Here is a 72,089-nt window from a genome sequence, read left to right on the forward strand (position 1 = left end):
TTTCTTTTCGTTTTCTTTCTTTTCTTCCCAACAAACTGCCTTCGCCGGCCGGCCAAAAATGGCCGATCAATATACCGATATGAAGCCCTCGCCACGAATAACAACATATCTTAAAATGAAACCCATCGAACGGTCAGATCTTAATAGATCTGAGAATTAATTTTCGGCTAAAAATATGGGCGAAATCTGGCCATTGTCGTTCGCCGGCCGCCAGCCATTTTTCCATCTATCAGAGGCTACCCCGAGGTGCGCAGCACCAAGGAGAGCAACATACCCAAAAATGAGAAAGATCGTACGGCTAGATCTTCGTAGATCTAGAGTTAAACTCTCGGCCAAAAAGGACAAACACACTGCCAACGTCGCCGGCCACCGTGGCCGGCGATCCAAGACCGTCACCCAACTCCCTCAAGCAAACCGACCATCATATCCAAAAATCAAAGAAATCCAACGGTCGGATCTTTGTAGATCTAACCTCAAACATTCGGCCAAAAGCCCCATCGCGCCTCAACAAACATTTCACGAAAATAGCAAGAAAAAATGACAAGATCAAGCCAAGATACTTACCTCTTTGTAGATTGGGGGCGCTTTAACGGTAAAAATGAAGTCGGATCGAAGATCAAACGGCTCGATCGCTTAGAATCAACGAAAATCCGAGATAGAATGAGAGAAAATAAGAGAGAGAGTAAGAGAGAGAGATTAGTTTCTGTTTGGGGGGGGGGTTGCCCGAGCGCCTCCCCCTTTTCTTTTATATTTTCATTTTTTTAATTTATTATATATATATATTTTTAATTTAATTAATTTAATTTTTTTTTTTTTTCCGGATCTTTACAATATAGACCTTCAATAAAATTGAATTTATGTTCTTTCTTTGTTTCAAGATCTCTTGGCGTTAAGGCTACCATAACATCTTCTAAATAAAGGGATTCCCTTTCATACTTTATAATAGTTTTCATATCCTTATATGAATCTGGTAGGGAATTCAAGAGAATAATTGCCTGGTTTTCATTAGAAATCTTTGTGTCTATGTTTGTTAGGCCTATAGTGATAACTTTGAAATCATTTAAATTTTCTTCTAGGGTTTTTGAAGGACCCATCTTAAAACTAAAGAGCTTTTCGTGAAGATATATCTTATTTAACAAAGACTTAACCATGTATAAAGACTCTAATTTACTCCATACCTTTGCAGTGGTTTCCTTGTCGTTTACTTGCCTTACGACATTGTCGAAAAGATTGAGTATGAGGAAGTTAAACGCCAGCTTGTTCATGTCTTGCCTTTCTTAATCAGTCATTACCCCCAGTGTCTCCTTTTCTTTCTTACCTTCTTTTTGTTATGTCAAGGCCTTCATACATCAGTGTTGGACCAGCATGACCTTAATCTTTTTTTGCCACATGTGGAAGTCCTCATGGCCATCAAATTTTTTAAGTTCCACTTTCATAGGTGTAACACCTTACTTTTCTAGGCATGTTATAACTTAGGAAATTTCAAGCTATATCTTTTAAGAAGCAATCTCAACATAATACAAAACTTCCAAAATTCTCATCTACCCAGCTAGCATGAAAAATCATACGACCTATAAGCTAGACTAGGTACTTGAACGATAGCGGAAGCAAGAATCGAATCTTAACTTTATGATTAATCATAAATAAGGTTATACATCATCATTCTTCAAAACGTTCAGAATTCAAAATAACATAACTTAAATACATAGTGTTATTATGCCATAGAATTCCTGAGCGTCCGCCTAGGGATATTTTGGTCATTAGGCACCTAAGGGTATTTTGGTCATTAGGCATCTAGGGGTATTTTGGTCATTAGGCCAAGGCGAGCGAACCCCAAAAGTGATCCTAAGTCGGGATGTTTTTTCCAAGAAGAAATCGTGGTCAAATAGCCAAAGAATTAATATGAGGGCTAAAGTGTAATTAGGCCAAACTTAGGGGAAGGGTGAAAATGTAATAAGAGATAAGTTCAAGGCTATATAATATAATGGAGAAGAAGACAAAAGCATTGAGGCCACGGTTCAAGCTTTCTTCTCCCTGTTACGCGCACTCTCTCCTATTTTCTCTCTGTCGATCTCTCTTCGAGAGAGATTTTCCTCTCTCGGAGAGGATCCGTCTCAGCAAAACTCTCTCGAAGAGACTCTAAGTCTCTCCGAAAGCTTTCTCGCCTCTCTCGGCAGCAGCGCGGTCTTCTTGGAGAGGACCTATGTCTCTTGGAAAGCCACCGCCTATGGATGTTTTCTCTAGAAGAAGGAGCAGTGAGCTCCCAAAAGAGGCCATGACGAATTTCTCTCTCTCCGCAGCCCCAGCCTCGCAACAAGCACCTGCAATGGCTTCCCTCTCCGCAGCTCCTCTCGGCAACCATCTCTCTCTTGGAAGAGTTCGCTTTGCAGCCATCTCTTAGCTTCATCTTCTCTCCGTGTTTTCCTCTCGAAAAGGCCTTCAGCCAGCAGCTCTCGAGGAAGTCCTTCCTGAGAGACCTTTCTCTTGGGAAGGTTTTGGGCCGAAGCCTCTCGGGAAGAATCCTTCCCGAGAGAGATCTCTCTCCCCGTCTCCTTTTCTCTATGTATGAATATGTATATAGCCATATCAATGTCTATGTATGTGGGTCACGTATGGATTCGACCAAGGGCATGGATCAATGGTTCAAGAAATATATATCTGCATAATATGTATTTTTACAGGTAGCAACCAAGGGATTACGCCTATGATCTGTGACATGGTAGAATGGCATGCATGTTACCATGATGTACCCTCAGACCCCCATATCTCCCAATGTATGTCACACTACGTGTTGTATATAACGTTTATATTTCCCACAAATGGTATATGTATAGAATGTAATCTAATATGCCGACATCCATGCCATGTGTCCCTTAAAGAAACCGTGATTAACTAAGAGCCACCTCAAGACATCTCACATTAAGCCCGGGACTATGCTTGGGCAGGTCCTTTAGAGGCTGAGACCTTACTTCGACAGCTCGTCGTGAGGCCTACCTTTTCCTGAAGAGCCCCCTACGCTGTTTGGCTCTCCGGGAGGGATTCCTCTTAAGCCCGTCCAGTTTCCGTTAACGTGCAGGTCCATCCCCCGATGCTCCATAATAGTACCAGGACTGACCCTCTCTCACCGAGGAAGGTATAACTATTACATATTCAATTATACATGCCTTACTTATCCATTGCATTATTCTTCTATTAGTACTGACTTAAGCATTGGAGGGCATACGCGGGTAAGGAATCCTCGCGTGCCTTTTAACTTGTGCTTGTGAACACAGATATGTCCCGAGCACACAGGAGGCCAATCCTGAGCGATACCGAATATGCCCTCAAAGGTTCGCCTATAATCCCTGTCAGTACATTGAGAGTCGAAGCTACTTGACGCCTATCTTCACTAGTAAACTCCCACCAGCTGTGAACCTCGCTCAGCCTCGGCTCCAGCTTTCTCTCTCTATAAATTCTATTGTCATGGTTTTTTTCTGACCACTACACATAGGCTACATAAACATACAACCAATACATCATGCACTTTGTTAAGTGCCATTATATGCCTCTTTCATCCTCGTTTTTTCTACAATCTCCATGTGGAACGTTTAAATATTCCAAGGATAAAGTCCAAGTTAGATGATAAATCATCTAAGTAACGGTACAATAATCATATTTTGTGCATGGATGCATAATGCAAAATGCAACAATTAAATTATCTCTTCATCTTCTTTTAATGACCACGGGGAACCCTTTTGCTATCACCACTTTCCAACCTCCTTTCCAAGGCCGAGACATTCATCAACATCCATGCTGAAATAGCATTTTAACCATCATTTTACAACCTCCATTCTGAGGCCGAGATCTCTTTCAACACTCGTGATGATCCATCAACCCTTCCTTCCGAGGAAACCTCCATTTCGAGACTGAGATGTAACATAACATCCGTGATAGACTATCGATTCTCGTGTCACCAAAAACTTACAATCCATGAGAAATAAACTTCATCAATGAATATATGCATCTCCCATCAACATAACATGTGTATGTAATCTACATGATTCATAGCATAACAAAGCATGTCAGCATGATAAAACCATTTTGTAACACCCACTTTCTCGGGCGTGTTATAACTTGGGACAATTCTGGGATAATATATTTTTTCCTTCAAAATTAATGCTAAATCATATCATTCATCATATCTATCTCAAAATTTTCATACATCTATCTTAAAAGAGAATTATCATAAACAACAAATGCGGAAGCCAAGAATCAAACCTAATATTACAATTAGCATAGCTCTAGTAATACATCAATGTCTTTCAAAATGTTTAGAATGTTTAGTAGAAACTTAAATACATCAATTTCAATATCTTAATCATAGATCATTGTGCACTTGATAAGTTTCGTCACATGCTTCTTCCGTAACTGCTTCTACTGCAATAGCATCTGGAACGTTTGAATATTTCAGAGGCAAATCCCAAGTTAAATGATGAATCATCTAAGTAAGGGAATGATAAACATATTTCGTGCATGGATGCAAAATGTCCTTTTCCATTTTATTTTGGTTTGAGCCGACCGTACCTTAATGCTACTCCCCATTTTTACGGCTTCCTGCAACATGTCGAGGTGTATGGGTGCACCATTGGAAGAGCAGTGGTCCCGGCCCATACTCTCAAACCCTTATGCGAATGCATGATTAATAATATCATCATGTACATATGCACATTTCATCACAGCATGTAAATGCAATCTACATGAACATATTCACATCAAGACATGACAACATGATAAAATTATTTACATAAATCGGGTTTAGGGTGGAACCACTTACAAGCTCTTTTCATAAACTAAATCTAGTTGAGTAGCACCACTTACCTTTAACAAAAAATTATCGATGAAACCTCAGAATTCGCACTAACCTCAATTTACATGTTAAGATCTAGCAACCACGCTTTTGATCCAATCTTGGCACCTTAATGACTCCTAACCATCACATTTGTCCAAGGCTTTCAATAATCCATTTATCATAATTTTCTCATATTTTTTCTCCTTTTTCTTCTCCAAAAATTTCAAAATAAATACCTATTCGGGCTTTTTTTCCATTTTTTTTCTACACCATAAATCCTAAAATTAAATTCTAAGAGCAATAAAAAAATTCAAAAAATTCTAACCTGGCACATGCCCCTACGCACTGGCACGTGAACTAGAGGGTTGGCTGGCACGTGTCTGCTACGTGTTGGTCGTCTTCCTCAATTTTTTGATCGTCGACGATCACCCAAACTCGGATTTCTTTGCACCAGCTGATAGCCCACCTCCAATCGATTCTAATGGCACCCTTCTAGGCCTGAAACAACAATCGGAAGCACTCTAAAATGCCAAAAATCAGACTAGTTTGGCCACCACCTCAAGCTTTCTGGCCACCCTTGAATACCCCTCAAAACATTATGAAACTTTCCCAAAATCTCCATAAACAACCCTCACACCCTCGAGATCAAAAGTCCCTTACCCAAGACTCTTGATTCACTTCCAAATGAGATAAATTTGAAGCTAAATTTTTTATGTATTAGGCCACTACCAAAACCCCTATTTGTACTTGATTTTGAAGCTTAATCACGCCATAACTAGTCAAATCTAAGCCACTAATGCTCGGTGAGGTCCTATCTTGTCTCAAATCGCAATAAATCTTCACGAAAACCCCTAGCCCAAAAATTTGGAGGCTTTCGGCCACAATCTTCGTTTCTGTCAAATCATGGTCGTGCGAGGCCATTCGCGACCCCATTCCATGCCCAATCAATTCCCCATGACGTGGGGCCCATGATCGAGTCCTCAGATGACCTTAACAGCGCTAGCCAGCAGCTGGCCGATGATGGCAGTGATGGCTGTCAGCTATGGTTGCTTCACCTTTTCCAACTTTTTGATTTTTGCACTTTGACCCTTTAATTTTTCTAAGTCTCATTTAGGCCTTTCTGAGATGCCCGTTGAGTTCCCGAAAATTTCATAACGACGCTTAGAACTTTCTTTTTCACGCTATGCTCTCTGAGTTTTGTTTTACCATTTTTTGGCCAAAATTCAAAAATTACGCTTAGGCTCGAAACTTATGCGAAATTGCATTTTAACGCAAATTCCTTTGCTTTACCCTGAACCTTCTCCAGGGTCATTCCTTTTGCAAAGATTAACTGTCTTCAGGGCCTCATTGCCTTTTCTAGGACTCCCTTGCGACGGTTCATTTTTCTAAGCTACTTTGAAGCTATACCAAAAATAATTCTTGATTCGATTTCTCTCGACACTAAAAATCTTATTTTAATATGCTTGCTATGGATATCTCATTCCTTTAAAACAAGTGCATCCCAAGGTATTCCTTTCTATCGATTCGGCTATTCAATACTCTTAAACTATTTCCTAGATTCTTTCATCGTTACCAAATATGCAATATTTTATGAAATAATGATATATTTATTTATTTATTTTGATTTAGGATATTACAATTTACATAAGATCGAGTTTTGGGTCGAACCACATACCTTGAAGGTTTACCATTGTAAGTTACTGTTTCGCCACACACAGGCTTAGGGTTCTACAGAAAACACTAGTTTCGGTAAACCAAACTTTTAATATTTTTACATAGGCTTTGAAGGGCATTAAATTAATGGTATAACTGGAAAATTACAGGGCAATGGGGCCTCACACAAGCCCTTGTGTGCCCTAGGAAGGTGGCCCATGCATCTTCATGCGCAGCCCCTTCCCGGCGCGTGAACTACACGCGTTTCCCTTAAAAACGCACAGTTTTGCGCACCACCATCGAATACATGGTGAGTTTTCAGATCTGTTTCACCACCATTAGATCGTGGTCTCTGTTATTGTTGCCCAAATCCGCGTTGACCATTGTTGTTGCCGCCTCCCAAATTCGCGCCAACAGCCACCTTGGTCTGCACAAGCCACCACTATTGTCGTTGCCCAGATCACGATGAATTTCTATTTTTTCTTGGTTCTCCAATTATTCGTATTTCCAGCCAGATCTATCCAAATCTGACTTCTAAGTTTATCCGTCTGTTTGTCAGGCTCGATTTATCCAAATCCAGCTAGATCTACCCAATCCCAACATCCAGCCAGATCTATCCAAATCTGATCAGATCTACCTAGTTCCCAGATTGAACTAAATCTATCCAAATCTACCTAGTACCCAAATCCAGCCTAATCTACCCAATCTTAAAAGAAAAAAAAAACTAGAAAATCATGTCAGGACCCGGTTCTCCATGCAATGCTTGTAAAATATTAAGAAGAAAATGTACCCAATCATGTGTCTTTGCCCTTTTCTTTTGCCACGGAAAAGGACCTACTGATTTTGCAGTTATCCATAAGGTTTTTGGTGTCAGTAATGCCTCAAAGCTCCTGACCCAGCTTCTAGTCAGTGATCGTTATGGGGTTGTCGCTACACTCTTATATGAAGCTCAAGGTAGGCTTCAAGAGCCTATTTACTATTGTGTATCCTATATTTTTCTCTCTAATAGCAGGTCGTCGATCTTCAATTTCATCTAGTTTTATTGGAAGAATTATTATTTACAAACTCTTATGAAAACCCTTACAACGTTCAAAATTGGTTTCACCTAGAAACTACTTTAAACCCATACTCTGACAATGGATCTTTATTCGTGGATGATCCAAACCCTATTTGAAATTTTGAAAATCTAGTCATCCCAAAAGAAAATGTGTCATTTCCTTGTTTCCAAGAGGTTAGTTTGCAACATTACCCAGTCAAAAGCAGTAGTTAGTGGCCATTCCTAGATGATATGGATGAACTTGGATCCGTTGTGTTTGGCAACCATCATTAGCACCGAGCATCGGCGAAATCCAAAACTATGTTGTGTAATCTTAGATCTATGGTTGGAATAGTTAGCGCATAATTCCATGATAGGTATGACGTACTATTCTCAATACTTAACGGTGCATCTATATTTTCAGTACTCTTTGTTTATTATCCATCATATTGTGGATTATGCTTGATATATTTTTCTCATGGGCTGTATTGTTTATATATTTTTATTTTCTCAACTCACAATGTCTTTTTGATTATGGCAAAAAGGGTGAGAAGAATGAGAATTTATGTATCTCAGAGTGAATTATAATTTTAAGTCGTAAGTATTTTTGAAAGGGGAGCTTATAGTATAAAATTAAGGGAGAAAATATTTTTTTAAGATATACCTTTTTGATTTATGACAAAAAAGGGGAGAAATGACCTCATGTTTTATTTTTTGTCTTGATCTTATGTACTCCCATATTTGTTTGTCTTATTAGTCAACTATTTTATTAATTTTTTTATGCATAATTTCAGGGGGAGCATATCCTTAGATGGAATTATGTTTATATATGGTAAAACATGAAATTTTTGTCATCATTAAAAAGGGGGAGATTGCTAAGCTCAAGGGTAAGTAAATATGATTTTGATGATAACAAAAATATTTTTATGATATAAATGTATTTTTTATTCATGCAAAATATAAATTTATTTTAAATTAAAAGTGGGTACAAAGAGTAAATTTATTTTGAATTAAAGGTGGATTGTCTTTAGACACGTTTCCTTGTTTTGATCATTTATATCTCAAAAGTTTATGTTTAAATTTTTATATTTTGATAAATGCATTTCTTACTCATGCATAAAGTAAATTTATTTTGAGTTATAGGAGAATTGTTTTAAGATATATTTTTCTCTTACTCATGTAAAAAGTAAATTTATTTTGAATTAAAGAGAATTGCTTTTAAACATGTTTTCTTCTTTTAATCATTTATGTCTCAAAAACTTATATTTGAATTTTTAAATTTTGATTTCTCATGCAAAAAGTAAATTTATTTTGAATTAAAGGTGATGCATGTTTTCTTATTGTTTGAGAAAGTCTAAATATTTTTTGAATTTCAAATTTTATATTAACCTTTTCTTTAATGATTAGTGTGTTTGGAAGATGTATATATATAGGGTAAGTATGGAGGCTCAATGTGTAGAACAAACTTGATAGAACATTCAAACAACAGTGAGAAGGTTCAAAGTGCTGGAAGTGTGCTGACCGGTGGAATTCTCAACCGTTGGTGACTTGTTTGTAATTGTCTCTTATTGTAAGTTGATTATTTTACTCACTTATTGTGTGAGGGGATTATATTTGTTATAGTATGCTAGTGGTTCTTACTTAAGCAATGGATTGTATGTTGGTTTTAGTTCCAATTAAAAGCTAGTGTTGATTCTCCCTAGTGGAATCTCAAACTAAGTCTTGAGAGCCTCAAGCTAAGTTTTGAGATGAAGGATTAGGCTCTTTAGAGTCGAACCTCTATAAATTTCTCTTGTTCTTTGTGGTTGTATGATTTTATTATTATTAATCTTACTGAAATCATCACATATTAAGATCACAAATTTAAGAGTTTTCAAAAGAGTTAAAATTATTATTTTTTTAAAAAACCCAATTCACCCCCTCTTGGGTATTTTTCTGGGCAACAGTTTTGTTTGGGCATTTCAGGTACAATAAGTAATATGCTAGTCTCTCCGTAGTATATTATATTACATTATTGTATATGATTTGTCTATATTAACTAAACGTTTATTTTGTTGGTTTTGAGTTTTTTATTATGAAATTTTTTGTTCTTTACAGTAGTGATTGGTCTTCACGTCCAGCCACTCACCCTGGCACGTGCGGGTGCATGGAAGGTGAGAAAAATTGGGAAAAAAATCCTATAATTCCTAAAAAATTGTGTTCTCGAGGGTTGTGCAAAAATATCTGATGTTTGCCTTCTCGATATCTTGGTTTTCACATCGACCAGCCTTGTTTTGCGTGAAATCGAAGTAATGAAGTAAGTTTAGTAATTTTCTCTTGAAGTTCTTAGGTTATTATGATTTGTTGTGAAAAAATATTTGAGAAAATAGTTAAAGAGGTATTTATTTAGAATTTTAGAAGTGAAAATGGGAGAAAAATGAAGGAAAATGTGGAGAAATTAGAGTATTGATATTTTTAGTGATAAATATGTTTTATAGGATTGTTGTACTCAAGGATTAGTGATTTGTGTAACTTTTGAGGTTTTACATGAAAATCGAGGTCGAGCACTCAAATTGAGATGATGCGCATTTTTCAAGGCATCCCAAACCTCGTGTTAAAGGTAAGTGGTTCGACCTAAAATATGATTTTATGTAAATGATTTTGTCATGTTGTCATGTCTTGATGTGAATATATCATGTAGATTGCATTTACATGTATTGATGATAAAATATGCATATGAGCATGATGAGATTCACGGTCATATGTTGCATGAGTTTGAGATTAGGTACTGGCGTCGTTGCTTTGCTAATGGTGCACCCATACACCTCAGTCTAGCAGGAAGACTATAAAAATGGCAGGTAATCTTAAGGTGTAGTCGACCCAAACAGAGAGTTATGATGTTATATGCATTGCATACATACATGAGCATTAAATATTTTATTCCCTTACTTAGATGATTCATCATCTAATTTGGGTTTTGTCCCTAGAATATTTAAACGTTCCAGATGAAAATTGTAACAGCAGAAATGAGGATAAATGAGGCATAAAATGGCACTTAACAAAGTGTATGATGAGTTGAATGTATGTTATGTAGCCCATGTATTTAAATTCTGCTACTTTGAATTCTGAACGCTTTGAGAAATAATGATGTATAACATTAATTATGGTTAATGAGGATGTAAGAATTGATTTATGATTAATGTTAAGATATTAGATTCGATTCTAGATTCCGCATTTGATGTTTATGATAATTCTCTGTCGAGATAGATGTATGAAAATTTTGGGATAAACATGAGAAATGATATGGTTTAGCAATAGTTTTTATGAAAAAAATTTATTATCCTAGAATTGCCCTAAGTTATAACATGCTCGAGAAAGTGGAGTGTTACAGCTACCCTACTAGGGAAACTTCTCATCCCATCATGAATGACACAAGTAATGATATGCCAATAATATCATGTCAAATGAAGTATCACAATTATCGAGGCAATATAACATGTACAAATATGACAAGATATACATAAATCGCATATAATTTGGCATCCCTCATGAAAATCATGCTCAATTCAGGTTAACAATTTTACGTGTGAATTTTTGACATAAACCACTCACTTTGATTTAGCTTTCCGAGTTTTCTTGAAATACGTGTATGTCCTAGAAATTCGTGCAATGATAATTTCCTGACCAAATTTTTTAAAAAAATAATAAAACTAAATTTTCTAATTTTTTTCATTTTTCTCCCTTTTTTTCTTATTTTCCTATTTTTTTTTATTTTCTTACCTCATCACCCGCAGCCCACACGCCTTGCGTGCTTCCCACGTTTCCAATTCTCTGATTGTCTTCTTCAACTTTTCTCATGCTGGTCAGCCATTGGTTTTCCTTATTTCTTCGATTTTCTTCTTCCTTCTTGGCCTACTTGACCTTTTGAGCACGATGAGACAACTTTTGGCTTGAAAATCCAACCGACACACCCCTAATTTAGCCTTTTAAACCTAAGTTCCAACGACCTTCGTGACTTTTCGATGAAACTCGAAACCACCTTAAATCAACATGAAAACTCCCCAAATTCTCCAGAAATGATCCCTAACCCTTCAAGAACAAAAACCTCTTATCCAAGCCTCTCAATTTTTTCCAGAACACTCGGATTATAATTAAATTTTGATGAAACCCTCAGCGTCACCCTCGGCTATTTATAGCCATTTCCGATCGAATTTTCGGCCAAGCGAATCACCCCATAGCCCTGAACTCATCCCTTAGGCCATGATAGTCTGCCCCCCTTCTCTAATCGGTGATTTAACACCGATGGTCGACGGTCGTACTATGGCTATCGGTCTTTGTAGTGTTCACAGTACAATCTTTGCCATTTGGTCTTTCTTCTTTCATTCTCTATCACTTTCACCCTTTATCCTAAAGTCCTCAAGTTTCTAAAAATTATACTTAGTCCCATGACTTTGAAAAATTATACTTTTACCCCTAATAACTTTGAAAAATTACACTTCTACCCTAATAAAAATTACACTTAAGTCCGTAAAATTTTTTGGGTATTACAGTAAGTGTGTAACCTAATCTAACCTAAAATTTTGTGGAAATCTTTTTTTTCATATAATATCTATCTAAATAATACAATTTTGTAGGCACGAGGATCGAGTACGATGCACGAGCCCACTGATATTGAGCGGGACACAAATTTTTGGAGATCCTTTAACCCATTGCCTTCCTTGGCATGTTTCACGAGATATTTGTTCCCATGTACAGGAATTACGTGACATTCTCGCTCTAATGTTTTACCATGGGCAAAGTCCATATATGCCACTGCAGCAGAGGTAACATCAGTTTCAAGTGTGGCAGCAACAACACGTCTATCACTAAACCATTTTTTGGCATATGCCTCAGAAATTCATGTGCACTTGTTATTGGTAATTGACATATTTTCATCATATATTTGTTGACAGACTCGACAATGTTGGTGGTCATTATGGAATATGTTCTTCTCGGACAATGTGCACTTGACCACTTTTTCAACCTGACTTCGACCAACGTTCGATGCATCACAGGATGCATCGACTGAATTTTTGTCAAGTAAGTATCACACTTTACTGGGGTATAGTTGTATGTTGTATGGTAGAATGCGTCCATTTCGTTGTTTATAGTGTCTCTTAAGGTTTTGTTTCAAGTGGAGGAAACAAAAGACATGTAAGATAGAAGAGAAACTTGGTTCATCGCGTTCACAATGCTTTGATAACGGTGTAACATCTCGGTATTTCAGAAATAAATAATAATTATTAATTTCTATATTTGAAGTGATTTATGATTTATTGAATTTTTGTGGATTTAAATAATTTAATGGAATAATTAATTATTGTATTTGAGCTAATTATTGAATATTTGTGACTTAAAGAAATTTAAAGGAAGACATTAAATTTATTATATTTTTAAATAAAAAAGTCATTGAAAGTTTGTAAAATTTTTAAGGTCTAAATTATCATTAAGTGTTCAAGGTAAATAAAATATTATAATATTAGTATTCATCAGGTAACATAATATATTTATATAAAATAATAAAATAATTAAGTGAAGGAAGTGATAGCCATTTGGAACGGGGTGGGCCTGCATTATTGTTTGCATATGCATATAATGATATATTATATTGATAACATATAATATCTTAAGTTAATATATATTATATTAATATCATATATTGTGTTAAGTTAGTAAATATAAGGGAGGAGGCTCCCACGTGCTGCCATCTCAAGCATTATATATATATATATATATACACGTATATATTGGTGTGTGTGTGTCCTCATGGCATGCAAAGGTCAATAACAATGGCGCAGAAGGAAATTAAGCAAAGGAGGCAATGGGAAGTGAGATTGGTAGGCGTAATCACGCGCCTGATAAGCGTCAACTATAGACTTAATCTCCAAGATTCTAAGGCTTCAAAGCCATCAAAATTGCAATTGCTGTGGGTGTATTTAGAATCAGGGGCTATCAAAATGCCAGGATAGGTGCATATATATATATATATACTTTTTAATATTGCTATTGTGGTGATAGTAATATGATATATTATATTGAGATATATATATATATATAAATTATGTAATAATAATCTGTCAAATTGAATTGAGTGGGGAAGAAAAAGTGGAAGTAATTGGCAGAACATTATGAGCATTACACGCACTAGGGAAAACTCCTCCTCTATTCTTTTTCTATCCCTCGTGCATGTGCTGCTCATTGTATAAATGTAATATAATATATGTATTTATATTATTAGAAAAGGGAAGAAAATCTGAAAATTGGTGATAGGGTTGGAAATTGAGAGCAAGGAGCTGACGCGGGTGCATCATTGCACCACAATTGGAGGTTGATTTATGGGGTAATACACACAAACACATATATATATATTAGTGTATAAATTAATATGAGTAATAATATAATAAAGGCTTAATACATAATTTAGTCCCTGAACTAATCAAAAAAATGGCTTTAAGGATATCAACTAAATTGTGCTCACTGTTCATCTTTGGACAAAATAATTTATACACTTTTAGTCCCTGACTTAACCGACGTTAATTGAGACATTAACTTTGCCACGTCACCTACACGTCACTTTTCAGTACTACCACGTCACCACGACTTAATGCATTTTTTAGTCCCTGGACTAATAAAAAAAATGACTTTAAGGATATCAACTAAATTGTGCTCACTATTCATTCTTGGACAAAAAAAATTTATACACTTTTAGTCCCTGACTTAACCGATGTTAACTGAGACGTTAATTTTGGCTCGTCACATTGCCACGTCACTCATAATATCCACATCTATTGTCCATATTTTTATAAAAAAAAAAAAAAACAACAACAACAACGTCTCCATAGTTGGGCTCCCCGACCACGACCATGGGGAGGCTGGGTTCCTCGACCCAGTCGTGGCTAGGACCGGCAACCTAATGGTCGGGCGACTAGCCGCCGTGACCGTCAGCTGTTGGGGGTCGAGGAACCCCAGAACCTTGGTCCCCGACCCCTAGCCGTTCCCTAATTGCTGGGTTTAGGGTCCCCGACACCCAGTCATTCTGAGGCGATAGGCAATGGCTGAATCGACGACGGGTGCAGAGGCAAGAGTGGTCCAAAACGAGGAGAGGGGGAGAAAGGGGAAAAATGGCTCCCCATAGCCGCCGGCAGCCATGGCTTGGTGTGTGTTGAGTTGTTTTTTTTTTTTTAATAAAAATATGGATAGCAGACGTGAATATTATGAGTGACGTGGTAGTGACGAGGCAAAATTAACGTCACAGTTAACGTCGGTTAAGTTAGGGACTAAAAGCGTATAAAATTATTTTGTTCAGGGCTGAATAATGAGCATAATTTAGTTGAAATCCTTAAAGCCATTTTCTTTATTAGTCTAGAGACTAAAAAATACATTAAGCCGTGGTGACGTGGCAGTGCTGAGAAGTGATGTGTCGATGACGTGGCAGTGTGACAAGGCAAAGTTAACGTCGGTTAAGTCAGGAACTAAAAGGTATAAATTATTTTGTCTAGAGATGAACAGTGAGCACAATTTAGTTGATATCCTTAAAGTCATTTTTTTTATTACTTCAGGGACTAAATTATGTATTAAGCCTATAATAAAAATTGGGATTCAAAAAAAAAAAAAATAAGAAAGCAAGTCGGCAAAGAGTTTTCCAGCACTGCCTCCATAGCTCCCCAACCCTCTTCAATCACCTTGGCTGTACCTCTCGTTCCTTCTTCTTCCATGCTAGACGGGTGAACTTTCTTGGTGAGTTTCCATAGCAGCAAGTTAGAGGTTTTATGTTTTGCTCTCTTCTTAGTTGTGGATTAGTTAGCCAGGTACCTATCGGTGATATCGGTTTCCAACCTTGGGTACCTCCCGAGAAAGGCAAGTTCCATCCTCTTGTTCTTATCATTGCAAGCTCTCTTTGCTTTATGTGTTTTAATTTCTCTATTATCCTAATTTGGTTCTAAACTTTATTATTGTGGGTACACTTTGTCCCTCTTTTATAAATCTATATGGTTAATCCTTTGATTGTGAATTTGAATTAAATAAGAGTTTTTGGGGATTTTATTCCTAAACACATATGGGGTTTGTATTGTCCATATTTCTTCGGGAATGATGCCGAATTAATTAGAAACTAGGTTCCTAGAGAATTGGAGGGGTTTGGTTGTGGTTGTGAACTCTCACAAGAGTGAGCCGTTGTAATCGGGTACAGGAGCTGTCAACTTGTGAGGTGACGTGTCGACCGTTTGGTGATGTTGGAGCCAACTGTCAACTGGGTCGAGGAAGGCGACATCGGTTGCTCTTAGTCACGGACTGTCGATCGGTGTCTAGTCACTATCAACCGGCTCTGTCATTATGTGACATGCTGCATGACATTGTAATGCATGGGTCTGGACTTGCATCATTGGGGGAAACATAAGCTATGTATGCTTAGACACATGTATCTTAGAATGACTAGGTACACAAGTATTGTACTGTATGTGTATTTCTATGTGAGCGAAGCATGACCTGATGCCTGGCTTATGGGGGCTAATGCATCACATTGATACTTACTACGCAATTGCATTTATTATTTGTTGCATTGCATGGCTCCGTTATGATGTGGTATGGAGTTGATCCTTGATAACTATGAGAGAAGCTTGGCTTCAAGTAGCTATGACTAGAGAACTCTGGCATGTGATTATGTTGAGGGTCTCAGGCCCATGTGATTATGTCAAAGGCATCAAGCTCATGTGGATTATGCCAACCAGCTCTTAGTTGCGGCAGGTTTGTATGTCGGGACTTGGGTGCTAGGTTGTATATTTCTTATGTGCGCCCCAACGACCATTATGTGCATTGGTATATTTATGCTAAGCACTGGATATCTTGGTGCATGGTATGCTGTAACATTTTAGTTTACTACACGGCTGTGGTGGGGTGTATTTGGTGTGAGAGATTTGTCCCTAGCCTTATCATTATTTTTTCTATTATGCTTGCTGAACTTTGTGACTCATTTTATTTTAAAATCATTCTAGGTATCAAAGATGATGTTCAATGGTGGATCTTATGGCGATTGATGTTCTTTTTTTTTTAGGTGACTATATGTAATACCCCAAGAGCTCAGAGAATGGTAGTATTGATTAGTGGTTAATTTTGTAAAAATTTTGTTATAATTATACCCTTCTTTTGATCTTAAAAATGGTTTAAATTAGATATTAATATATATTTTATGGTTATATGCAAGTTTAAATTGAAAAATGAATGAAATGAAATTTTAAAGTAAAATTTAATAATAATAATAATAATAATATATAAAATTATATATAATACATATACATCATTATATGCATGCATGTAATATATATATATAATATAATATAATATATATATATGTGCCATGTGTAATACATATATATAATAAATAATTTATTAATAACATTAAATTATTATTTTTTTAGGCATGAAGAATTCAAGCCCATGAAGACTTAAAGTCCATGAAGAATTCAAATCCATGAAGACTTAAAGTCCATGAAGAATTCAAATTCATGAAGAATTCAAGCCCATGAAGAAATCAAGCCCATGAAGAAATCAAGCCCATGAAAAATTAAAGTCCATGAAGAATTCAAGTCCATGAAGAATTAAGGCCCAATTTGAGCAACCCATGGAAGATATTATTTGGAGAAGGCCCAAGGATTATTTTTAATCCTAATGAAGATTAAAAACCAATTTATAGAAATCTATTTTTATTTTTTATGTGAGAGCTTTATTAGGTGTGTTTTTTAGCTAAAATCCATTTAACTTTATGAGTGCTTTATTAGGTATGTATTTTAGCTAAAATCTATTTAATATTAGGTGTGTATTATAGCTAAAATTCATTTAACTTTAAGTGTGTGAGTGCCCATTAGATATAATTATGTCTAGTTGAATAATTAAAATTATGTGGTTTGTATTGCATCTTGTGGCCTATAAATAGATCACTTGATTGTATTTGTAAGTGTGATTATTATTCTTGAATAAAAGTTTAGTTGTTTCCTTATAGTTCTCTCTTTGAGAATTGTTCTTGTTCTTTCTCTTTTTCTTTAGTACTTTCTCTTATAATCTTACTTCTTTTTTTTCTTTTTTTAAATTCTTATGTCATTTATTGTCTTTTAATTATTCACCGCCTAAATGGCTGGTTAATTTATGCCTTTAAATTCCTGCAATTTTAATTCTTGTCTTTTAATTATTCACCGCCTAAATGGCCGGTTAGTTTATGCCTTTAAATTCCTGCAATTTTAATTCTTGTCTTTTAATTATTCACCGCCTAAATGGCCGGTTAGTTTATGCCTTTAAATTCCTGCAATTTTAAATCTTGTCTTTTAATTATCCACCGCCTAAATGGCCGGTTAGTTTTTACTATTTTAATTCCTGTCATTTAAATTCTGTTATTTAAATTACGTCATTTAAATTCCTGTCAATTAACTTTCAAATAAAGATGAGTAGCTAAATCTAATCTTGGGTTAAGGCAAGGACAGTGTCCAACGCCAATGATTCCCAAAGAAAGCTGCGCTTTAAATAAGTAACATTAATTTAAATTTCAGTATGAGTGTGTATTAATTATTGAAAAATCACTAGGTTTGGATTGGAGCGTAAGCCTAACTTAGAGCTTTCATGCCATGTATGAGAGTTACTAGAACTGGAAACGCTATCATACCCAAACTCGGATGATTAATTTAGTTGTTTTGTGTATTAATTGCAATTCGATTTATGGTGGTTGCTTAAATTAGAATCCCGCATATCATGTATGAGGATTACTTAACCTAGAACTATCATCATCTCTAATTGCATTTAATAACAAACCCTCATATCTGAAATTAAATTAATGTTGCTAATCTTTTATGCTAAAATTTGGGAATCAACGGGTTGGTACTGAAATTGTCTTAACTCAAGCACTATCCAAATTCATATTTTTACGTTTAATGTTTATTTCAATTTCTGCCTTACTTTATTTTCTAGTATCTGTTGTCTAAAAAAACTCATAAAAAAACCTTGTTGCCAATTTGTCCAAATGCGTGTGCGTGTGTGTGACATTCTTTTTCTTTTGCCATAAATAAATCTCTCAGTGGACGACCTGGATTCATCCAGAAAATATAAATTTAAATTTGGACTACAACTGCACTCGTACACTGGCGAGTATAAATCTCTCACTAAAATAAAAAAAATATAAAAGTTTTATTATGATTTGTTCTTATTATGTTTTAATTGCAGGGTGTGGGTGCAATCAAGTATATATTGAGGATAAGTAAAGAAGAAAACAACACCAATCGGATATCTTTTAGGCTAAATGTAGGCAAAGAACTCCCGAGTTAAGCGTGTTTGACCTGTAAATGTTTAAGGATTGGTGACCCCCTGGGAAATTCGCATAGGCCCATCTGGGTAAGTTATTATGGTCTTTCTTATCACTCGATGGGGGATGTTACATTATATGTACATGGCAATCCTTATCAAAAATATTTTTGGGACTGAGTTATGGACAAAGGCTCAGACCTTATGTTTTGTTAGATTTGTATGATTGATGCTATCTTATGTAAAGAAAAACCCCTGAAAAGTGTATTTCCAATTGTCTTGCTTCTGCTGTTGTAAAATTGTGGGGCAAAATTTCAGCCCACGTTTTTGAGTTATCAGAGTGTGTATAAAAAGAAATTAAGGTAAATTCCAAGTCTTTACAGACAGATGGATACAATTATCAAATCCTCCAGCATACCAATAGTCTTTCTCAATTTCCTAAGAAACTAAATCCATGACATGTCCGACTCTCCATCACAGAATCCAAAAGCAATAAGATAAATAATCTATTCCCCAACTTTGCAAGTGGCAATGAAAATCACTTACCTTTCAAATGGGTGGTATCAATGGCAACAATGGGTCTTATGTAAAATTGAAAACCCTGAAGGAAAGCTCTGAGCATAAAAAATGAATATAAGAAATGATTGTTTTCATCCGTCTCTATTACTGTGATAGTGTCATGGTTTATTAACACGTGAAAATAATAGGGTAGTTATTGAAATGACTCGTGTATTCCCATAAGCTCATTTCTTTGTATACAGTAAAGATTGGCAAGCTTTGGTGTACATGTTCTACATACCCTGCTGTTTCAGCAATTCTCCCATTAGCATTTTAGGTATATAATCACCACTCGCCACTTTTTTCGAGAACAAACTTCCTATAATAATAGCCTTAACACTCCAAAAATGTGAATCGAAGACGTCCAGAATTCATGAGTAACCCAACATAAACTTCACCACATGCCAAAATGAACAACCGGGTCTGCATTTTACACGAAGTAGAAATTTGCAATTCACATCCTTGCAACCGGCATCAAATTGAACCGTCTACGAATGTTTGACTAGACAATTTATCTTTACATCAAAAGAATAGTGTCTAAGGGCCAAAGTCAATTCAAGTTTATTTTTAAAAAGTGTGCTCTAGTAAAATATATCACCTTGGTAAGGTTGCACCACTTCGAGTCGCGTTATCTCAATTGCAAATTTCTCTGCACCATGTATGATCCAATGTTCTTGTAAAGGACCTGAAAATCTAATCTCCGGGTACACTGGACTGACTCCTCCTTCATCAATACCACTACCACTATTATCACCATTATCATCTATCTCATTATCACCATCATCATCTGTCTCATTATCACCATCATTATCTGATAAACCAATCGTACTATATATACCAAAATCATTGTTTCTTGATAGACTACGTGCGGATGCAAGTGGAATGGCAAGAGTTGAATCCTGATAACCACCATTATATGAAGGAAATTGGTTTTGTGGTTGACTATGTAAATTACAAACTTCAGCATCCTTACAAATTGTATAACATAAATCACTTTATATCTATTTTCCTCGAACATAATAAATCTGGCACCATAGTTGTTCTTGATAAGGAACTTACTTACTAGCTGAAAGATTTTTTGAGAGTTCGATTACATAATGAATGATGATGTCGTACCTTATTGTATCAATTCCCGTCACCGTGTAAACAGTATCAAACAAATGAATAAAAGTCATACTCTTGTAAACCCCTGCACATATCCTATTACCCCCAACGTAGTTATTACCATTCAATTCCCCATCCATTGGATGATCATCGTTGATACATCCACTACTGAAAGATTCAAAGGAAAAAATTTATTCTCACCATCATTATGGATGTAACGGGACACACACAGACAGGAAAAAAAAAAAAGCAAACCAACTTTAGTTGGCCACAGACCGGGTTTAGTTAGGGTTTACAAACTAAACCTGGTCATTATTGACCGGGTTTAATTTCCCAATTAAACCCGGTAACGAGTTTACTTAGGTAATTTAACTCGATTATGAGTGCAGTTTCAATTTTCACACAAATCAATTCAAATTTAGTATGATATCTACCTAATATGTTATGAATATAACTATAATCATTCTACACAGCTTAAACTAAACAATGTGAACAAAAATATAGTTGAAAAACAACTAATAACATACCTTGAAATTGAGATTGAGAATGTTTATTGGAGAGAATGAAACTTGGTGAATACCGTTTCAACAGAGGTCCTAGTTGCGATTGATGAAGAATGTTGAATGACCCAACGAGTAAAAAGCTTGAATATAGAACAAATAGTTGAGGAATAGTTTTGTTCAATGGATTCGATAATTAAGGAAGTGAGAGGCATACATGGGGGAAGAAAAGAGAGAAAGAAAATGTAATGTTAAAGAAACAATGGTATTTTGATAAATGAGCATATGGATAATATGGGTTTTTCATTTTAAATTCCATTAAAGTTGTTTTAGGTATCTTACATAAAATTGATTATAGAATGTAATTAGTTTGTTTGATAAACTAAAAATGTTTCTTTTTTTATAAAAAGAGTAAAAATGATTTTACTTATTTATTTTAAATTAATTATGAATTCCTCTCGTATATTTATCACAAATTTCTAAACTTTCTTATAAATAGATGAGCCACATTTAACAAATGTATGTCACTAATACTAATTCAAAAACTCTATAAATTTTTTAACATTTAGAATTTAACTAACGTATTTAAGAATTTACAATACTCCATTTTTAACAAATTTTGACGACTAGAAAATGATTTTTTAATATCTAAATATTATTATTTTATTTAAATGATAACACAAATAAAATAATATTAGTTGGGATGGACAAAACATTTTGTTTCTGATTTGTATTTACACAACATGTTTAAATAGAATAATTAAATGCCAACGACTCTTATCCTGAGCTTCTAAAAGTAAATATTATCTTTTTTTTTTTAAATTATTATAATATTTATCACATCATTCAAATCAATGATGTGACTGATGACATGACAGGTGACAAATTTTCACCATGCGTATTGGTGGTTGAGAGTTTAAATAAAATATAAATGTTTAAAGAATTTCTTTAATATAATTAAAAAATGATCTGTGTTATCTATATATATAATAAAAATTTATTTATAATATTGGACTGTAATTATTTAAATTTTAATTTTTGAATAAAATTATAGACCAAATAAACAGATGAAACTTTAAATTTTGATAATATAATTTATTTTTATTTTTTAAATAAAATTATTTTAAAAAATAAAATTTATAATACCAACAATTAAATTAGATTAAAATTTTAAAATATAATTTTATTAGAAATAATTATTATTTTAGTGAAAATCTGGGTCTATTGGGCCGACCGTGTCAGGTTCTGACCCATTCAGGATGACGCTTAAACAGGGCCAAGAAAGGGCCCTAATCCAACCCCGAAACCAGATTTTGGTGATTTCTAGAAGGGCCACGTTTCATTCCTCCTTCCATCAATTTCAACCGTTCCCGACAAGACAAGACGGAGGAAAGAGAAAAAAAAATCAGGAGGAGAAGAGGAAGAAGCGTCAGGTGGCGGACGGCGGAAGGTGGTGGTGGTGGTGGTGGTGGACGGCATGATTAAATTTCTTTCTCCTTTCCTGCATTTGAATCACATGAATTCAAATCAATTAACATCAACACCTGTAATTTGAGAAGGTGAATATGTGCGCTGAAAAGGACTGGACGGGACTGGACTGGGGAGAAATCGGCGACACTTCCAACTTGCTTCCAGAAGAACAGTGCTGCATCACCCCCACACTGTTTGGAGAAACAGAAGCAAGAGGCCGCCATGTCATATTGTCGCGTTCAATAAAAAAATAAATATATATATCAAATCGTAATTAAGCTGCAAAAGCCACTGAGCTTTGCTTACCTAAAATTAATCTCGCAATTTTTGCATGAATCTGCCCCCAAATTGTGGTGACACATTGGCCACTCTTAGTGGCAAAACCACTTTAGAGTTGCACTTGAAACAACCAAAGAAAACAACACCCAGAAATGGAACAACAATCAGTGAAGGAAAGTAGCGAACATATATACATTTGCGTGACGTATCTTTCTTCTTATCCAGACGCCCCCCCAAACCCACAAAGAGATCATAACATACAATATATATATATATCATCAAAAGGAAATTCACTTAGGAATCCATCGACCAACCATCCATGGCCACACCCACGCCCACCACCCGCCACCCACCACCCACCACCCGGCCAATATTATTATTGCAACAATATATATTGTTTGTTTTGTGTTTCTCTCTCACTTCACACTCTACCCGTCACTTCGCACTATCGCCTAATTACTCCTTAAAAAACTATTGATTAATCATGCTTGAGCTTATCTTTGTTTTGTGTGTTTTCTTCCTCTTTTCTTCGAGTGGAGATATATGAGCAATACAGCACATTTTTTAATTTGTTTATGCGTATGAGTGTCGGCTATTGAGATATGTCGAGTCATTTTTTATAATTTTTAAGAAGTACGAAAAGTCTCACTCGAAATTGTTGATTAAAAATATATAATTATTGAAAGAAGTATTAGTTAATAATATTTTTTAATTTTGTACATTGAAAAAAGACTCAAAGAGATTAGATTTATCTTAAGACCCGACATCTAATAACTCTCACAAAGACAAGGTAAGACCTAAGATTGGGCCTATAACTAATTCACCTAGTCCATTCTAAGATCACATCTTATTGTCCCCATAGCTTTATTTTGGTCACGCTAATCACGTAGTTTGCTTATATAAAAGTGTAGTATTAAATGATTGACATTTATTATATCTCTATTTTGTTACTCTCGAACATAGTGATTTAACTTGAACATTAGAGGATCTATTAGAGAACTAGATCCTACCTTATTTTCTTACAAAAAAGAGCTAGTTCAAATGATACTTGACCTTAAAAATTGCTAGAATAGACTTAGAACCACGAAGAACACGAACATGTCACGAATGAAATGGTGATCGACTTAGCCGCTTAACCCTCATTAGTGGGATCAAGTAACATATAGCCAAAACCTCCTTAATACATTACTGATTTGGGATTAGGCCAACAAAAGCTCATTTCTTTTAGTTGTGAGTTGATAGAAATTAATATATATTTTCAATCTAATTTAAACCAATGTCATTAATTTTTCTTGATTTGCACTCATTAGACGGTATTTTTATCTTAGGTATATATGATAAAAGGGTTAATTATGAAAATAATTAAATTTTTTTTGATAAATTTATAATTTTATTTAATCTTTTTAATTTTGACAGTTAAATTTAAATTGACTCAATTAAGTGCAATTTTATCAATACGTAAAATTAATTTAGAGAAATGTGTTTATGTTGACTTGACATGTTATGTATCATATAATAATAATATTTATGAAACACACATGTACACATAAATAAGAAAGAAAGAAAAAATATAATCTCTAAAAAAAATAAAAATAAAATAAACAAATTATGTTCAATAAATTATATATATCTATATTTTTAGTTATATATATATATATGAGTCCCACTAATATTATTATTATATAATACTTGGTATACCAAGTTAGTATAGACATACTTTTTTTAAATTAAGTAAATTTAGATATAATTATTAAAATTAAAAAGATTAAATAAAATAATCAAAGTAATATATCGACTGCATATAATATTGTTCTTATTGGATTGAGTCATGATAATTGTATTTTTAATATTTAGTTATTAAAAAATAAAAATAAAAAACTGTCAATATAAGATAGATAGCGTTACCTGAGGGGAAGGCATTTTTTCAATGAACTCCTTTAGGAAAAAGGCGAATAGAATTATAAAATATATTACTTTATATAAAAATTAGGTATAAGTACAATTTCAGTTATTTGTTCTATCCTAGTCAACAGTCAACGCACACGTGGCTTTCCACTAACGACAAAAGTGGGTGTATTATAGGCCAACACTAACCTGCTTTCGCCTGTTTTATTATATAGTATTATAGTGTAGCACATTAGCACGTGAGTGTATAATGTTTCTATTTTATCACCAAAAATCATTACCCCTAAGTGTTTATTATAAAGTCATCACTTACGTTAAAGTGTGGTATGGAATCCAATACCTCTATTTTGTGTCCTTTTGATCTGTAAATAGATACAAGAATCATAGGATATAACTAATTGCATCTTTCCAAAAAAAAATAAACTATGTTTTAAATCAAAATTATATAATACAATCTACATCACCAACTTGAAAGAAAAAGATGTCTTTTTTTTTTTTTTCTTCTTTACGGACAAGAGAATATAATCATCGAGCATAGATATAGTAATAAGGTAGATATTGACAATGATTAAGACTGATTATTGAGATATGTCTTAATATCAGCATTTATAAAAAGATGGAATATCAGGTCCCCTAACTTAATATCTGACGTTTAAGTTAATAAAGTGACACTAGTACGTAGTGCATAATAAACAAAAATGAATCATATTTATTAGATGATTTATTTTGTGGGGTTTTTGTGTATTATATAGACTCGACAAAACGAAATACTTGGTGTTATTATTAAGATTCAGGAATTTGACAATTATGGGCTAAGGGAGGATTTGTTAAAGTAGATTTGGATAACAACAAATCTATTGGATCTATTTTAGATCTTTTGATATTGATATTCATCTCTTGAATTTAGGCCTAGATTTGTTACTTTTGAGGGGTAGCTTAGTAATTTTAACTACATTCTATGTTGTTTTCTTGCGTTACAAAATATACCTTTAGTGATTATTTATTATTATTAAGGCAGGCATAAATATACCCTCAAACTCTTTCTTTATAGTCATTTGTCCCATTTCAACTTCAAAGTGAATCTATCATACTCCTCAATTTTCAATTTTGCTATAATCACATACCTTATCTCTCAAATGAGTGTCCATGAGATACACGAGGCACTATCAATGGGTCGTCGATGAGGAAAAAAGGATGAAACAAAGATCGACGACAATGAGGGAAGGAAACAGAGGTTGGGGGGGGGGGTAAGGGAAGGGGGGAGAAAATAAAGGTTGGAGGCAGGAAAACAATGATCAACCAACGACGGGTGGGTCGGTCGGTCACTGGAGCCATCGCGTGCAACAACTGACAGAGTCATAGCATGCGATGACCAACCTATGTTGGATGACAACTGATCTCTTCCATGCGTGCAACGATTGACGGAGCCATTGCGTCTTTGGGCTTGGCCGATTGACCCACCGACTGTTGGCCCCTTTCATCGTCGGTCGGTCATCATCCTTCCACCTTTGACATTTGTTTCTTTCCTTTTCCCTTGCTGGCAACCCATTAACAGTGCGTGTGTATCTCACGCACACTTATTTAAGAGATGAAGTGTGTGATTGTAACAAAATTAAAAGTTGAGAGCCATCTCCACTTTAAAGTTGTGGGAGCTAAATGGCTATAAGAGAAAAGTTGGAGTACGGGTTATGGCTTATTATTAGAGACAAATAAAATTATATTTAGAAATATTTATTAATTTTCATTTTTAATAATTATATTTTACTTTAATGATCTATATACTTATAAACATTGTTTTAAAAATCAGACTGGACCAGCCGGTCGGACCTGTTTAATCTGAAACTGGTGGCCTATCCGGTCTGATTTAACTCAAAAAATTAAATCTCCTTCAACCTGGTCAGTTGGATCGGTGAACCAAGAACCGGGTTGATCTCAATTTTTTTCACTCTCTCACTTATTTTTAAAATTTTAATTATTAATTAATTCTTTTATAACATATATAAAAATTATATATAAAATATTAGTTGTATATTAGTTAATAATAGCATTTCTCATAATAATATATAGAATATTAGTATTTTAAATATATACTAAAATATATATTTAATATATATATTATTTAATTATAAGATATATATATATATGACATTATCCGATTAGACTATTATAGTCTAATCGATCGGACTTATTGACCCGTAACCCAATTAATAGGTCGGTTTATTTTTCGGTCTGATTTTTAAAATATTACTTATAAAAGATAAATGCATTATATTATTTTAATTTAAACTCAAAAATTATAGAACGTGAAGTCACCAATTATGATTTTTTTTGGGGGGCGGGGGGGAGCTCAGAAAATCGGCGGTCTGAGAAGCCGAGGAAGCATAGGACATGATGCTGTCGCGAAACGAAAGAAAATGCATGCATGGGTACAAAAAGGTAGCAAAGATTACATGTTCATCATCAAAAGATAGAAAAGATCCTATTCCTTTTTGGTACGATTAATCTTAAGCCAAGCCAGAAGAGAGAGAGAGAGAGAGAGAGAGAGATTCCAAACCAAAGTGGTAGGCATGAAGAGGCAAGTTGCAGAAATCGATGATGATCATTGACTTTTGTCTCTGCTAAATTCTATTAGAATATTATGACGTGGACCATCCTAATCAATAACTCCACTACTGTACAAAGAATTCGCATCCCTGACGGGAAAGCTTCAAAACATAAGTTGTGAGTTTGAAATTGGAATTTTAATTTTTAGGGGGTTTGTTAATGTTTGGATAATTCTATTCATTTTTGTAAAAATTATACTTTAAATGTCGCTAACTCAATAATTTAACTTAGATAATGGTGTATTATTTTTTTGAATTAAATAAATTTATTATCTATAAAATATCTCGATAAAAAAATTTAAGAGTTTATTTGAAAATATTATCTAATACATTGGTTAGCATTTGGGTAAGGGTGATGGTGTCGAGAGATCAAAGACACCTAAATATAAAAAAAAAAACTAAATAACAATAAAGCAAAACAGAGGGAAGGGGATGTTTGATTTCTATTGCTAGTGAAAGTTGAAGTACGAAGAAGAAGAAGATGACAATCGCTTACAATTCTACCTCCCATGGTATTTATAAGCATTGAGATTCCTTATTTTGCAAGGTCCTTGATTAAGCATATTTTATTCACTATTACATGTTATTAATTTGTTCTCATTTGTTAAGGATGTAATCTTAATGATCTCAAATTGTTATGAACGTTACTAAAATTTATCTGAATGTGTTTACTTGAAAAAGGTCTTCTTTTTAAAGAAGTGAAACCTTACTTTGATTTTTCAAAGGACGAAACTTATAGAGTCGAGGTAAGACTCTTTGGTCTATTTATTTGGCGGTGACACTTGATACATTAAAGAAAAAATTATTAATTAAATAAAGATGAACTTGTTAGTTTAAAAAGAAAATCAGTTAAGATTGTACTTTTTATGTAGTCAAGTGAGACATTGAGCACATACGACAATATTATTAGTATCTTAGTTCTCATAATTTATGCGACATGATGATACGAAGGTTATGCTAACATCATTTATGTAATAAGGGAAATTTATGAATTTAAGAATAATTGATGATATTATCAATTAACAAAAAAAATAAAATTTTTGCAAAATATAAAATTGGGCATAGACATAGAGAGGAAAAGATGTGATGGGTGGAAACTGTTTGTAAAGTAAAATTGAGTGAGTTTTGGAACATGGCACATAGGACTGAGAAATGAAAAGACCTTGCCACCTTGGTACCTGTTGGTGGGGGTGAATCTGGTGGCACATCATGCCTGCAGAAAGTTAATGATGTGCAATCAAATCAACTCAAGTTGGAAGAGGCTGCAGCATATATGGCCCATCATCATGCATTTTAGCCACCAAACAGAGGAAACAGGGAACCCCAAATAGGAATTTTTAACGAAAGTCTGGGGGCCTTACGATGGATGCTCATTGGATCGAATATTAAGTGTGCTTAATCTGTTATTATTACTTGTATTCTATTCACCAAAGCCAAAGGAGCATTATTCCCTGGGGCAACAGTGACAGATCACCTCCATAGACATAACCCAGTGACTGAGATTATACATACATTGATCTCAAAGAATTCTGAATTTAGGTTTTGTGTTCAAATCTCATCATTAAATTTTGTGATTCTTACGATTCTGCCCCCCCCCCCCCCCCCCCCCCCCCCCAAAAAAAAAAAGAATGTGTTTGGATAACACTCCTTTGTGCAAAAAATTCTCTAATTGTTTTGTGTGCTCAATTAAAGTCTAAGTGTATAATTATAGATTTGCAATTTATAGTAAATTCTACATACTATACTTTTATTGTCGAGATATAAAAATAAATTTATTTAATTGAAAATGTCATCGTCAAGTCGTCTGATCTGTAAAAAAAGAAATAATCAAAAAACACAAGGAGGTTCCTGCGAAAACGCTCCGATACTTACCTCAAATACTAAAGATAATAAAAATTGTATTAAAATCAGTATAAGAAAAATCTCTTTTTTAAAATGAGATTATGATTATTATAGATAACGTTTATTTTGATTTTTCTTAATTCGGCTGGAATTAGAATTTTAATATTTTGAAATCCATTAGAATTAAGATTTTTATGAATGATGTTTATTCTAATATTTTAAAATTCTTTTAGAATTAAATTTTTTTATAGATAATTATTTATCTTCTAAGATAAATTTTTGAGTATCAAAATTATTTAATTTGCGCGTTTGTATGGAATTACTCGCATATAAAAAATTTATGCCTTTTAATTCAAAAAAGTATTTTAAACTTTTGACCCTTTTTAAGTCTTTTTTTTAATGAACTTTTGCACATCACACAACATATACTATTCTTGACAAAATAACATCAATTATTCATGTGTTTTAAAAATAGTAAGTACTTCCTTTCTCCACCTACTTTCCTTCTCAAAAAAGAATGCATACACTACAGGATGGACATCTTTGCGACTTTTTAGTTGAATTTGGTATGCTTTTGACTACCCTTCACTCATATCATGCAATGCTATACTCTGATTTGGCAGGTGCTGTTTTGTTTCCTCGTACGGCAACGGCTAGACAGGAAGTAGTACATTGTTGCTCCTACTTACCTACTAAACCTTTTAAAGTCAAATAACAGTTGTTCTTTTTTTTTGGGGGGGGGTTCTAATGTCTGTTTGACAGCCTCCAAACAAACAAGCCTTGCAGCTACCCAACCAACACACACCATGGACCTATTTTATTGGTCATATTTTTTTTTTTTTATGAAAAATGATCATTTTTTTTGTAAATTTTAATTTTGATGGTATTTGATTTGCTATATTTTTTAGGTAATACAAATTCTAACTTTGATCAGGTGATGCCTTTTTTCTCACTTTTGATGGAAAACAAATTATTAGGGGGGTTGAGAAAACATTTTTCGAGTACTAATCTCATTACTCTCGACCACTCGTTCCTCAAGTCTCTCTTCCATTCGATGCTTGATCCTCGAGTTCCCCTTGTTCGTCACCATCTCCACCAAATACAAGCTCCGAGAGTTCATTATCTTTATTCAAGGTAAGGTTTCCCCTCCCCTTGGAAACAGATTTGCAGCGAGAGAAGGACAGAGACAGCGATAGAGTGATGCAGTGATAGAGGGATAGAGGTAGCGACAAAGTAAGTGAGAGAGAAGGCGAGCAAGTGAGCGAGAGAGCGACGACAAGCGACGATGGAGACGATGGGGGAGGCAGGGAAAAGAAGTGAGTTTGGCAGGGAAGGGGAAGAGAGAGAGAAAGAGATGGGTAGCGAAGATGGCAGCGACGACGATGGGCGTTGCAACCAGTGATGACAGCGGTGATAGGCATTGCAACTGGCGATGGGGGAAGGGAGGGAGGAGAAGTGGGTTGGGGAGAGAGAGATGGGGGGAGGCAGGAAGGAGACGGGTGGGTTTGGGGAGAAAATTACATAGAAAATAAAATTGTAGTCAAACATCCTCAATTGGTAATTTTCATGTAAATAATTTATAGATAATTGAATTGTCTAGAATTTATTTTCTTTCTATATAAGTTCTATGCTTGATCAAACGTGTCCCATAAGTGATGGTATAGAAAGAGGAAAAATAAAAGTTTGTTATTTTCTTATCTGTATTTTATCAACAACTTTATTTATTTATTTTACCCCATAAAGAAAGAACCCAATCAATAATACATACTCACTTTAAGCAATGGATAAGCTCTTTCACCCTTCAAACTTGATTGGTAATGATAGAAATTTTCTAGCTCTAAATGGTAGAGTTAGGTTATTTATAAGATTCTAAAACCATATCGCTCACTATCATTAATGATTGGATTATTACCAAAGACATAATTAGTGGGCTTTTCTTTTTTTTTATCAGTAATATTTATTAAAATGAGTAAAGATAAAATCATATCAAGATAAAAGTAGAATATTTTTCAAATCAAAATATGAAATGATCAAAATAAGATTGAAAAGCATTTCAAGATTTTTATCAAATTATTTGTTAAATTTTTTAAAATATATTAAAAAACATAAATATTATTTTTTTATCTATAAAAATCTAGATATATTTATCTTGAAGGGGGACATAGATAAATATATCTAGACAAACTCAGATAAGAAATCACGTGATTTATTTTTTAAAGGTTGTTAGATAAATTTAACAAATATATTAAAAAAATAAAAATTTAAAATACTTTTCATATCTTATATTTTTTAATTTATATCTTAATTAATAAATACTATTTAAAAAAATAAGAATATGAAATGATGATAATAATTCATTGTTTTCATATATAATATTAGATATGATATAATTCGTAAAAATTCTAAATACTCACTCAAGACTTATGGGACTACTTTTTGACCTCGGGGGTGGTGCGCAGGTTAAGAAGGGGGGGGGGGGGGGGGTTGCGGGCGAGGGGAGGCGCATGATAGTCAAATTGGTTAGAATTTGGTAAATTGAAAATGGTAGTGGAAGCCCGATCACGACGCTTTAATTTTTGACGGTGGCACCCATAACAAACAACTCCACTTACTGACTCACTGTCGCCACCCCCAAAAAGCCAAAGCCAAAGCCAAAGACACAAATATATATATATATATATATGCAATTGCAATGCAACTGTGATTGCATATCCAACACGAATGTCACAATATTATAATTCTCAAATTTGTCCTTGTATTCAATCCCTTTTCTTATATTTCAATCAAAAGGCATCGTCTTCGCGTTCGATTCTTCTCCGCTTCCGGCGAATGGGCATTAGGGTTCTGCGCCTGCTGGAGGCTCCCTTCGGCGTTTGAATTGCTGGAAAGAGGAAGAGGAGAGGGAAAGTTTGTCCGAGGGAGCTCAAAGGTTCGGCTTCTCTTCCGTTTCTTTATCTTATCCTATGTTTGGTTGCCGGGAAACATGGGAGGATAAGGAGGGGACAAAGACGCAAGGGACGCTAGTTTCAAACTTGAGCTCTAGTGCTTAGGCTGCGCTGACTTTGGAACCGATCACCATGTTTCTGTTTTATGCAAGTACATATATATATATATGTTTCGGAGAATGAAACTAGAAATAGAAAGTGATTCTTTCGCCTTTGTTATGAGGAAGCAAACAGGGGGTTTCTTAATGTTTTTTCAACTGCTATGTACTGGACCAGATAAGAGTATTTATTGCTTGTTGAATAGCTCAGTTAGCTATTGAACATGTGGCTTTAATTACATGAGTTGAGAGCCGTAGAACTTATCAAATATGTTTGTCTGTAAAATATGAAGATAGTGGTTAAAAACATAGGATATTGAAGGAAGGGATTTGCTGCTCAACCGGCTGAGCTATGACAGTTGTCCGGGAGCTAATTCACTTTCTAGGCAGTAGACGCTTCATTCATTTGTGTTCTGTTGGTCTGATTGTTCTCTCTCTCTCTCTCTCTGTGCAGAGTGGTTTAAAAAACACTTTACTGCTCATAGATGAGTAAACAGAAGATTTTAGATGTGATATTGTTGCCTTTTGGCTCTTAAATTTAAGTTGTTTACATCTACAGAAGATCCATGACTTTTTAACGGATTGCAGAGGTAAAAAGGTTCATGAGGAACTGCTATGTATAGTCTTTGACCAACTGAAGCATAGTTGTTAAGTTGTTATTTCTGTACTAAGTGCAGACTGCATGTAAATTGTAAAGAACATGAAGAAATACAGGAAGTAGTTACTAGGTGGGATTTGGATTTTTTATTATTTGATTATATCAGGTTAGTAGCAATTGTTGCAACATCGCATTAGATACTAATTTCTGCATAATTTCATCAGTGCAGCTTTTTCTCTGTTCTTTTTTAAGTACAGTGTTTGGACAAAACTAGCTTTCATTGATGATGAAAGACTAGCTGTATGGGGGCAAAAATATGAGGAGAAAAGCACACTGTGTTGTGGACCTTGGGATACGGCTCTTTTATTTTACCCTAAGCATTAATAAATGTTCTTGTGGAGACTGATTTTTCATTGACCCGGTTAGTAATTGGCAGTTACAATGTCAAGAAGTGACTTGCAATTTCAGTTCTAGTAAAACTTGTTCTGGATATAAAATATTGACCTGTCTGTCTGTCAATCACTGGTCCTACCTCAGATCAAGGTGCTAAGACGTACGACTTCAATTTGTTCAAATGTTGTGTCTCTGTTCACAGATACATTCCGTTTTGCAAAGCATGAATTTCTGGTATAGAAATTTGGGTGGAGTCATTCAGTCCATATTCCACAAAGTGGAGTTTGCCACATTCCTATCTGTTCAAATCTCTGTTTTTGTGTTTATTAAGGAAAAAAACTTTTCCAAACTCGTTTGCATATTTCTCTGAGGTGTGGTGAGGATTTAGTAACATTCATCTTTCTTGATAGCCGAGCTCTGTGTTGGCATAGGATGTTGTTTAATCTAATTCAATTACTTTCATAAATTATAAGTTTGAAGTATGAAATTGCTATAAGGATTTTGAGGATGATTTACTTATTATAGGGTTGAAGAGAAGCCGACTGTTTTGAAAGTCAACTCATTCAAGATACGTTTTCTTAACTGTTACAGTTGATTGGTAATTTTTGAATACATAACCTTTATTTATAATCCTTTCCCATCCTTCTGCATCTTCCATTACAGTCATCAACTTTTCTTATGGTATTATTCTCACAGGGAAGATACACTTTTTTTAGGTTTCCCATTTGAAAGAACTCAAGGGCTTCTTTTGGTCTTCATATTTATTTATATCATTTTATACAGGAACTTGGCTTTCTAATACTCTAAACATGTTGACATGTAGCTTGTAAAACTTTAAATATTGTAATTGTATCTATTCTGTTCTACTCTGCTCCATTAATTCAAATCTATTTCTCTCTTTTGCATCTCCATGTTTTTCCATTTCATTGCCATTCTGTCTTAGCTATGCATGTTACAACATATTTTGTTGTATTATTTTCAGTTTTGCCTTCCGCTTCCATCTATATATAGGTCATATTGGAAACTCATTGAGTTGCAAGCATAAAAAGTTCAAAAAGCATGACCTCTCCAACTGCACAGTTTGTCACCTCAAGAAGGTTGGGTCTATATGAACCGATCCACCAGATTAGCATGTGGGCAGATTTCAAAGGTAATGAATTTCCAAATGCATCTGTATCTATGTTCGATGAGGTGCTCACAGAGCTCAACAACCAGGTACAACATTTAAGTTTTGTCTACTTGGTCTGTTATAATTTTTGCCGTATACTTCTGCCTCTAACCTAAACTTTTTCTATATGTGCTTTCATTTGTAGTCAGAAGATAATTCCCGAGGAACACTAGGACTACCTTCAAAAAAGTTTGACCAAGAAGCAGCTAAACCTGCTGAGAAGGTAGTAGATATAGCACCATCATGCGTTCACTTATGTCTTGCTCTATGAATGTGATATTTTCTCATTCTGATTCTCATTTGCTAATCTGTGCTTTAGTTTTAAGGTTTTTTTTTTTTTCTTTTTGCCTGGTACAACTTTAAGTTTTTTTATTCTCTTTTAACATCAATTTAAATAATTACAAGTGTTGTACATTAGTTTGTAAAATTTATTCTTAATAAAGTGGATCTTCATATGGAACTGTACACCCCGATGTTTTTGCTCTGAAATTGTCTTTGAGGTTACTTTTTAAAATTTATTCTAAATTAAGTGGATCTTCATATGGAACTTTACACCCTAATATTTTGGCTCTGAAATTGTCTTTTCCAGTCTGGTTACTCAGGAATTACAGCATCATTTTGTTTGCTATCCATTTCTTTGTCTTCTTCCATTTTATCTTCTGGGTGAACAATTTTTTATTGTTCTGAGCCACACTATACTCTCAGTGATTTATGCAACTTTAACACTCTGATTATATCATTTTCCATGAATTGCTATCTGGAACTCATGTTCATACATTTATGTGGCAGTGGTCTTTAATTTTAAATTTCTTGCATCAACCTGATTTGAAATTGTGTGGCCATTAACTTTCTGCTAGTAATAGAGTATAGTTGTTGATGTTTTATATACGAAGATGAATATGTAATTATGAGATAAAATATATCATGTCAAATACCAAATTTGTTTTCTCCCCCCTCATCCTTTTCTCTTTGCTTCTCCTTTCTTGATCATGACAGCCAGCTTCTTACTGTAGAAATGGAGAACTAAGACGGGCATATTTTAAAATGGAAAGTTAAAAAATACTAGTGGAAAAAACACTGTAAAAAGAAAGTTGAATTCTGAAAGAAGAAAACGAACCTCATCCCCTTGTTGATGGCCAAACTTATGTGTAACATGATCATCACAAAACTTAATTCTAGTAAGTGGGTTGGCTACTTAAATTCTAGCTCTCCAATCATTTCTGTCCGTGGCCATATTTTTTTAAGGCCATAATATCCCATGTCATGTTTAAGGGGTTCCCCACTAAGCTTTCTTTAGTCGTCCTCTACTTCTCTTGTTACAAACTTCCATTCCATTCACTAGTGTCAAGTTTGCCTCTATTGGTCTTCTTTTGACATTTCCAAACCTTGAAGTGAAGTGTTGTTGAAATTGTATGGGGCAGTTACACTCCCTATTGGCAAGTAAAGTGTTGTTGAAATTATCTCTGATAGTTATATTTCATTTTTTCTTATTGATAATTTTAAATTGTTTGGTTGTTGATGATTTAAAAACTCAATAGAATTAAAGTTGGTTGCCTTCAAGAGCTTTTGATTCCTCTGACTATTCTCATCCTTGAAGAGCCTAATGAATTGAGCCATCTTTTCTTGCCCATTCTTATTCTTAATCCTTCTTAAATTCTATTTACTTAAAAAAGACTACTTAGCATTACTGACATATTCCATGTCCATATCTGTTATCATAGTATATCCCTGTTATATATTTTCTATTGTTTTTGTCATTAATAAGCCAACTGCAATATGGTTCTTTTGGAACAAAGAGAGAGAACCCTGGGAGGGGGGTGCAGTTTGAGTTGGCCAAGCAACATATAATTTATTTAGATGGGACATATTTACAAGTTGTCACTTGTCAGGATCTGCAACTTTCATTTTCAATTTTATCTTTGTTGACTTCCAAAGGGAAGGAACCAGTGATAGCACCGGGAAAGAAGTGTTCAAATGAAATGAGAACATGTTATTATGAATTTCACTTGCAATTTCTTCCTTATATGTGTAGTATCAGGATAAAATTTTGTTCAATTTGGAACTTTTTTGTGGCCATACCATGGTAAACCTGAAAATAATTCTTCCATTGTTTATGACTGGTATGGTGCATCAATCTTTATAATGATTCTCGCGATGACTGTCCATTTCACGTACTTAAGTTCCCATGAATATGGACAAAAAATGAAGCCTGTTGATGAGACCCACCCAAAGACAAAATAAAAAGTAGTAGCCATAGGCTTGCCATAGTTCTCCCTTTCATTTGATATGAGGATCTATTGATATTTACTTCCACCACATAGCCCTGTCATAGTTCTCTTTGTCATCTGATATGAGGATCTATTGGCGTTTATTCACTTCCACCAAGTTTATTGTGACTAATTTTGTTCCATTTTTCGACACATTTCTTAGTTTAGTATGATCTGGGTTTACTTATTACTTTACAGGTACTTAGGCGTCTTGCACAGAACCGTGAGGCTGCTCGCAAGAGTCGGTTACGAAAAAAGGCAAGTAGAGGTTTTACATTAAATTAGATGCCCACATATTATTTATGTACCATTATTGCAGCTGTCATTGGTTTTTTGTTAGTTAGACCTAGATATACATACTCAGGTGAATTTTGGGTTTATAGGCTTATGTTCAGGAGTTAGAAACAAGTCGTGCGAAATTGATTCAATTGCAAGAAGAGCTAGAACGCATTAGACAACAGGTAAGGGAAATACTTTCCCTTGTTTTCAGATCCTATTTATTCATTGATTTTCTGATGAAAGAAAATATCTCTTTTCTCTATTTCCTTATGGAAAAGTTCTAGCAAACGCATAAATGCTTTACTGCAGGGTCTGTATATAGGTGGTGGATTAGATACTAGTCATCTAGGGTACTCTGCAAAATCAGGTTTGTAGGTTGATCTACCTCTATCATCGTCATTCCTTTGAATATTTTGACTATAAAATGTTGCTGTGACTGCTAATATAATACCAATCAATAATAAGTGTGAATTAAGAAAGCTGAAGTGTGTGGATTCTTTATCTCTATGTCCCAGGTTTTTTGCTTGGCTAAAGAGATTACCTAAGTTATGTGTAACTGGAACTTTTTCTTGGTTTTCTAGTATGAAAGTTGATGTTCTTGTAATGGTGAATGCCATATCTTTTTGTTCTGTATTTCTCTTTCCAGCTTTGTATTTCCCTACTGCAAGTTTTAGAGATAGGATGTTCTGTTCAATAACCTAAGCTAGTTTGGTAACAACTTAAAATCAGCAGAGTAAAAGATAGGGACCAGACAAGATAGAGAATCAATAAATGTCATCTCTGAAGAATGTGCTTGGTTTCCATGTGGCTGCAATGAAACTCTTCGGTCTTAGTATTTTTCTTCAAAAAGTATGAGCTTTGACGCTTTACTTTAACTAGGTTGTTTTTTCATACATATTGAAGACCGTAAAAGCCTGTGGATGACATGATTAGCTCTTCTATGGAACCTGAAATTTGAATGGTAGATTTGGCTCCGCACAAAAACCAAAGTTCATGAGGGAGTTGCCCAAAATTATGTGGTCTTGCTCATTTAGACTATTAGGATATGATTTTTAAGATTCCTTGTCAAACATTGTGAAACAATGGTTTAAGCCAGCTTAACAAAATATTATTTTGGGTAAATTGCACCCAAATTCCTCAGGCGTCATTTGCACAGAGACTCCCTGTGATTTAGAAATGGATCTAGAGGCCTCTGTGGTTTAGTTTTTGTTTTGAGACACCCCCTTTGGCACTACTGTTGTTACTTAAACTCTAATTAACTTAAATTAAGTTAATTAAACCGCTGATTAAGTTAAGTTAAATTAAATAATAAATAAAAATTGAGAGAGCGAGAGAGAGAGAGAGAGAGAGGTGGTTGGCTGGAACATGGTTTTTGGTGCCGAAAATGACCCATCTATGGGTTTGATTTCTCTTCTAGATTCCAGATCTCATCAATCGATTCTGGAAATCAGTCGGTTAGAGAGAGACGGAGTAGAGATAGAGCGCAAAGAGAGATGGGTTTTGTGGTGGTAGTTGAGACAAAGACACAGTATATAGAGGGATCTGCAGTGGTGGCTGAAGGCAGAGAAAGGCGGTGGTTGGCGGAGGTTGGGGTTTCTAGAGGTGGGGGGGATGGGTCGAGATAGAACAAAGGGGAAGTGAGGCAGTGTCGACGTGATGACCAATCGGAGGAGGAGGCTGATGAAGGTGGTGTTGAATGGCAAGGTAGTTGATGGTGATGGATGTGAAGAAGATTGGTGCTATGGTTTTTTCCCGGTTTCCAACAAGGAGAGAGGTAAAAGAGGAAAATAGTGGTGTTGGGTATGATGGAGATCTTCTATTACCTCATTCTTTTTCTTCTTCTTCATCTTCTTTGATTCGTCTTCTTCTTCTTTTTCTTCTTCCTCTCTACGTGTTCCAAAACCCATCGGCAATGGGTTCCAACCAAAAATTGTTTTAATTTTTATTTCTTATTTTTGATTTAATTTGGAGGTAAAGAGGAACAAAGAGGTGTTGGGTATGATGGAGATCTTCTATTGCCTCATTCTTTTTCTTCTTCTTCATCTTCTTTGATTCATCTTCTTCTTTTTCTTCTTCCTCTCTGTGTGTGTTCCAAAACCCACCAGCAACGGGTTCCAACCAAAAATTGTTTTAATTTTTAATTTTAATTTTTTATTTTTGATTTAATTTGGATATTCTGGTTTAATTAGAATTGATTTTAAATTAATTGACATTTAATTAAAATAATTTAGGTTAATTTAATGAAGTCAATAACGAAGGGGGTGTCTCTACCAAAAAACTAATCCATAGGGACATTTAGAAGCATTTCCAAACCTCAAGAGGTGTCCTGGCCAATGACCCATATCACAGAGGGTCTGAATGCATTTTACCCTATTATTTTGATAGGGATGAGATCAAGCTTAGAATATTATTTTGATACAGATGGGATCAAGTTTAACAGAATATTATCTTGATACATTGGAATTGCATAAAAGCTAGCTGAAATTGTAAAACAATGTTTGATGCCCTGAGAAATTTGTCATAAATCAACAATTTCATTTTGCTTCTTAACAGTTAATTGGATGCATTGACTGCTTTCAGCATACCTTAATCACTTGAGCCTCCAAAAACCTAATGTATTTGAATGACAGAAATAAATAAGACTTAAAAGTATGTTTTTTATGAGGTATATTATTATATTTATTGCCCAGAAAAATAACCCAAGAGGGGGGTGAATTGGGTTTTATGAAAGTTTAAGGATTTTTCCCAAGAACCTTTGGTTTTAATGAGTTTGATTTTGAGTGTGATTTGCTGATGAAATGATAAACCAAGTAGATAACAAATCAAGTACAATCACATAACACAAAATTTTTATAGAGGTTAGGCTTTAAAAGCCTATTCCCTCTTTCTTCAAGCAAAAGCTTGAAGGTTTAACTATGAAGATATAAACCTTAGCTTTTGTACAGGAGTTAGAACCTTGAATTACAACTCTCTTGCAATCAGGATCACTGCTTGAAGCAAGTTACACACCCTCGCAAATTAAAGTGAGCTCTCCTCACACACAAGTGAGTTAAATATAAACTACACTAACTTACAACCCTTGAATCACTTGAAATCCTTTAGCTTTGAATGCACCAACAGAGAGCAATAAGTGAGTTCAACTGCTTGGTAGGTGTGAAGTCTTCATCAGATTTGGGCAATTTCCAGTCTTTGCAGAGAAAAAGGAGCTTTGCAGGTTAATCTTAGCTTAATTACAAATGAGACAACAATGAGCTGACCATGTACAATAAATGACAGATGTTGGGATGAGATGAAACTCAAACCCTAGATCAACCCTTTAACACTTAAATAAACAGAGCGATTGCTTGCATAAATAAATGGACTGAATCATACATAAAACATAAACATAATCAAAACATAACACAAACGATTTACCATGGTTCACCCATTAAAGAGGACTATGTCCACGTTGAGCTCCGACAAAGGGAGTTCACTGTACTATAGGGATAAAAACGTTTACATCTACCGATTACAAACAAAGAACACTCTCAAATCTCACTGTACAAAACAACCTCTCAGAAATTAAACCAGCCCCATGACCATAAGCTTAAGGTCAGAGGCTTACAACTTAGAGAAGAAAAACGAACAGTGCATCCATACAGAAAGAATGAAAATAGAGAATGATCAACAAACCCTAATCGAGACAGATAATCGGAGGCCATCTTCCATCAGATCCCGAGACGACTGTAGCTGATTTAAAAGAGACTCAAGTGGTGCAGATTGCATCGTATAAAGATGAAGCAGAGCATCGACGATCGGGGAAGAGGCAGGCTAAAAGACAAAGCGAAGCATGCCAAGCAAAACGGCAAGGCGGTTGTCGTTTTGGCCCTCCACCCAGGGCCCAAAACGCTGCCGTTTTGGACAGCATTGGGGGTTGCCAAAATGACCCTCCTGCCCTGCCAGAAACGTTGTCGTATTGAAACTTCACTTAAATACAACAATCTCTACCTTAAGCTTCAATCATTTAAGGGACAATCCACTATCAGTGCAGCAAGCTACAACCTATGCCATCATTACTCATGTTGGTTGTTCTATCAACCAACTGTGACATGCAGCAAGTCCAAACAATGTTTGAACTTAGTTGCAGTCACAATTTTTGTTCCCATATCAGCTGGGTTGTTTTCTGTAGGGACCTTTTGAATAATTACATTTTCTTTGGCTACTTGGTCCCCTACAAAATGGTACTTTACATCTACATGTTTGGTTCTTTCATGATATACAGGGTTCTTACACAAATGAATGACACTCTGACTATCAGAAAATACTACAACCTTACCTTGTAACATATGTATTTCTTTTAACAAACCTTGATGCCAGATGGCTTCTTTGAAAGCATTAGCGACAGCCACATATTCTGCCTCAGTGGAAGACAGCGCAACCAAAGGCTACAGCTGTGACTTCCAACTGATGCAATTACCTCCTAAGGTAAAGAAGAAAGCAGTTGTAGATTTTCGAGAGTCCCTGTCACCAAGCAAAGTCAGAGTCCACATATCCAACAAGATTAAAAACATCACAATTTCGTTTATAAATTAGCCCAATATCAGTGGAGCCATTAATGTATCTTAAACAAATATTTTAAAGCTTCCCATTGAATTTTACCAGGGTTAGACATGAATCTACTGAGTAGAGAAATTGAAAATGCTAAATCAGGCCTGGTACTAATCATTGAGTACATAATGGTTCCAATGACATTAGCTATGGAATATTTTCCATTTTAAGCATTTCAGAATCTGATATAGGACATTATTTCTTTGATAAAATGAAATGACCAGCCAAGGGAACATTCATTGGTTTACAACCAGACATGCCAAACTTTTGTATAGATTTTAACAAATAATCATGCTGATGGATTTTCAGACAAGAGTTACTCCTATCCCTTTCAATAATCATTCCTAAAATTTTTCTAGCAGGCCCTTAAGTCTTTCATATCAAAGTTGGTATTTAACAGAGATTTTAACTCACATATTTAGACTTAGACTTGCTAATTAATAAAATGTCATCAACATACAGCAGCAAGTAAATAGGAGTATCAGATAACATAAAATATAAACAGTTATCATATTCACTTATGACAAAACCAATCCTAGTTGCAAAGTTGTCAAATTTTTTATACCATTGACGTAGGGATTGTTTTAACCCATACAAAGACTTTTTTAACAAACAAACATGATCAGGATGTTTCTTGTTAACATAATCAACAGGTTGATCCATATAAATTAGTTCTTCTAAGTCCCCATGCAGGAAGGCAGTTTTAACATCTAGCTGTTCTAATTCTAAATTATACTGAACAACTATTGCAAGCATCATTCGAATAGTTTTAAATTTGACAACAGGGGAAAATATTTCAGTATAATCAATGCCTTTCCTCTAGGGTAAACCCTTTAGCTACAAGTCTAGCTTTAAATCTTAAGGGATCAGAGGGTAACATACCTTCTTTGACTTTGAACAGCCACTTACACTTTATCAGCTTTTGTTTCTGAGGTCTTGGGACCAATTCCCAAGTGTTGTTGGTTATCAAGGAGTTCATCTCTTCGTCCATAGCTTGTTGCCATTTTAAACAGTCATGGGAGCTGATAGCCTCCTCATAGGAGGTAGGCTCACTACTCCTCATCTCCAAACCTGCCACTAAGGCATAGTAAACTAAATCTGAGTAGGAATATCTTGCAGGAGGCCTTATAGTCCTCCTACTTCTGTCCCTTGCTAGCTGGTAGTCCCTTAGGTTTCGTTGAGGAGAGTCATATTGCTCTTCCTCACCTTCAGGGGCTACAGATGGCTCCTCATGATCACTTTCATGATCAAAGGGTAGGTCAACTTTAGGGTTTGAAACATCTGAGGAGGAAGTAGTCGGCAAATCAGGAGCAACTACCGGTTGCTCCACCTCATTTTGGATATTACCAGTTAAAAGGAAATCATCTGGGGTGCTAGGTGTGGGATAGTCTTCCAAATTTTCTGATTTACAAGGAAAGATGGATTCATTGAATATAACATCTTTGCTTATTATTATCTTAACTCCACCTGAACTCCTATCCCACAGCCTATATCCTTTTGCACCATCTTGGTACCCCATAAAAACACATTTAATGGATCTAAGATCCAACTTTCCCACTGATTGGTGGGCATATATGCCTCACAACCAAAAACCTTGAGATAATTGAAATTTAATTTTCTGTCTATTCATTTTTCTTCAGGACACTTTAAGTTTAACATAGTGGAAGGGCTACGATTTATCAAGTGGGCAGCAGTGGAGAGGGCTTCTCCCCAAAAAGTTTTTGGTAGGCCAACTGTAAACAGAAGGCACCTAACCTTTTCTAACAAGGTCCTGTTCATTCTCTCAGCCACCCCATTCTGTTGGGGTGTGTATCTCACGATTTTATGCCTAACAATGCCATAAGAGTCACAGAACTCATCAAGGTCTCTATTACAGAATTCTAATCCATTGTAAGTTCTTAGGGTTTTAACCCTCTTGTCAGATTGATTTTCTACTAAGGCTTTCCATGTTTTAAATTTGTCTAAAGTATGATCCTTAGTTCTAAGAGGAAAGACCCAAACCTTCCTTGTAAAGTCATTCACAATAGATAAAAAATATCTGTTCCCACCGAGAGTAGGCTTTTGAGAGGGACGCCACAAATCAGCATGCACATACTCTAAGCATACCTTCGCCAGGTGAGTTCCTTTATGGAAACTCATCCTGTGTTGCTTGCTTAGGATGCATGACTCACAAAAGTTCAAAGGATCTGTAGGCACTGAACCAAGGTAACCTTGGTTTGACAGTGCCTTCAGACATTTCTGGCTCATGTGACCAAGTCTCAAGTGCCAGAGATCTGTCTTATCAGCTTTAGCCATGCATGCAATTGAAACATTAACAGGGGATAATGAATAACCATTTAAAACATATAGACCATGCTTTTTAGTACCAGTGAGAATTAGGTGTTTATCCTTAAAGACATGCATATTCCCATTTTCAGCTTTATATGAATATCCTAATTCATCTAAGGTACCAAGAGATATAAGGTTTCTCTTTAATCCAGGCACGTATCTAACATTAGTGAGTATCTTAATTATGTTATCATGCATTTTAAAAGATATATCACCTATGCCTTGAACACAACAAGTTTGATTGTTACCCATATAGACAGTTCCTGTTTCTTTGTTAAAATTTTGAAACCACTCAATGTTTGGGCACATATGAAATGAACAACCAGAGTCCATTATCCATTCATTAACAACTGTTGAACTAGAAATAGTAAGAACTTCAGCTAGGTTATTAGAGCTGCTTGCAGCTACCGATGCATCCCCCCCTTATTTTTGTTTCTTTAACAAGTCATAACAGTATTTCTTTATGTAACCCTCCTTCCCACAATGATAGCATTTCCATTTAGGCTTTTTCTTACCCTTTTTACCTTTACCCTTAAGTCCTGAACCCACAGTTTGATTACTATTTCCTGTGTTATTTTTCTTATTAGGTTTACCTTTAACAAACAAGTTGTTAGCTGGCTTCTTAGAGGAATTTAGTTCTAATTCTCTTGCCTTAATTTCAGAAATAACAAGGTCTAAACTAGGCACAATACCAGTATATTGTAAAGCATGTTTAACCACATTGTATTCATCAGGCAGAGAGTTTAAAAGGATCATAGCCTCACTGGTATCACTAAGGGCTTGATCAGTTTCTCTTAACAATAAACTAAGTTTGGTAAACTCATTTATGTTTTCATCCATAGATTTAGAAACATTCATCTTAAAGTTAAATAGCATACCCTTTAAATAAACTAAATTTGGAGCAGATAAAACAGAGTATAACGAATCAAGTTTATTCCACAGTTCAAGAGGGGTATTCATGCCATCTACTTTACGTATAACACTATCACCAAGATGCAGAAAAATAAGATTGAATGCTTCTTCCCTTACCTCAGCAGCTCTTACGAGTTGTTCTGTTGTCCATTTTTCTTCATTGGATTCAAGTGCAATAAGCACTTTATGATGAGAGAGCAGGACTCATCTTTTTCTTCCAACTACCGAAATCGCTTTTACCATCGAATGTACCAATTTCAAATCGGGTTGATGTCATCTTTGCCTTGCACGAAGGTACCCTAGGAAACCCTAGACACTAACCAAGACTCACTCAGCAAAAATAATAGACCGACGAGAGACTTACAGTAAACCCTAGGAATCCAAGAAAGACGACACCACACCAGTAAACCCAAACTGAGATAAAACTCAGTTGTAGGTACTACAGGTACGAAGGCTCTGATACCATTGTTGGGATGAGACGAAACTCAAACCCTAGATCAACCCTTTAACACTTAAATAAACAGAGCGATTGCTTGCATAAATAAATGGACTGAATCATACATAAAACATAAACAGAATCAAAACATAACACAAATGATTTACCGTGGTTCACCCATTAAAGAGGGCTGCGTCCACGTTGAGCTCCGACAAAGGGAGTTCACTGCACTATAGGGATAAAAACGTTTACATCCATCGATTACAAACAAAGAACACTCTCAAATCTCACTGTACAAAACAACCTCTCAGAAATTAAACCAGCCCCATAACCACAAACTTAAGGTCAGAGGCTTACAACTTAGAGAAGAAAAACGAACAGTGCATCTATACAGAAAGAATGAAAATAGAGAATGATCAACAAACCCTAATCGAGACAGATAATCGGAGGCCATCTTCCATCAAATCCCGAGGTGACTGTAGCTGATTTAAAGGAGACTCAAGCGGTGCAGATTGCATCGTATAAAGGTGAAGCAGAGCATCGACGATCGGGGAAGAGACAGGCTAAAAGACAAAGCGAAGCATGCCAAGCAAAACGGCAAGGCGGTTGTTGTTTTGGCCCTCCACCTAGGGCCCAAAACGCTGCCGTTTTGGACAGCCTTGGGGGTTGCCAAAATGACCCTCTTGCCCTGCTAGAAATGCTTCCGTATTGAAGCTTCACTTAAATACAACAACAGACAAGAAGGAAGAAAATAAAGCATGGTGGTCTGTAAAGTCTCTTCAAACATTCAGAAAAATTTTGAACAATAGAGATGTAGAAAAGATAAATAAAAACAACATCAACAATAAATAGCTTTTATAAGAATGAAAAAGAAGACAGTTCTGGAACAGGATTGTCACTTGCAGCAAACAAATTTTGAGAGCAAAACAGAGTTGCAGATTGGTTGTGACCATTTCAGTGAAAGACGTTAATACCTCAGAGAGATTTGCAGGTTTGCCTTTTAAGCCAAATGAAGAAATCATGTTTGACAGAAAAATTATCAAGCAAAATGATTTAAAAATGTTTAGTATGAGGAATGAAAAATGAGTTTATGAAACATGGTAGATAACACACTCTATGGAAGTTAAATTTTTATTTTTGACAGTATCTGGTCAACCAAAGTGAAGCTTTGGTCAACTAAACTGGCTTTTTAGAATGATCAAAATCAGTTATGGAAAACTTTGGTTGACTAAACTTTGACTTAAGTCGACCAAGCTGGTTTTGAAAAAATATTCTGAAAACACTGGAGAACTTTGGTCGACAAACTGAAGTGCTACTAATAACTAGAAAACCATACTACTTATCTATGGTCGACTACTCTTGACTCATTTGGTTGACCAGATATACAAAAATAAAAAAAAATGATTACTGGAGACTTTTAGTCAAGCATACATGTGCTTTGGTTGACTAAACAGAAAGGGAGGTAAGACTTAAAGCTTACTGCCTCAATTTGGTCGACTATTCCTGGTTTCCTTTGCACAGAATTTTACTTTTTTTCCTTTGGTGGACTAGATTATAGACTTTGGTAGACCAGACAGAAGTTCTTTTTGACGAATTTTAATATTTTGGAGAGAATTCTCTTTTGAAAGAGTGATGGTTCATTTTACCGTATCAATTTAAAAGATCAACTAGAATCATTTGTTTTACCTGAAAGATCATTTGAATATATAAAGAAAAACGAGTTTTGTTATCTTCAGAACTTATTTGATTGACTTTTGAAGTTAATGAATATTCAACTTTTGGAGAGTAAGTTTGGTTAGTTTTGTACATGCAAATAAGCAGTCAGCTTGATCTAAAATTGCACCTAGCTAGGGCACTTTTATTTACACGTCAGAATAGATGCCTTCACTGCCATCAAGAGTGGGATACTAAGAATGTTGACGTATGATCACGATAATGGACAATTATTCTTTTGCTTTTGAGATCCGCATAGAAGATTCTGATGCATACCATTTGGTCTGTCTGTTAATTTCTTATAATTCTCCTATCTGTCATATAGTTTCATTCATTCCATTTTATATGTTTGCATATCATATCCTACGCCTTCAAATTACTTTTGCAGGTATTATGGCATTTGAGATGGAGTATGAGCAATGGCTGGAAGGACAAGATAAGCAAGTTTGTGATTTAAAGACTGCTATGAATTCTCATCTAGTTGATATGGAGCTTCGCATCCTTGTTGATGATGCCATGCAACACTATTTTCATCTATTTGACATGAAAGCAAATGCTGCAAAGGCTGATGTCTTGTATATTATGTCTGGCATGTGGAAGACATCTGCTGAACGCTTTTTCTTATGGATTGGAGGGTTTCGACCTTCAGAGGTTCTAAAGGTGATCCATAATTCAGTTAAAAATAATTGTTTCAAGATTTTCTACTGTCTAGGAAAATCCAGAGGTTGAGCTTGATGCATTTGCTTTTCTTTGTTTTCTTCTTTTCCTTTTTCAATCTTCTTTTGAAATGGTCTGAAACAGGTCTAGACGGAAGATGGTAGATGAAAATTGAGTTTCTATTACACACCACCTTATTATCTTGGTGTACGTATTATGTTTCTACTAATTTGATCATAACCAAGTCTAAATTGGATAAGTTTTGCTTATCGTCACTTTTGGTTGCAATTATTAATTTGTTTTGATTATGACATTTTGGGCATGCCATAGGGTATCTTTCAAGAAGTTATTACTTTTTTGAATATTAATTAGATGCATTGAAGTGTGATCGTGTTGTGTTCATCTCCAATGACTTGTGATTCTCTTCTTTGGGTTTCTGGTCCATATATAGTTTTCTTTACTAAATCCATCTTTGTAAAACAGGTTCTTTGGCCACAGCTTGACCAGTTGACCGAACAACAAAAGTTCGAAATCCATAACCTTAGACAATCATGTCAGCAATTGGAAGATGCTCTTACACATGGTCTGGATAAACTCCAGCAAACTGTGTCTGAGGCTGCATCAGCTGGTCAACTGGGTGACGGAGGTTACATCCCACAGGTGATGACTGCAGTGGAGAATTTGGAAGCTTTGGCTAGCTTTGTGGCTCAGGTAATTTCTTGTAACCTTGCTATTAATAATTTTCACTTCTTCTGTTTTAATATATTGTTTTTTTCTCTTGTAGTAGTTAGTGCCCCATCTAAACTGTTCTTTTCATCCTTCTTCATGTATTATTTTTTCCAACCCGGTGGTGGGGAAGATTTCTGGGTTGTCACCTGATTATAATGTACAAACATTAACATTTCCAAATTTCCTTGAATACTTGAATATCTAAATCAAAGATAAAGCAGGGAGCTTTAGCAGTAACGGAACAACCGTTTTGCAAAGTAAGAGTAAAGCTGCTTACAAAAATGATCCCTTGCAGACCCTAGAATAGGGAACTTAATGCACTAAGGACACCCTTTTTTCCTGAATATCTAAATTAGGAATCTTGACAACGCTGTTGGAATCTTGTATGCCTGGACGTCATAAAATCCTCGTGTCTCAGTTAAGAAATACGGTTTCTGTTAATTATATATATTTTTCTTCTACTTTTCCGGTGATCATATCCCAACAATGAATGCTTGCAATAGATGCATCTCAACCTTACATACCATGTACAATTCCAAAATCATCATCAGCCCTGATATATGCTTAATGAGTCATGATGTTCTCTCTGAACACAGGCAGATCATCTTCGCAAGGAAACGCTGCAACAGATGTCTCGCACCCTAGACACCCGCCAGGCAGCTCGGGGCCTGGTTGCCCTCGGAGAGTACTGCCAGCGCCTTCGGGCTTTGAGCATGCTTTGGGCTGCTCGTCTTCACGAGCCTGCCTAGTCGTTAAGGGAAGAAACCAGATTCAAGTTTTGGCGCATAACCACGTACCGGTGGAAATCATATGGGCCAGCAGCCCATATATGAGATCGCTTGTAAGCTTCAATCAGTCCTATGTATGAACATAATCCAGTCCCTCCTGCCTGCTGCTGCTGCTGCTGGTGTTTGTGGTGCGGCCTCCCCGTCCTCCCTACCAATTGAGAAGTTGTATATAGGAATGCCTATTTTTATGAATAAGACGTGTTTGTTTGTGAATTTAGTTTACAGTGCTTGTGGGTTACTTATACCTTTTTTTTTTTTTTTTTTGTTGTTGTTGAGAAGGCCTGGTTCTAAATAGAGTGCCTTTAGATGGAACTCAAATCATGTAAATTACATGTTATAAAATGATTCCCTTTGTACTTTTGGAGATTGTTGTATGCATTTCAATATTTGTGCAACTCTAGAAACTGTTACATGCGTTGCTTCCCCAAATGAAACAATTGTGTTTTGTTGAATTTTTGTTTGCAATTGCGTAATATATATATATATATATATATATTTTGGTGAAAAATTAAGCCAATAGCAAGCTTGTGATCGACTTCTAGGCTTACTGCCGACTTGATTTTGTTGTGTTTTTAATTGTTTTTTTCATTTAACTTTTCGGAAGAAAATCTGAAAAAGAACACAATTTTTCATTTATCCAACTTAAAATGGCTCTGCTTAATTAGCCATCTCATTTGTCAACTTAAGGTTCTACCACCAACCAATTACACCCATTTCATTAACCAAACACATTAAGATTAACAAGCCATTTTTCCTTTCTTTTTTTTTTTGTAAAAGATGTATCTCTCTCTCTCTCTCTCTCTCTCTCTCTCTGTATATATATATATATATATAACTTTTTACACATATTTAATCATCTCGTAGATATATAACATTTTTAAGATAACACTATTTTGTAATTTTTATTCTTAAAATTTTGAAAAATAACATTATCAAACACACTGTTCTCTTTCTATTTTCTAACAAATAAAAATGAACGATTAAAGTTTAATGTAAAATCAAACGAGCCCTATATTTTAAATGTTGAAATGTCTCTTTCTTTTGATGCTTTTTTTTCCAAATTATAAAAAATAATATTCTCCAAGAGATGAGATAAGTTGGAGAGAGGGCTAAAATTTTGACAGAATTTAAACATAAACCTTGGTATTTAAAAAAGAGTTAATTACCAAAACAGACTTTTTACGACATTTTAAATTATGTATTAAATTTTTAATTTTTTTAATATTAGAACTAAATTTTCTTTTTGTTTCAAATTACCGTTGTCTATATTCTATTAAAATTATTTATTAATTTCTGGCACATTCTTCTCATTTAAATGATATATAATTTTAAAAAGAATAAGTTTAGCGAATAAGAGAGCATGTAGCATGTAATGCCCAAATGTCACCTCTATCACAATATCTAAGGTATAATAATATATTGGTAAAGAGGTGATACATGAGGTATCGTTTTCTTTGGCCAATTTATCTTTTTTAAAGTCATATTATTTAAGTGAGAAAGAGACATTAATAATTAATAAAATACGTTAATAAAATAAAAATAACGGGAACAAATTTGAAATAGGATAAAAGTTTAGTCCTAATATTGAAAAAGTTAAAAATTTAATAAATAATTAAGAACACAATATTCTTAACGCCAGTTACTGTCCAAAGATTTACTTTGGACGGGCCAGGAATATGGGATTAATTGTCCTTGTTATCGGACATAGTGACCATTCGACGACCCTCAACAACACAATATATTCTTAATTCATAAGTAAAATTTTATTTTCCACCATCAAGGAAATAATTACTAACGCCAGTTAATGTCCAAAGATGTACTTTTGAGTCAAGCTTCTTTACCAGAACTGGTGCAAATTATAAGAGGACAGGCTAAGAAGTCATGCCTGCGCTGGTCTGAGTATACATCTTCTCACAACCTTGTCATGGCGTAGTCCAAAGCATCGACCAGGAAATCTGCAGATAGAAGAAACTCAAATCTAGAACAGATAGAAGACACAATTGTAGAAAGACTTTCTCAGACTAAAGACTCTCTGGCAGCAAATTTATATTATCTAGCTAGTTGGTGATAAGGTCTGTTAGGCAGCGCTTGACTTCACACTCAGTTTTGCCAATTAAGTAGGGAAAATTAGGCTTGTTCAGAGTACCTGCATCTTCCTTGGTGAAACACATAGGCGGCTTTATTCTGAAAACATTCCCATGGAGTCCCCCTTTTCCAACCAGAACACCAAGCTCTTCATTGAGGAAGCAAGCAGTCAATATGATAAGATATGCGGAATGAAATTACACAAATTTGAGTATTTTTTCCCCTTATTATGGGAAGGTGCACTCATACCTCGGAGCTTCTCAAATAAAACTGCAGTTTCTGCCTTGGCAGGAGTCTTCTCTTTTCTGTCGGTGACAAGTTCTATACCCACCATTAAGCCTCTGCCTCTCACATCTCCAATAACTGAATATCAAGATCAAAAAGAATAAATAAGAGAAGAACCATGCTAAATACTTGTCATTCAAAATCTAAAATAGCACGCATGTATGAAAAAGGATACTATTCATATTAAAAACAATTCATTAATAAAAGAAGTGTATGAATTGTTTTTAACCATAAACTTTATGCCCGGGTCAAACAAATCTAGCATCAGCTGATCTGTGATATGCACAGTATCCTATCCTTAAGGCCTTGGAAGTTGGGCATTAAATAATTATCATATTGATACCAATTTACCATGATTGATGTAGTCATGAAGCCCATCATGACCTAACATGTACCTATTATTCTATCAAATATCGATCTTCCCAGTCATGTCAGAGCTATTATGTTGCTTGCTCTGTTCAGTTATACTAAATTCGTGAGGAAAATCCATTTCCTCCAGGAAATTTCGCAGCTGAGTCCTATTGAACAACTGATTCAGTGTTAAGGTGAATTTGCAGGAGATAACACTGTCAAATAGGAAATCACGTAAGGAAACACATTAAGACTAGCTTACAGGGAGTCAAACTAAGGGCCTGAAATCAAGTCCAAGTAAAGGTCCATTTTAAAATCTTTTCTGTTTTAGGGTCATAGAACATTGCAAAAAGGCATCTACCAGAAACAGAAAATAAAAGTTCCAACAGGTAATTACTTTCATGTTTTTCCTGAAGACTGGTTAAACGTCCAATCAAGTGTGAACCAACATCAGCGCAATGCTTTTGACGCTTCTCCTTATCAATAACTCTGAGAACTGCAAGTCCACCAGAAGAGCACACAGGGTTTCCACCAAAGGTGTTAAATTGTATCTTCTGAGCCAATACATTGGCTATTTCCGGCGTTGTGACAACTGCCCCCAAAGGCAATCCATTACCAATACCCTGAAAATTGCCATTGGTGAAATCCAATGAAGTCAAGACAACATTTATTAAAAAACTAAAAGAACTGAGAGAAAAGATCAAAGTACCTTTGGAATAAACTAATCAGATATAAAAGAAACATGTCCCTGATTTACAAAATTAAGATGCAAAATTCAAAAACACATGCAACAAAAGACCTTTGCCATGGTAACTATATCAGGAATGACCCCCTGTGTTTCAAAACCCCAGTAGTGACTTCCTGTACGACCAAATCCAGATTGCACTTCATCTGCAATGCAGACACCACCAGCCTTGCGCACCATATCATAAACTAATTTTAGGTATCCAGGGGCTAGCTCAACTGCTCCTCCAACTCCCTAGTTTTTGCCAGAATAATTTATTGAAGAATTAGTGATATCCCAATCAATGTGATCAAGAAACTCAATTACAACTAATTTTGACAAATATCACTAACCTGAATGGTTTCAGCAATAAAACCAGCAACTTTCCCTGAAGTACCATAATCAATGTGATCTTGTACTTCTTTAGCATATTGACTGGCATCAGAACCAAAGATTCCACGATATGGATTTGGATTCATAACATGGTGAATCTCACCCTGGAAATTTCCACAGTAATCAAAAACATAAATCACAGAATGATTGGCTTGTGTTGCTGATTGTCCTTGGAAATAACAAGAGTACTTCACAATGCAATATTATTAGGCAGTAATAGTTTTACATAAACTCTTCTCATTTACCTATGTCTCCTTAGTCTGTCTCCAACTAGCCAGTAGCTATATCAGACACATGCCTCATATATCCTACCACAAGTGTTAAGTTCCCAACATGGGTTCTCATCTTAGATGAGTCCGTTTATGACAATTTGTTGACTAAACTTTTATTATAAGGAAATTTCTGGAAGGACAATAACAACCAATTTACTAGTCAGTAAGACCATATTTTGCAAGAGTCCATGCAGAACAATATGTGACTGTTCTAATAAATCACTATACACGTGATTACCATGGTTATGAAAACATTGCTGTTGCTTTTGCGTTAAGGAACCAATATATTACAAAGCAGAACAAACATGCAATATGTTATGCAAAAACACTCTTAACACTCTAAAGGCACATCCATTTTCTAAATTGCTTGTAAAAGATTACATGGTGGAGATTTCAAACAAACAGTGCAAACAATATTTAGTTTATTATTGTCAAATTCCATCTGTTATCCATGTGAACGTGAAAAAAGCTGGTTGACAAAATGGAAAACCCAATGTCTAGAGAGGGTAAGGGTCAGATTTGTTGAGCCTGATCAAACACAATTGCTTACTTTCAATGTTATTGACAGATCAATTATTTCAATTTTGATGAGAAGTGTTAAATTGTTAACTGCTATCTGATCTAAAAGTTTAAACTGGTAGATAGAGAGCTAACTTGATCTTTTATAATATTATTTTTACTCTTAACAAAAAGAACGGAATGGATTATCAACAACCAGTTAGATCAAAGGAAAATATGAATATGATTCATATAAGATACAAAGACATAGATTGCATGTTAAACAAAATCAAGCATCTCATTTGCAATAAAAATGCCAGTGTGAAATGCTCCATCAACTTTTGCCAAGCAGAAATGATCATAACATAACATATATATAAACAAGATACAGGTCTTGAATTGCAGAAGACCAATTCCTCATATAAATCATAACAATGTACTACAATATCAAAATATGCCATGAAAACCAAACAACTTCAAATATTTTAGATATTTGTAAGCATTAGTGGATAAATATACCTGTGGTATTGAGTATTTCCATGTGTTAAGGGCAGTTAGTCCTATTGTACCAGAACTTCCACCATGATATGCATTCCTCAAGCCAATCATTCCAAGATTACCACTGTATAGTCGTGCCATTAACATAGCTAACTCATTTGCTTCAGTCCCAGAGTTTACAAAATACACAACCTGCATTTAAAATTGAGTTAAAAGGTAAATGACATGGAGAACTTTTTGGGACGCATTCCTTTGTTTTTGCACAATTCGCCGTGAAATTGAAAAAGCAATGTGACAACAAAAATAATTGAAGGGATAATTATTAATTTTCTTCTGGACATAAACATAGTCATTTCCATCAGATGCTAGTAATATTGATTCTAAACCAGTGCTTATGAAAAAATTGAACTTGAGATTTCACTTCCGTTAGAGGGATAGAGAAATGCCAGCTCTATTATGAACCAGGTATGAAAAAGAAGTAAATAAATAGTAGTAGAAGCATATAAAGATTAGATTGTAAAGCCTGAACCTTTAAGTTTCCAGGCATCTTAGATGCCAGGGCCTCTGCAAAATCAGCTATAGCATGGTGTAGGTATATAGTTGTAGCATGCTGGAGAAGCTTGCTTTGCTCCATAATAGCATCCAAAACTTCAGGATGGCAATGACCACAAGAGACAGTAACAATTCCAGCAAATGCATCAAGATAGCGCCTGCCACTCTCATCAAACAAATATTGCATCTTTCCTTCAACAATATTAAGCTGTGTGCACAGTGTAAAGTAAGAAACAGAAGTTGCCAGTAACAATAAGTAGTCAAAAACAATTCTTTTGACATTTATAGGAAAAAAGTGAAAATATGTAAGAACATATATGTCAAATTTATCAGAGTACCATGAACAGCCACTCATATCTCATTTTCATCTATTATGTAGAAACAGCGAATATGTACCAAATACAAAAGGGAAATGGCTATCAAAAATAAAAAATACAAAAGGGGAATGTTATCCTTCGGCATTGCAACCAATGAAACTTATTTTTAGCACCAAAGCTGAAGAAATTAAGGATTTTGTAAGTGTATGGGTCATTCCGGATAATGCAACCAAAATTCTAAATCCAATTCCAGAACTTTATGAATTGTAGACAATTGTACTTCCCAAACAATTTAGAATCGGTACAGAAAACGTATCCCAGAAAAATTAATGAACTAGAATGTGTCTTTGAACAGATCATCAGAGCACGCACAAAATCTCAGTCTCAGGCGAAAATACACAAGTAAATAGGAGATATTTTTAAAACCATCTCAAATTATGACGACGACGATGGCATGACCATCAAGAAATACAAAATCTTACATCTACTCATCATACAATATAGACACTTGCAGCAAAATTGCTGAGATTTTAACAAGTATTGAGTAAAATGTTACAGTTTTGTGAGCATTCCAAAATTTCTTCACAGACCACACACAAGCACAGAAGCAACTTCTTGCCAATTGAGCATAAGATTTGAATACAGACAAATCCCCATTCAATGGGAATTTTGCAGCAATACACCCTTCCAAATCACGATGTACCAAAATCATAAAAAATCATACATAAGTTTCGCTTACAGGCTTCTGGTAATAGTAGAAGAGAGAAGAACCAAGAAACTTCTTGCGCTTGGCAAGTACTTCATCGGCCAAGGGTCCAGTGTAGTGCTTCGGCACGTAATCGAAGGGAGGTAGCTCCGGCGCCGCCAACGAAAATCTCCGGACGGCAACACCGCCGAGATGCTTGGCGTTCGCCGCAGCTTGACGAATGAAAGTCCTCCCCGACGCCATGATCGATCGATCAAAAACTTAACGCAAATCAAATCCCTATATACATTAAACGGAGAATAATCAGTTTGGCGCCTGATTGTGGAAATTTGGGAAATGATGACGTGGAATTTGGATTCTCTTTACCAAATTATGAAAGCATATCTTGGGGGAACCGAGCTGGAAAGATTCCATGCTGCTAATTACCCAAAAACCATGGTTATGGGTATTTTCGTAATTATACATTTATAATACAAATATTCGTCCCAATTAACTTTGTAAATTTTTTAGTAATATATATAAACAAGAAGTAAATAGGATTCTTCTACTTTGCACGGACTTACCAAATGGGTTAAAAAGACCCAAATGCTCTCGTTCAGCCTTTGCCTCTTTCCATTCTTCTATGACCACATGATCGTCGATGCTGTCGCCTCACCTCACTGCCTTGTCGCCATCGCATCGTGGCCTTTCTACCATCGCCTTGCCTTGCCTCGTTGTCTCGCCGACCTTCGCTGTATCCTCCGATGGTCAGCGAGGTAATGGTAAAGAGGCAACGATGCGATGGTGACAAGGCAACGAGGCGAGGCGACAGTGTTGGTGGTCCTGCGACCATGAGAGAAGGGAGAAAGGAGAGAGGCAAAGGCTAGGCAATGGTATCCCTTGTAAATTTGTATTTTAGACGAGAGTATTTTGATCTTTTCGACTTCGTTCTATAAGTCTTTCGGTGAAATTTTTTGACCCTATAGTACAACTCAAGTAAATAACATAATTTGTAATCACAAAATAGCTTCAAAAGTGACTCATATAGATTTTTTTGGAGACATTTCGAATGCAGTTTCAATTGAAATATATGTCAATTAATTTTTAAAATTAATGCTTTAAAAGCTGAAACAAACGATGATGAAAGATGCAGATACTATCTCATTTTGTCAAGACCACCTTCTATAAATATGAGTGAGTCTCTAGTATTCAAATAAATAAGAATTCTTGTACAAATTATCAAAATATTTTTTAATTTTTTGATTGAGATGACTTAAGTATCAGATGACTTGTGTTGAAGATATCTCATGTTCCTAATTATTTTTTATTTTACAATTTCTTGAAAATTAAAAAGTGAATTTTTCACAATTACAAATCTATTATTACATATTGAGAATAATAGTATTACGATGAATTAACAATTAATACAAGATTTGTTATTATTTCTAGAAACAACTAACACTATTTTAAAAGAAAAAAACTAAAAAAAAATTATTAAAAGAGACAGGAAAAGCAAGAAGGTGAAGGCAGAATGGTTGGAATTTATTTCCATTTCCATTTCCATTTCCATTTTCTAGAGAGGCAGGCTATTACTTTTCAACTTTGGCTTATTTCGTTTTTGGATTTAATCAATGTTGGAATGGAGCTCCATAGGCTTAGATGCGCCCACACAGGCTACTTGGAAGGCAAGTGCGTCAGTGACTGACATATGTATTAACGGTAAATTAGTGGCAACGACAAGGGTATGATAGTAACTTAAGGGAACAGAAAATTCAGAACAGAACAAAGGTTCGGCGACGGGGAACAATAATGCGTTTCAGCTGTCATTCATCGTATCCGCCGCCGCCCACCTCCAAAACAAAATAACGACGAGACAAAAGAGTTCGCCATTAGCACGGAAATGGAGAACGAAATGTTTTTGAAATGAAACGAATATATTAAAATGATATTTTTTTAAAAGTATATAAAATAAAAATACAGGATAAATTATAAATTTTAAAAATATAATTTTTTTTATAAATATAATTTTTAATGTAATATGCCATATTATTGATATGTATAATTTTGTATTACAATTGTAATTCGAAATTTAAATTTGACTAAGATTGAGACTCCTAATTTGATTGTGATTATGATTTCAAAATTGATTGTTATTATAATATTGTCAAATTTAATTTTTTTGTGAGATTTATCTCATTTGAAATAATATTCTCATGCATCATCTTCTAATTAGGATATGATTTACTGTATCCATCTATAGATGATTTTAGATTTATAAGTAGGTGTACAATGTTTTGGAATTAGTTGCAGCTATATTACTTTTGTATTATCAATATTTGGTTAGTGATATTTTGTTATTTCTACCCGTGATTTTCTCGATTTGGATTTTTCACGTTAAATTCTGTGTTTGTGTGTGATTGATTGATTTGATTGTGGTTTGTATTTGATTCATTTTCGTAACAATTTGATATAAGAGCCATTGGATCACACCATCAACATTGGGTAGATCCCTGGCTGCACTTTCACCCTACAATTAAAACACAATAAAAATACATTAAAACTTTTACATTTTTTTCTTTATTTTGGTGAGAGGTTTATACTCATCAGTGTACGAGTGCAGTTCTAGTCCAAATTTAAATTTATATTTTTTAGATGAGTCCAGGTCGTCCACTAAGAGATTTATTTATGACAAAAGAAAAAGAATGTCACACACATGCACACGCATTTAGATGAATTGACAACAAGATTTTTTTATTGATTTTTAGATAGTAGATACTAGGAAATGAAGTAAGGCCGAAGTTGAAATAAACGCTGAATGTGAGAATATGAAATTGGATAGCACTTGAGTTAAGACAATTTCAGCACCAACTCGTTGATTTCCAATTTTTAGCAGAAAAGATTAGCAACATTAATTTAATTTCAGATATAAGAGTTTGTTATTAAATGTAATTAGAGATGATGATAGTTCTAGTTTAAGCAATCCCCATACATAATATGCAGGATTCTAATTTAAACAACTATCATAAATCCAATTGCAATTAATACACAAAACAACTAAATTAATCATCCGGGTTTGGGTATGATAACGTTTCCAGTTCTAGTAACTCCCATATGTGGCATGAAAGCTCTAAGTTAAGTTTACGCTCCAATCCAAATCTAGTGATTTCTCAATAATTAATACACACTCATACTGAAATTTAAATTAATGTCACTCATTTAAAGTATAGCTTTCTTTGAGAATCATTGGCGTTGGGACACTGTCCTTGCCTTAACCCAAGATTGGATTTAGCTACTCATCTCCATTTACAAGTTAATTGACAGGAATTTAAATAGCGTAATTTAAATAACAAAATTTAAATGACAGAAATTAAAATAGCAAAAATTAACCGGCCATTTAGATGATGGATAATTTAAATGACAGGAATTAAAATTGTAGAAATTTAAAGGCAGAAATTAACCGGCCATTTAGGTGGTGGATAATAAAGTAACAATAAATGACATAAGAATTCAAGAGAATAAAGAAAAAAAGTAAGATCACAAGAGAAAACAATAGAGAAAATAAGAGAGAACAAAAATAATTTTCAAAGAGAAAATTTAAGAAAATAACTAAGATTTTATTCAAAAATAATAATCACCCTTACAAGTGCAACCAAGTGAGCTATTTATAGCTCACAATATGTAATACAAACCACATAATTTTAATTATTTAACTAGACATAATTATATCTAATCAGCACTCACACACTTAAAGTTAAATAGATATAATACACACTTAAAGTTAAATAGATTTTAACTATAATACATACCTAAAGTTAAATGAATTTTAGCTATAATACACACCTAAAGTTAAATAGATTTTAGCTAAAAAATACACATAATAAAGCACTCATAAAATAAATATTTAAAAAAAAAAATTCTATAATTGGGTTTTTGATCTTCATTAGGATTGAAAAAAATGTTTGGACCTTCTCCAAATGATGTCTTCCATGGGCTTGCTCAAATTGGGCCTTAAACATGTGATGGGTCTTGGGTCTTCAATTTAATGGGCATGTGTTGGGCTTTAATATTCTTCATGGGCTGGGTTTGAATTTTTCATTCTTCAATCCAATTTGAGTTTTCAAGCCCACATTCTTCATGCCTTCAAGCAACAATTGAGTGTTATTAATAGATTATATATTATATATATATTACGCATGACACATATATATTAGATTATATTATATATATTGCATGCACGCATATATTGATGTATATGTATTATATATATTTATTATGTATTATTATTATTTTAAATTTTACTTTAGAACTTCATTTTATTCATTTTTCAATTTAAACTTGCATATAATTATAAAATATGTATTAATATCTAATTTAAGCCAATTTTAAGATCAAAACAGGGGTTATAATTATAACAGAATTTTTACAAAATTAACCAGTAATCAATCCCAACCATTGGATTTGCATCATCAGCTAGTTTCAGGTTACCCAGCACGTTTATCCCCCATTGCTGCCACATGTCTGCCTTCTTCTCCATCACCGACGATCTCGCCTTCACCATCAACTGCCTTTACCCTCACCGTTGCTTTAGATCTGGTCGTTTTCCTCCACCTCATCGGTCATTTGCCCTTCATCATTAGTGTCTTTGTTGATTGGAACATTGTCGGTCACTGTCGAGCTTTTTGTTGCCAATCTGCTAATTTTTTCATCGTCGATCGTTAACCAACCTTCATCGCCTTGTTCCTCTGCCGTCAACCATCGACCTTCCTTACTACTTGCCATTTGTCAACACAACCGTTATTGTTGATTGGGTTTCTCTATTGTAGAATACCATTGCTTCAGCACACCAAGGTCCTTATCCAGATCTGGTTAGATTCAATCCACCATGTCTAGACCTACTTCAGATTTGGACAGCCCAAAGTTAACCCATTAGGCCATATTTGACTAGCCAATCTACCAACCAGATTTAAATATGTTTTTACCCAGATTTGTTGCCCAAACTTGGTATTATATGGTTTGTTTTCTTTTGGTATTTTTGTTTATCGATCGCTTACATTATTTGGGATTTTTTGATTTTCGTATTGGCTACCTTGAAGTATGATATTCTATTGTTGGATTGGAATATCTTGATTCTCATTATTGCAAGTTAATATACGTGTAATTTTGGACATATGAATTTAGATGAATGTGGAGTTATCAATGAGAATTTATATTGATAAATGTTGAGTTATTAAAATCAACAAAATTATGTTGAGGTTGATATGTGGCTATGCTTTAAGTGTGGCTGAAAATATCTACTATAGTAAACTTTATGTGGATTTGAGTGGTATTTCTTGTGGTACAATTTTGATTGGTATTTATTAGGAGATTAATTCTCTATGATTTTGTTAGAAGAAAGAATTTTGGGTAATTCTATATTTGAATTTTGTGTCAAGGTGGAGCTTGTTACAATTGTGACTCGAAATTCAAATTTAACTGAGATTGAGACTCCTAATTTGATCGTGATTATGACTTCGAATTTGATTGTGATTATAATATTGTAAAATTTAATTTTTTTGAGATTTATCTCATCTGAAAGAATATTGTCATACATCATCTTCTTATCAGAATATGATTTATTGTGTTCATCTATAGATGATTTTAGATTTATAAGTAGGTGTCCAATGTTCTAGAATTAGTTGTAGCTATATCACTTTTATATTACCAATATTTGGTTAGTGATATTTTGTTCTTTTTGTCCGTAATTTTTCCTAATTTGGGTTTCCACGTTAAATTCTATGTTCGCGTGTGGTTGATTGGTTTGATTATAGTTTGTATTCGATCTAATTTCGTAACATTTTGTAAGAACCAATGTAAATGCAATATGTCCTACTGATTCAAATTTAATAAAATTTAAAACTGATATGCAATATGCCATATTACTGACAAAATTTGATTAGTTTAAAAATAATTTAGTTTTGATATAAATAGATTAAAAACAAAATACCAAACAAAGAACATAGAACACAAAGAACACATACACCTCTAAACACAAACAATCTGATGAACAGAGAGACAGAAATGTTGACTGGCAGCAACCTAAAAGGGAACGACAGTGGCAAGCTACTGAAGGAACGACCGACGACGAAGCTTCGGGGTTCAACACTGAGAGGGGTGAGGCTTCGGGGTTCGACACCAAGAAGGGTGAGGCTTTGAGGTTTGATCGGCGATGAGGCTTCGTGGTTCGACAATGAGAGGGGTGATCTTCAGTAAGCAACGGTGATGTGCGATTGGAATCGATAGTTTAAAATTATTCTAAAATAATTTTAATATTTTAAAATAATAATAAAATTATAAATTGTTCAGTTCCTTTACATATAATTATTTATTTTTATTTTAAAACAAAAATAAATAGAACAACATAAATACAGTCACATATCTTTTTAATAACATTAAAAAATAATATATTAAGTCTTTTTACAAGTCAATGATATAAATTATACCTCATAAATCATTTCTATTTAATCTTATCTTTTTTTGTAAGATATATATAATTTAATCACAATATTATTGTAATGACTCGTTAATGGGTCTAGAATTTTATGATAAATATTATTTTATTATGTGTGAATGCATTTTAGACATTTTTCAAAGTAAATGGGTCATATTTTATGTGTTTATAAAAAGATAAATTAATGAAAATGTTAATTCATGAAAAAATGAAATGTAAGTGAAAAATTAAAATAAAGTATAAATTGAGTTGATCATGTCAACAAATGGGTTGGGACCAGGTTGAAGACTTTTCCCATTGAGCTTAATAAATATGTTGGGCCATTGATGTGGGCTTGAGTCCATGTGCATAAAATGTGATGGTTTAATTAAATGAAAAATGAGATTGTGTAATGATTAAAGAGGGTTTATATTTTGTATTGTATGTGAAGAGAAGGTAAGGGTAATGTGGGGATTTCGCAAATGAGTGGAATAAAGAAAATGTGAAAGAAATAAGAAATTAACGAAAGATCAAAAGGGGCTTGGATATTTGTATGTGTGTGTGTGCAACTTGAGGGGCAAATGTGGATTGGAAAAAAAGGGCTAATAGGAGTAGTTGGGGGCAGACGTGAATGCCATGCCTTCTCTCTCTCCTTGTCTTGTTTTGCTTCTTCACTTCATCTCAACCCCTCATCTCCCGACATTTTCTTTTTTTCCCTTCTTTTTCCTTCTATCTCTTCTTCTTCTTTTTCTTCTATTGTTCTCTATATTGGAGCTTTAAGAAGGTGGATGTCCAACTCTAGTAGGTTGCTTCTTCTTCTCCTTGGTTCAAGCTTCAAAGAGAAGTTCCTACTCTTATTTTTTCTCCTTCAAGCAAACATCCAATATTTGTTTCTTCTAAATGATTGGCTGAGATTTTTATTTTGTATAAATGATCATGGCTTTGATCCTTGTGGTGGTCTTGATGACCATTTTTGTAGGTAATGGATTTTATTCCATTTCTTTCAAAATTTATGGGTTTTCTCTTAAAATATTGTTGAGTCTTATTGATAGTCTCTATGGGGTTTGTTCACCCCATGTTTTCCTTCAAAAAATGGCATTTGTGGGTTAGGAAACTAGCTATGGGGTTGGGTGTATCTTATGTTTTCTTTTGTTCCACTTTCATGTTTGTTCATGGTCCTCGTCGTGACTTTAGTTGACCAAAATCACCCAATAGCTTATATGTAGCTTTAGTCGAAGGGTCAGTCGATGTAAGATCATAAATAAGCATTCTGCCGCCAACTTTGATCGAGTGAAGTTGAACTTCGGTTGACCTAAGCTTAGAAACCTTTATTTTGGCCAACTTCAGTCGACCTAATTTAGATTTCGGTCTACTAAAGCTTAAAATCCAACATTCTTCCCAATTTCAGTCGACTTAAGTTGAACTTCAGTCGACCTAAGATACTTAGTCATTTTTTAACAAGAGGAGTTCTGCACACCTTGGGCTCTTTTGGGCATAACTCTTTGTAGAAATATCGAAATCGAGATCCGCTTTTTGTGTTCTAATCTTGAATCAATAAGATTGAATTTGGTATAGCATTTGAACCATTTGGACAACTAGTAAGCCTCTGGTCTTCCTTTAAAATGTATGCCTAATTCATAGTTTTCTCCTTCCTTAAAATTCATTCCTATTTAAATGTTGAATTATGTGAAATGACTAATAATCTTAGTGGGAAAAAATTGAGGGATGTGTATAATATGTTTGATTATTCTCTTAATTACCATGATTAACTCCATCTAAATGCTAAATGATGGAAGTAGACTTAAAGGCTTTAGAAGTAAAACATGGATGATAATATGGTTATGTGGTTGTATGAATTAAGTTGTGAAGTGCGTATAAAATTTTTGGATACATTGAAAGGTCCCTATAATTGTATGATAGATAGAGGCCTTCAATAAAGGAAATACACCCATAAAACACTAAGGATAATTAACCATAATATGCCTTATGATTGTGATTATATAAGTTGCACGTGAAATTGATTATGATGGTGAGATTATGGCATATATGAAGTATGTTAAGCATGGTAGTAATTACTATTGTGCATTCATAATATGACCATGTGTATGAGCTATGTTTTAAGAGCTTGCATATATTGAGGTATTTAATTGTGTAATGGCATACACATGAATTGCATAAAGAATGTTTGATTGTAATTGAACATGAGGATATGAAGATGAAATTATGCATATCTTGTATGGCGGTGTGTCCGTGTAATTATACCGCATGGTGGTAGTGGTGGTGAAAATTAGTTTGTGATTGTGATGCGTAAAATTGTGGGTGGAGGCCCACAATAGTTGGATCTTGTGATACATAAGACTGGCGGGTTTGAAACCCACAACAACTTGTGACCTTGATGAGATTGTGAGTGCTGTGACACATGATGACAACGGTGATGAATATGATATCTATGGATGTGGTATGAGAGCCTTGGGCTCATGTGATTGATTTGGTAATATGTTATTGGTTGCTAACAGGTTTGTATACCAATTCTTGAGTGTTAGTGTTTGCATGTTATGTGGGCCCTAAGGACTCTATGTGTGCATCTATACATTTATGTTATGGCTGGGTGTCGTGCTATATAACTGCATAGCATGGATGGTGTGTCGTTTATGTATATATGGTGTATGTGATTGAATGGGCCTTGTGTACCAATCTGTTATGCATATTCATGGTTACCTTATGGGATTGAAAATGTGTTTTGATAAAATATAAGAAATTAGGAAATGCCCGTGCCTAAAGACACGGTGTAAATAATATAAGAGTAAATAATATTAAGATTAAATATTGAATAAAAATAAAAATAAAAATAAAAATTATTGTATAATTATTAACGTTGGATAATAAAAATTAATTTAAAAAAGTGCTCTACAATACATACCAGTTAGTGCTATTGTTGCCAAATAAATATAAAAAAAATTAAATATCAAATACTACTACTACTATTGTTGCAAATAAAATGTGAAGATTATCCCCTCTCTTGCTTCGCTTACATCATGGATTTTTTTTTTTCCGTTTAACTGACTTTTCCTCTTCACTTGATTAAGTTGTTAGTCATATAAGAACCAATGCATGCATTGATGAAATTTAAAAACACATGAAGCGCATAGAACTATAAACTCACTATGCACTACGTTGAAAAGATATTGAACGTAACTATTAGATAATTGGGTACACAAAATGTGAATATTAGCGTGTAATATTTTTTACACGCTAATATTCTTTCTGTTATATTAAATTTTATTTTTGTCCTTTTCTTCTTTCCTTCAAAAGTTCTTATTATGTACAAATGCATTAACATGTTGTATAAATGCTTCAAGAAAACATTTCACATTCAATAAAAAAAATTAAATAAATATTTAAAAAAGAAACTTTTAAAAAATTTACATAAAAAAAAGTATATGACACTATGCAATCTATATAATCTCGAAAAGAAATCTATATAATCTATATAAAAAAATAAATTTATATAATCTTCGAAAAAGAAAGTTTTAAAAATTGTTGAGAAACCATACCACATGATGTGCATTTTTCTTTCCTTTGCCAGAAGGGATGACCTTTAATATTGCTTTGTCTTCATCTATAAAAAATAAGTATAATATATTAAGAAATTATTTTTAAAATGATCAAAAAAATGCATATTCAATGTTTAAGTAATTTTTAGGCTTACCTCACGAATGCCAATAGAGTATAAGGAAAAACATACTTTAAAGTGATAAATCAAACTTTATACATATAAATAAGAAAATTAGTAAACGGAATTAATATTACAGTTCAGTGTAAGTCTCCATCCACCTATAAAGTATGAGAAAAAAAATATTTTATTAGAAAAAAATTAGATATGATAACTTTATATAAAAAAAAAGGCCTTATATTATAAGAGAGGTACTTAAATTTATATGAAGAAAAAAAAAAAACTTACTTGACCAAAAATAGTGATATTGTCCATAACTGCTATACTTCAATCTAAAAATAGCAAGAAACAAAAAAATTAGTAATACTAAAAGTTAACACAGATTTCAATGGCAATGAAATGTTATTTTCAAATCAGTTGCTACCAAATCCAATAATAAATAATTGTCATGTATAGAAAATACTTAACGGGTTACAATCAAGAGAAAAAAAATAAAAATATAAACATCTAAGAAAAAGAGAAAGGCTAACTGAATGTTTAAAATAGATGTATTTTAACAATCAAAATAAAATAATTGAATTAAATTTCCTAACTGACTTCAATTTTATAGGCATAAAGTTCACTTGAAAAGTCCAAACATAAATTTATGCCAAAAAAATAAATTCAACAAATTTACATACACTGATACACATATAAATTCACCAAAATATTGTATTCCCTTCAACAGGTAGAAAAAAAAAAAAAACCTAAACTTTCTTGTCATATTAAATGTTAAACTGCTAAGTCTCTTAAATTTTAAATTATGCTTTTAATTAGGAATTCCAGATATTAAAAAAAAAAAATTTATGAAAGTTTAGCACATAAATCTATTTATCACACAGTAAATAGTTATTGAAAAATACATCAACAATAAACAACTAACCCATGTGTCTGTGATTGAAAAATAGTTATTTTAATTTTGCATCCAAGTGGATCACACATACACATAGAAATCTAACCCACTTGCCTTCCTGCATATACACACATATAGATACATCTATATACACACGCACACATTTCACTCACCCTCTCTCTCTCTCTCAAACTGCTGCGAGCACAAACCCACCCACCCACCCACCCACCTTTCCTACTCATTCACTCTAACTCTCCCCTATGCCATCACCTCTCCATCTCTCTCGCCTGCGCAAACCCACCCCATCCCTCTATCTCTGTTTCTCTCACCTCTTGGGCAAACCCACCCACCCACCATCCCCTCTCACTCTCACTCTCCCCTGCGTCTCCACCTTCCCCTCTCTTTCTCTCGCTCTCGCCTGTCGCCCCGCAGACTTCCTCCCCCCCCACTGCAACCAGCAACTTCCCTCCCCACCCACACTCTTAAGCACTCCATGCCTCTTATCATATATAATAAAAAAACTGTGTGAACATATTGGAAAAATATAACTAATCAAAAAAACTGTGTGTATACAACTAACCCAACACAAAGAGGGAGACGCAGAAACAAAGAGAGAGAAATCAAGTATCTATATATTCTATATATACAATATATACAACTAACCCAACATAGAGAGGGAGACACAGAAACAGAGAGAGAGAAAGAAGAAGAGACTTATTGTGAGACGATGGCGATGGCAAGTGGTAGCGAGAGGGAGACGCAGGGGAGAGAGAGAAAGAGAGAGTGAGAAATAGGGAGGGGTGAGATTGTGAGAGAGACAAAAATCGGTAGGGGAGTGGGGGGTGTTTGGTTTGCGCGGGCATATATTCTCACCCATTGATTTTTTATCTAAAATTGATCTCAACCTTTCATTTGACATCTATCAACATATTTTCAAAAACACTTCTGTCTTATTATATAGATTATTTTCTTTGCGGATGTTATTATCAAGTGTAGAAGGCATGAACCCAGTCGATGTCTATATGTTAGATAATGATTTTTTCTTGGCTTTAAGTTATTTATGCCTTCATATATTGTAAAGATCTAGAAAAATAATAAAAAAAATAATAATAGTATTAATAATTCAATTCTAAAAAAAATAAAAATAAAATAAAATAACACATATATATAATAAATAAAAAAGGGTAAAATATAAAAAGAAGAGGGGAAGGCGCGCAGGTAGCCCCCCCAAAATCTCTCTCTCTCTCTCTGTTTCTTTCTCGTTCCCTTTCAGATTTTCGTTGATTTCAAGCGATCGAGCTGTTTGATCTTCGATCCGACTTCATTTTTACCGTTTAAGTGCCCCCGATCTACAAGAAGGTAAGCGTTTTGGTTTAATCTTGATGGTTTTTCTTGCTGCTTTGAGGGTGTGTGTGTATTGGGGCGTGATGTGGGTTTTAGCTGGTTGTTTAAGGTCAGATCTACGAAGATCTAACCGTTGGATTTTCTTGGTTTTGGGATATGTTGGTCAGTTTGCTTAAGGGGGTTGGATGGCAGTCTCGGATCACCGGAAATTGCTGGCCACGGTGGTTGGCAACCTTGGCAGTGGGTTTGTTCTTTTTTTTGGCCGAAAAGTTAATCCTAGATCTACAAAGATTTAGCTGTCCGATCTTTGTTATTTTCGGGTATGATGGTCGCCTAGGTGTTGTGCACCTCGTGGTAGCCTCCGATCGTTGAAAAAATGGCCGATGGCCAGAGGTCAACGACAACCAGATTTCGTCCCTATATTGGCTGAAAATTAATTTTTAGATCTATAAAGATCCAACTGTCCGATGGTTCTCATTTTGAGATATGTTGATGTTTGTGGCGAGGGCTTCGAATCGGTATGATGGTCTGCCATTTTTCTCAGGTCAGCGGTGGTCACCAACAACGACAGAATATCGGGAAGAAAGAAAAAGAAAGGAAGAAAAGAAAAAAAAAAGAAAAAAAGAAAAGAAAAGAAAAGAAAAAGGAAAAGGAAAAAAAAGAAAGAAAGAAAAGAAGAGGGCTTTTGGGGTTAGGCAGGTTGGGTTAGGTTTTAACCTAGGATGACGAGGCCTGATTGGGTTATAGGATGGCCCAATGTGTTGGGCATGGCTTGACCTAGTTGTGGCAGCCCTTGAGCTGGCTTACTTGGCTTGTTCTCCCTTCTTGTCGCTTGTTCGTGAACCTATGATGACTTAGTTAGGTTGATCCTACTCAGGATATCGACGTCGATCTAATTTGGGTTCTCCTTAGGTCTATTGGAATTGGCGATGTGACTGGCGAGTCACTTTGTTGATCGGAGTCTTAAGGACGAAGCCCTATTAGATAACTCGAGGCCGAGCAAGACTGACCCCAAGTACATTCTAGGCTAGCCTATGATGATGACTTAGATTTATCCCGAATCCTGATTTCTGATGAATTCATTTTATTCCAAGGCAAGCACATTGTAATTTATTTCTTTAAAGCCATTTATTAAATTATTAATTAATTAATTATTATGTTTTTAAAATTTTTCCAATTGAGTTATAAATATAAATATATATGTATTTTTGAAAAAAAGAGAGAAATTTAAGTAGAAATATATTATCCATATTAAAGGAAAACTAGTTTATGGGTGAATATAGAAATATATATATATTAATTTATTTCAGCCTATAAGTGGGTGTGTAGTTCTACTATACACTTACGCATAGCATGCAAGGTGAGGCATGATGACGAAGTCGATGGCTAAACTCAACAAATTCCATGGCGCCAAATTTAAATATTGTGCGGGCCAATGTATAAAATAACTGATTCAGGGTGTTAGGCAAAGGTTAGGATTTTCGATAATTTTATTACATCATTACTTTTATTACCCAAATGTGACCACCCCATTCTATTTATTATAGGCTTGGATTCCCAGGATTTTTCTCGATCTTCTCCCCACACCCGGACTTGAGTCATCGTTTCCCAGGCAAGTAAACAAGATATGTTATGTTTACCTTATTTTATGCACGTATATGATTTTTATATGCGAATCACAAAAAAATATTTTTAAATGTTTCTAAATTGTATGAAATATTTTCATCTTACTATGAGAGACATAAGCATAAAGATACCTTAACTAATTTCTTGTCTTGAGAATGTGAAATATTGAATGATATGATGTATTTTAGGCACTGCATGAAATGATAAATGGATTTGATTTGTGCGTTAAGTATGGTATCATTTGTATTATTATTATAGGATTATCTAGTAGATTCCCTGGTGACTCACAGTAGGAAAAGATCATGGTACTGTTGGGCTTGGCATGCTAAGGCCATGAGAGACATGGATAGTATGTTTCAACACTACTATCACGTGGGCTATGATGGTATTATAGTGTGATGATGACGTATGTGCTAGTATATGTACTTGTCTGCATGTGTATGAAAGTAAAGCAAGATCGCTACGGGGCAAGCAGCGTAGTTCAAAAATTTTGAACCTTACCCCGATCCCGGCGATTGGATCAACGTCGAAATCAAATCATTCACAAACAAATAAATAAATCTAACCTTTAGATTATCGAGTCGTTCGCGGATTCGAGCCGTCCAAGCGTCCGGCCTCTAACTCGTGATACGCGGCACACGTCCGTTGGCAAGGAGAGCGGAATAGGAGTGCTAGCTCCTTCTCCTTTGCGCGGCTTGTGTATGGACGGTAAAAGAACACCCACGTTTCAAATCGATGCCAAAAGAAACGGGGAAGAGTGAACGGCAATGCGTTTTTCAACTCTTGAAAAACGACACCAAAAATCACCCCTGCAATGGGCAACCTATAAAAGGATATTTATAATGAAATATCCTAGGGTTTCTAAAACCCTAATGGATTGGGCTAGCCCATTAATTCTAATTTAATTAGAATCATAAGTGGGCTTATTCTAGTCCAACTATAAATATAATTAAATGGCCCAATCCTTTTATAGGTTAAATAAAATATTATGGCCCAAATCTAATTCAAGCCCAAATATATTTTATTTAATATTTGGCCCAAATCTAATTTGGTCCAAATATAATATTTAATATTTGGCCCAAATCTAATTTAGTCCAAATATAATATTTATTTTAATATTTGACCCAAATCCAATTTAGTCCAAATATAATATTTAATTTAATATTTGACCCAAATCTAATTTAGTCCAAATATTAACTTAAGCCCAAAAATATTTTATTTCCTATTTGCCACTCCAACAAATAGAAAATCATTAAATTAGAAACTCCTTCCTAATTTAATCAAATGCCATTTTTAGGAAACTCTTTCCATTATGACGACTCCTCGTCATATCGACGTCATTACGTCTATTTGTTCTTTTCCCGTGAGAACCTACGACGGCACAACTTCTTGCCGAAGTGTCCCACTTAACCATACGTCCACTCTCCTGGTTTAAGCCAGGGACCGTGCCTATTGCGTATGACTCATTAGGCTTCTGAATATGTTGGCAATGTGTCGGTACGAACACATAAGACAAGATTGGCCTCTAGCAAGGCGTCATGCCTACCCAATTATTCAGAAGGATTCATAATCCGCAAATAACCTTTCACGAGCATGGTTACCGTGTAATACGATCCTCTCGTCAATGCATCTTATGTGATCTCAAGTATGGCGATGTGTTGCTTGATAATGATCACATGAGTTTTCTTCGGTCTTTCGGATATCTTCACTTAATAGAAAGTGAATCAATAACTCCTTATTGATCTCTTTCACCATGGCCATGGATTTAAAGTGAATATCCACCGAAGGCGCCTTAGATACGTCATCCTCTATCAAGGGATAGACGAGTCCCATCTTGGCTATGCACCCATCTCCATAAGCCTCATGATATACCCAACGATCGCCCACGTGCAGCCTTTGTCTAGGCCCATCGAAACGATGTCAAAGCATACCAGTTTTCTTATGAGATGACCGTGACAACCTCAGGTCCAAGGATTAGTTACACCCATCTCGTATGAGAATTCCATCAACATTTAACCAAAATGGATTCTCATGGCGAGTCATGTCCAGTGACACGTTCTCCAACATTGGTCACCTATGTACTTGTCTAGGCATCCCCATGCCTATGGGTGTGAGACCCCCATTGCTATCACATAGCAAAAACATAGCACATACAAGTCTTACCGCAATTGTCAATGTCCATTCTTGACATTGCTACGACTTGGGACGTTTAATGATGTCTATAAACTGTGATGCATCATCTCACATCTTTATAGATTATTCACAGTATACATCATATGGACTTCTATCTAGTTTCATTCGGTTATTACAATAATAACAAGAAACTAATAGAATGACTTCTTGTGAATTTGAATAACTCCTTATTCAAATAATAACATGATTACAATTGTCAGTGTACAACATGCCCAATCTGATTGGGTCTAGAGCACCTACACTAACAGTGTATATAGGCGT

General features: G+C 34.7%; 2 protein-coding genes across 7 annotated transcripts; one reads left to right on the forward strand and one right to left on the reverse strand.

Annotated features, from left to right (window-relative positions):
- The first annotated feature begins 31,764 nt into the window (after positions 1–31,764).
- LOC127804940 (transcription factor TGA1-like) lies at positions 31,765–49,316 on the forward strand. 6 transcript variants are annotated; one of them, XM_052342056.1, is made up of 10 exons: positions 31,765–32,005; positions 33,636–34,325; positions 34,424–34,501; positions 36,744–36,803; positions 36,929–37,006; positions 37,134–37,191; positions 47,189–47,244; positions 47,401–47,460; positions 47,941–48,168; positions 48,783–49,316. In XM_052342056.1, exons 2-10 carry the CDS (start codon positions 34,170–34,172, stop codon positions 48,933–48,935), a joined length of 927 nt encoding a protein of 308 aa, XP_052198016.1. In that variant the 5' UTR covers positions 31,765–32,005; positions 33,636–34,169; the 3' UTR covers positions 48,936–49,316. The 6 variants fall into 6 exon arrangements, with proteins under 6 accessions (XP_052198016.1, XP_052198013.1, XP_052198012.1 ...); XM_052342053.1 differs by having other exon boundaries at positions 31,768–32,005; positions 33,636–33,708; positions 34,122–34,325; positions 47,189–47,460; XM_052342052.1 differs by having other exon boundaries at positions 31,769–32,005; positions 33,636–33,708; positions 34,093–34,325; positions 47,189–47,460.
- A 1,237-nt stretch (positions 49,317–50,553) lies between these two features.
- LOC127803072 (alanine--glyoxylate aminotransferase 2 homolog 1, mitochondrial) lies at positions 50,554–56,009 on the reverse strand. Its single transcript, XM_052339092.1, has 9 exons — positions 55,689–56,009; positions 54,610–54,840; positions 54,102–54,272; positions 52,773–52,916; positions 52,495–52,674; positions 52,093–52,318; positions 51,309–51,422; positions 51,121–51,207; positions 50,554–50,929 (listed from the first exon to the last, which is right to left on the reverse strand). Exons 1-9 carry the CDS (start codon positions 55,896–55,898, stop codon positions 50,886–50,888), a joined length of 1,407 nt encoding a protein of 468 aa, XP_052195052.1. The 5' UTR covers positions 55,899–56,009; the 3' UTR covers positions 50,554–50,885.
- Positions 56,010–72,089: the final 16,080 nt, after the last annotated feature.

The sequence above is a fragment of the Diospyros lotus genome, chromosome 6 (genome assembly GCF_014633365.1).
Source record: "Diospyros lotus cultivar Yz01 chromosome 6, ASM1463336v1, whole genome shotgun sequence".
NCBI classification, from domain to species: domain Eukaryota; kingdom Viridiplantae; phylum Streptophyta; class Magnoliopsida; order Ericales; family Ebenaceae; genus Diospyros; species Diospyros lotus.

Excerpts from the sequence above, each read along its gene's own strand:
- LOC127804940 (XM_052342053.1), top strand. The coding sequence starts at position 34,170 with ATGACCTCTCCAACTGCACAGTTTGTCACCTCAAGAAGGTTGGGTCTA. Across the intron at positions 34,502-36,743 it reads CAGCTAAACCTGCTGAGAAG|GTACTTAGGCGTCTTGCACA; the intron begins GTAGTAGATATA and ends ATTACTTTACAG. Across the intron at positions 36,804-36,928 it reads AGAGTCGGTTACGAAAAAAG|GCTTATGTTCAGGAGTTAGA; the intron begins GCAAGTAGAGGT and ends TTGGGTTTATAG.
- LOC127803072 (XM_052339092.1), bottom strand. The coding sequence starts at position 55,898 with ATGGCGTCGGGGAGGACTTTCATTCGTCAAGCTGCGGCGAACGCCAAG. Across the intron at positions 54,841-55,688 it reads TCTACTATTACCAGAAGCCT|CTTAATATTGTTGAAGGAAA; the intron begins GTAAGCGAAACT and ends CTGTGCACACAG. Across the intron at positions 52,917-54,101 it reads GGAAATACTCAATACCACAG|GGTGAGATTCACCATGTTAT; the intron begins GTATATTTATCC and ends GGAAATTTCCAG.